The sequence below is a fragment of the Apium graveolens genome, chromosome 2 (genome assembly GCF_009905375.1).
Source record: "Apium graveolens cultivar Ventura chromosome 2, ASM990537v1, whole genome shotgun sequence".
Taxonomy (NCBI): domain Eukaryota; kingdom Viridiplantae; phylum Streptophyta; class Magnoliopsida; order Apiales; family Apiaceae; genus Apium; species Apium graveolens.
Window position 1 is genome coordinate 40003642 of NC_133648.1, and position 72089 is coordinate 40075730.

Here is a 72089-nt window from a genome sequence, read left to right on the forward strand (position 1 = left end):
GTTTCTGAATACCCACTTTGTACCAACAACAGATCTATTCTTTGGTCTTGGTACTAGGGTCCAGACTTTATTTCTTTCAAATCATTTAACTCTTCCTGCATTGTTTGCACCCAATCAGCATCTTGAAGAGCTTCTTCCACTTTCTTTGGCTCAGTCTGAGAAAGAAAAGAATTATAAAGACATTCATTTGAAGTACCTGTTCTAGTTCTGACACCTGCATTAGGATTTCCAAATATCAAATCAGGTGTATGTGATTTATTCCACTTCCTTGCAGATGGAAGGTTTTCTCTAGAACTGGATGCTCCCCCATGATCCATGTTGTCTTCATTTTCATTTTCTGATGCTCCCCCTGAAACTATGCTCTCTGAGTTGGATTCTTCAGAATTTAGATTTTCAGTACTATCAGAACTTGGCTTATCAGAACTTGATGAATCAGAACTTGAAGAGCCAGATGTAAGTTCTGATGCTTCTTGTGATGTGGTAAGATCTTGAGTATGCTCCCCCTGCATAGGTGCATCTTCCTTAGGCGTAGTCACCACAGTTTCAATAACATCAGAGTTTAATCCATCAGAGTTTGCAGTATCAGGACTTAGATTGTCAGGATTTTCAGTATCAGAATTTGAGTCTTCATTTTCAAATCTCAGCTGATCATGATCAATAAAATCTTCAAGTCCGGTAATTTTCTTGTCATCAAAAGAGACATTGATAGATTCTATGACCACTCTTGTTCTCAAATTATAGACTCTGAAGGCTTTTGTGGAAAGTGGATATCCAACAAAGATTCCTTCATCAGCTTTTAGATCAAATTTGGATAGTTGTTCAGGATGAGTCTTGAGAACAAAACACTTGCATCCAAATACATGAAAATACTTCAGATTTGGCTTCTTTTTCTTCACCATCTCATATGGTGTCTTTCCTTTCTTGTTAATGAGTGTTGCATTTTGAGTAAAACAAGCAGTCTGCACAGCTTCAGCCCAGAAATAGGTTGGAAGCTTTGCTTCTTCAAGCATTGTACGTGCAGCTTCAATGAGAGTTCTATTCTTTCTTTCAACAACTCCATTTTGCTGTGGAGTTCCAGAAGCAGAGAATTCCTGCTTGATTCCATGGTTTTTGCAGAACTCTTCTATTATCAGATTCTTGAACTCAGTGCCATTATCACTCCTTATTGTCTTCACATAATCTTTGACCAATTTATCCAGTTGTTTGACATGATCAATCAAGATAGATGAAGTTTCACTTTTTGTGTGCAAGAAATACACCCATGTGTATCTGGTGAACTCATCCACTATAACCATAGCATATTTCTTCTTTGCAATAGACATGACATTTACTGGACCAAATAGATCAACATGTAGTAGGTGATAAGGCTCAAGAATTGATGATTCAGTCTTGCTCTTGAATGAGGATTTTCTTTGTTTAGCCTTCTGACAAGAATCACAAAGGCCATCAGGAGCAAATACTGACTTTGGCAGTCCTCTCACAAGATCTTTCTTAACTAATTCATTTATATTGTTGAAATTTAAATGAGAGAGTTTCTTGTGCCAATTCCAGCTTTCTTCAATTGATGCTTTACTCATCAGACAGATTGCAGAACCATCAGTACTTGTTGAAAGCTTAGCTTCATAAATGTTGTCACGCCTGTATCCTTTCAGAACAACTTTGCCTTTAGATTTACTCACAACTTCACAGTGTTCTTCAAAGAAATCAACATGATAACCTCTGTCACAGATTTGACTTATACTCAACAGATTGTGTTTAAATTCTGAGACCAGAGCTACTTCTTTAATGATGACATTCCCAAGATTGATATTGCCATATCCCAAAGTTTTTCCAACGTTGTCATCTCCATAAGAAACACTTGGGCCAGCTTTCTCCACAAAGTCTGATAGCAGGGCTTTATTTCCAGTCATATGTCCTGAACATCCACTGTCCAGAACCAGGATGTTTTTCCTGTTGCCCTGCAATCACAAAGACCACTAATGATTAGTTTTAAGGACCCAGACTTGCTTGGATCCTTTGGCCTTATCAAGTTTGTTAACATTTGCAGCGGATTTAGCATCAGAGTTTATGTTAACAGTTTTCTTATCAGAATTTACACTATCAGACTTTGAATCAGAATTTACACTAGAAGGAACAATGGAAACTTTCTTTAAAGAAGGGTTTATTTGATAATAATCATAGTACAAACTATGATATTCCTTACAAGTATAAATGGAATGCCATAAACTACCACAATGAAAATAAGGATTTTGTGGCTTATATCTAACAGACTGACTCTTAACTCCTGACTTTGATGGTAAGGAGTTTATGTTCTTATTCTTCCTGCAAAAAGAAGCCAGATGGTTAGAACTTCCACAGTTATGACACGTTTTCCTAGGAGCTTTAGGAACAGGTTTATAATCATTACTTTTATTCACACCTTCTTTTCCATTCCTATTTTTCCTAGGTGATTTTACCTTGTTTGCATTGTTAACATCTTTCAGCTTATGCTTAAGCTGCTTCTTTGTCATTAAACCTATGTTTACTTCAGCTGTCTTTCCCTGTTTTAGTTTGTCAGAAGTTAATCCCTCTTTAACTTCTGATTTCTCATTATCAGACTTTACTGCTACAAACTTAACAGGTTTTAACTTTGGCTTTTGCTGAACAACAACAGGTTTAATTTCTACAGTTCCTTTATCACTCTTCTCCTCTCCATAACCTAAGCCCTCTTTCCAGTTTTCACTACTTAGCAAGTTTTGAGTTCTTCCAGAGTTAGTCCAAGTCCTGATAATCTCTCTTTCCTTTTTTAACTCAGTTTTTAGAGATTCATTCATTTTTAGCACTTCATCCCTAACATAAAAAGCATCATCTCTATCCTTCTGAGTTTGATGGAACATAACTAACTCTTTTTCTAAGAAATCATTTCTTTTCTTAAAAGCAAGATATTCAGAAGTTAATCTTTCACATGTTAAAGTTTGATCTCTATAACTAACAAACATGGTTTTAAGATATCTTCTCAACTCATTAATATCATCCATATGAAAAGCATAAGTAGTCTGAGGTACCTTTGATTCAGCAGCTTCAGAACTGCCTTCAGCACTTGCTTTATCAGCATTTGCCATCAAAGCATAATTCTCCTCACTTTCAGAGTCTGAGGTGTATGTCCAGTTTTTCTTCTTTGTGACAAGAGCCTTGCCTTTGTCACCCTTCACTTTCTTGCAATCAGGAGATATGTGGCCTTTCTCACCACAGTTATAGCATTTGACATTGGTGTAATCTCCTCTGTCAGACTTTCCTCCTCTGCCCTCAGATCTTCTGAAATTCTTCTTATCAGAACCTGTGCCTTTCCTGGAAAACTTTTTCCCTTCCTGAACTTCCTGTATACAATCTTTGTGATCCCTTTCACCATAAGAGCACACAGTTTCATCATCTCCTTATCAGCATCAGTCTCAGGCAAGCTTTCAGAATCTGAGTCATCATCACTTTCAGAACTTGATGACTCAGTATCAGACTTTATAAAAAAAACTTTACCCTTGTCTTTCCTTGAGGTAGCTGCCTTGGGGGATTCTTCTTCAGCCTTAAGAGCAACTGTCCTTGACTTTCCTCCTTTCCTCTTGCTTCTTTATTCCATCTCAAGTTCATGAGTCTTGAGCATTCCATAAATTTCATCAAGAGTTGTTTCATCAAGATTGTAGTTGTCTCTTATTGTTGTTGCCTTCAAATCCCAGCATTCAGGAAGAGCCAACAGGAATTTAAGGTTTGAGTCTTCAAGATCATACTCCTTATTAACCAGTGACAAATCATTCAAGAGTTTGATAAATCTATCATATAAATCAGTCAATGACTCATTAGCCTTTGAGTCAAAGTGTTCATACTCTTGAGTGAGTATTGTTTTCCTGTTCTTTTTAATTGTATCAGTTCCCTGACACCTTGTTTCTAGAGCATCCCATATCTCTTTTGCAGTCTTGCAGTTAATTACCCTGTTTGACATTACATTATCAATGGCACTATGCAGTAAGTGTCGTACCTTAGCATCCTTAGCAATTGATGCGATATCTTCAGCAGTATAATCACTCTTCTCCTTTGGTACAGTCTTTGCTGCTTCACCTGCAACTGCAACTGCGAGCTTGGTTGGTTTGTGAGGTCCTTCCTTGATTCTATCAAGATATTCTGGATCTGTGGCTTCCAAAAACATGGTCATCCTCACCTTCCATATGGCATATTCAGATGGTCTCAGTATGGGAACTCTGATAGTCTCATACCGACTTTGAATTTGTATCTTTGGAGGTTCTTCAGTTTTGGTAGGCTTAGTTGGAGTTTCCGTGTCAGACATGATTGTGTTTGGATCTTAAACTGTTTGTGCGTTAACAGATAGGCTCTGATACCACTTGTTAGGTCACACACACTGTAGAGGGGGTGAATACAGTATAAAGTACAATCAAATCGAACTTTTAATAACTCAAGTAACAGAAAACAAACTTTATTGAAACAATAAACTCTGTTACAGTATGGAACTGTTACCTCTCAGTGATGAACAAATATCACGAGAGCTGCTAGGGTTACAATTAATAATCTTCTCGAATATGATAACACTTATAGTGTAAACCCTATGTCTGTGTTTATATACTACACAGTTACAAGATAATCGCTAATTGATATGGAATATAATTCTGCTTCCTAAAATATATCAATCAGATATCTTTTCTTCCAAGCATTCTATTCTTCATAGAACTCCTTCTTCATGCATATCTCTTCTTATGTTTATCTCGATCTTCTTTCCTTTAATCAGCTGCTGTCCTTATCTAAACGTCCTTCAGTACTTAAGTTCTGATATCCATCTTCTGATGATTATCTCCTGATAATATAAGTGTTGATATCCTTAAGTCCTGACTTCTAGTAAGTGCTGATTTATCCTGTTTAAGTAAGATCTGAAAACTAAACATAAATCATATTAGCCATGACATTATCAAATATATCTAATAATTTGCTTTGCTCTTCTGATGCCTTGGTGTAGAAACAGCACACTCCATCCTTATTTGTTGAGTCTAAGTCTGCAACAAACAAGCTTCCCTTTCTTACTCCTTTAAGAGCAATTTCACCAGTCTTTTTGCTAATAAAAGCACAATCTTCTTTGTTGAAAACAACTTGAAAATCTCTGTCTGCAAATTGACTAACACTTAGAAGATTTACTTCTAATCCAGCAACTAGTGCTACATTTTCAATGACAACATTTCCAGAAACAATCTTGCCATATCCCATTGTGAATTCTTTGTTGTTTTCTCCAAAGGTCACCAAGGGGCCATCCATCTCCTCAAATTGTGATAGCAGGGCCTTATCACCTGTCATATGCCTGGAATATCCACTATCAATGATCCATATGACCTTCTTTCCTTTGCCCTGCACACAATGAGGATTAAGTGTGTTTAGCTACCCAAGCTGTGTTGGGCACTTTCTTCTTGTTAACTGATTTTGCAGAAGTAGAGTGAGAATTTTGAGATAAAATGGAATTCATAGACTGTTGAGCATTTTCCCTTTCAGATATAGAACCAGTTTTTGATTCTATGAGATCTATTCTCAATTTGTGGCAACTCTTCATTACTTTAATATTACAGGGAATGCAGTCAAACTTATCACAGAATGAATAGGGATCATTAGCCTTAGCTTCATTGTACTTGCAGACTCCTTCAGGTGGATTGCTAACAATCTTTTTACAAAGATGAGTTAGGTGATTCATTGATCCACTATTCTCACACCTCTTTCTAAGAGCATCTGCAACATAAGCAAAATTATTGCTTTTGTTTATCCCAATCTTTTTATTTCTATTCTTCTTTTTCTTTTTGACCTGTTCAGCTTTAATCTCCTTCACAGGCTCCTTAGTTTCTTGATTAGCTTTTGGTGTTTCAAAAGAGATGGAAGACTGAGTTGTCTCATCATTTTTCTTTTCTTTGTCCTCATCAGCTATCTCCTGTTTGATGATCAACTCTTCTTCACTGAAGTTCACCTCACATGCCTTGAACAAAGGTGATTCAACTTTCTTCAAAATAATTGGAACATCCTCAGTTTCAGTTGATTTTCCTTTGTCACTGACAGACTTCTTTTTGTTGTTGAAACCCTCATAATCAAGACCAATGGCAATGTTTACACATGGCTTGTTCTTTTCATGATATTGGCCAATCAACTCAGAAGCATTTTTGAAGGATTTCAGTTTCACTTCATTCTTCTCCAGCCTTTCTCTCAATACTGCTTCAATTTCAGTTGCACGCTTTAATTTGTTCTTTAAGTATGCATTTTCTTGCTTAGCAGTATCAAGCTCAACCAGCAACAATTCAGTCTCTTGTTTTTCACTCTCAAGTTTTTCATTGATCTTTTTCAATCTGCTAACTTTCTCATTTGCAGCAACCATGCTTGTATGAATGTGGAACATTTTTGTGCTTATCTTTTCAACATTTTCCTTATATTGACTCACATTTAAATCAATTGTGGTAAGAGTTGGTACCTGTAATTTAGATGATGAAGACTCTCCTTGCTCCAAATCCATGAGTGCATAGTTCCCAACTTCTTCATCCTCATCATTATCTGAATCATCCCAGCTCTTTCCCTCAGCAATATAAGCTTTCCCTTGTTGCTTCTTTAGAAGAGCATTATACTTTGCTTCCAATTCAAGATAGGCTTTGTCTTTCCTTGCCTTCTTGGGTTTCCTACATTCTGTAGAAATATAGCCCAACTCATCACAGTTAAAGCACCTTATGTTTGATCTATTAACAGATCCAGTTTTGTAGCCAGTTTTGCTATCAGGAGTGTACTTCCCTTTTTCTTTCCAGCTGTTGTCTCTGTTGAAGGACTGTCCTTTGCTCTTGAAAAATCTTGGTTTCTTCACTCTAATGTTAGAGAATTTTCTAGCCAAGTAAGCCATTGATTTTTCTAGCTCATCAAGCTCATCAAGAGTGTAGAACTCATCTTCTTCATCCAATTCCAGTATGACTTGCTCTTTAGTGTCATTGACTCTTTTCTCACTTGTATAAATTTCTGGAGTTTGGGATCTTTGCTCATCATTAGAGGTCTGGCCATCTTTCACAATCAGTGCACTTGAGCCGTCCAGTACATATCATTGACCAACCCTTAATGATTTCTTTTGAATCATTTCAAGTTCATAAGTTTTCAGAACCCCATAGAGCACTTCCAGTGTGATTCTACTCAAATCCCTTCCTTCTCTGATTGCAGAGATCTTTTGTTCCAAATGATCAGGGAGAGTAAGCAAGAACTTCAGATTCACTTCTTCAACATCATAAAATTTATCATGAAGCTGCAAGTCATTTATCAGCTTATTAAACCTTTCAAACACATCAGTAATATCCTCCTTTGGTTTAGCCATAAAACCCTCATACTGAGAAATCAATATCCTTCTTTGATTTGACCTAACCTCCTCAGTTCCTTCACAAAGTATCTCAATCTTTTCCCAGATCTGTTTAGCAGTGTCACAGTTGACAATATTATTATACATTACATTGTCAAGTGACTCAATTAGTATTAGTTGCAAAGCACTATCTAGGGAAACTTTCTCTCTTTCAGGTTCAGTATACTCAGAGGGATCCTTGGGAGCATAATGAGCTGGAATAACCATATCTGCATCTGTGGTTTCCTCAACTCTAACCATAGGAGTGAATGGCCCATTCTTGAGGATACCAATGTAAAGGTGATTGGCCATTCTTATAAACAGCAACATTTTCTTTTTCCATAAAGTGTAGTTGGCCTTATCAAAGGGAGGAATCTTGATACTACTGATTTTCTGTGTATTCATTTTTCCAAGATCTAATCTGTTTGCTTTCAGATTTTGCTCTGATACCACTTGTTAGGTATGAATACAACACAGGGGGGTGAATGTGTTTTGGCTTAAATGTTTACCTTTTGATCGACTTTGGCTTAAACAGTTGGTTGTTATCAATGATTTAGTAGAATAGATGTTAAACATAAATAACAATGCAAATATGTAAAACAAAGATTTTCAAAACTCACTTAATTTTATATTAAAAATCAAGCAGTGTTTTGCTACAAAATCTCTAAGTTCTTGTTTTAGAACTTAGCTCCTTTCTTGAGAGAGAATACAAGATTTTCTATCTAGATTGTTACTTCTGACTAGAGGACCAGTGTTAACTTTATAACTCAGTTAACTGCTGGTTTACACAGAGGATAATAAACATGCTATTAGCTTTTCTAAACTGTCACTTGTCATTTCTGTTTATAGAATATCAAATCTTCCATTTCTGGCTTAACATATCTTTAGCATCCCATGTTTACTTTAATCTCCTCTGTCTTTTAATCTTTGCCATTGATCTTGCACATCTCTCAAGCTGCTTTTTGTAGACTTGTCAATCCAGCTATGTGAATTGTTTGTTGATTTGCAACCTTGGATATTAAACTGTTCTGCAATTCTGTACTTAGAGAAATTTCTTCACTTCGAGATCTCCAATTAAGTTGTAGAGAACTCGACATCTCGATAGGCATGTTGGCTTGTCGATATCTCTGAAACTTCATTGTTGACTTGACTTATCGACAACTCTGAGTTCTCCAGTGAATTTTGGTTTATCGATAACTCAGAGTTCTCTAATGGACTTTGGCTTATCGATAACTCAGAGTTCTCTAATGAATGTATACTTGTCGATATCTCTGAGTTCTCAAATGGGTATCTGACTTATCGATATCTCCAATAGCATTTCCTGAGTTCTCGATAGACAATTCCTGAGTTCTCGATAGGCAATTTCTGAGTTCTCGAATGATTTCTCTATAACACTAATTATGTGACTTGTAAAGATCTTGACGTAGAATGTTTTTCACCAAACAGAATTATTCAACTCCAAGCTTCTTCATAATTTTTCTGAGGCATGACCTTCTTGATCTTCTTCCAGATAGAATTCTTAAGCTTGACACTGTTTAGGGAAAAATGCTCCAGTCTGCTCCATTTACATTTTTCAGACATTAAGTGTTACAAGTATAAATTACAGATTAAGGTTACAGTCAACTAATCTTAGGGTTGGCCCCAAGCTTGACTGATTGCTAGTGACATTGTTAGCATCAGTAATCTTTGATATCATCTATTATATATTACAATACGTTTACTTATATAATTATCATGAAATCATATCATTTAAATTTTAAATGAACAAAATTAAGAATTAAATTCAAGTTTTTTAAAAAAAAATTATGTAATATTAAAAAAATATGTGAATTCCGTGCATCGCACGGGTTTTAAGCTAGTATACTATAATAACCGGAATGAGGTATAATTTGACTCAACGGTTATTCTCTAATTTTAGTTCTTAAAGAAAATAAATAAATAGTATTATATATCCGTTAAACCACTAAATTGTTAAATAACTAGATATAGTCTACTTATACTACTAAACTACGACCACAACGTATTCTATTATTAAACAAAAAAATAGTGTTATATATCCGCTAAAATACTAAATTGTTAAACCACTACACGGAGTCTACTTATTTTACTAAATTTATCCATTATTTTTATTATAAATTTATAATTATTATAATATTTACAAAAATATTTTCAAAATTAAAATATAACGGAATAACGAGAATCCGTGCATAAATTTAAGCTAGTTTCTATAAAATGTCATTTAACAAAAGTCAACATTAAATGTAAAACTCATCCGATACACAAGGAAGGACGCGGTGGGAAGGAAGTATAATTTTTTTTCATTTTTATATTTGTAAATAACTAACAAGTTACCCAAAATAATAAAATTATCCAACAGAAGCTTTGTAACTTTTTAAGTACTTTCAAATCATAGACAATTTTTTTAAGTTTAGCTTCCAATAGTCTCATTAAATTGCCAAATATCACATCAGTGTATTTTATAAATGATATACTTCGCGTCTTAGGGGCCATTTGGTAAATCTGAATGATTTATATCTGAATTATTAATATTTCTGAATGATCTGAACGAATCAAAATTCTGAATGCTGAACGAATAATATTGTATGGTATATATTTTTTTTTATAATTTCTGAATGAAAATTTTGCAAATAATTCTTCTAAACAACAAGTTTAAAAAAAATACCAAATTTAAGAATATTGATTTATTGAATGTTCGATGTAGAGAAAATATCTATTATCAATACAAATAATATATATCAAGATTTTAGAAGATACTTTAAATTTTGATAAATGACGACTCTTAAAATAACATTTTTTTTATTTGTCAATTTTTTTTTTTAATATATTATTTTAAAATCGGAAAATATTATTTATTCATCAAAATTATTATTGAAACATTTATTTAATTTTAGTGCACTATGTTACATGAATATCAAAATAATAGTATAATAAAATAGAAAAGTTGAAATAAGGGGCAAAGTGGAAGGTAGCAGGCTAGGACACATGAATCATTCCGTCACATTTTTTTACATGAATGGTTAGGTAAAATATGAATCATTCATAGATAGAAAACTTTCAAACAAATGAACTTAATATAAGATTCGGTCAGATGAGAAGGCATTCAGAAGAGTTCATGGGTAAACAAATGGGACCTTAGTGTCAAAAAAAAGAAGTAAAACTCTTAGGCCATCTCCGGATCCAAAAATCTAAATTTGGATCACTAACTGATCCAAATTTCTGATACTGATCCAAATTTCTGACCAATTCTAATAGTGTGATCCAAATATTTGATCCAAATTATTTTTTACATATAATAATATATAATATCAAATTAATAAATTTTATCTTAAATTTATCGTTTAATCATTATTAACAATTTATATAACATTTTATAAATTAATTAAATCAAAAAAAAATAATACACATAAAAATATTAAAATTGTGCACTTAATTCAAAATACCATCGATACACACTAATATTCCGAATTAGTATATTTTTCCCACAAATGTTCAATTAATGCATTTCTAAGTGCAATATGTCTTTTTATTTTTTATTTTTCTATGGCGGTTCAGGAATTCTTGAAATCGAGTATTTTTATAGATCGAAATAGACTTAACTTCTCAATCCGGCACTTCCGACTCTTCAATTGGCGCACTTAAATCACGTCCGTGTTTGATTATCATATTATGCATAAGAATTATACATCCAGTCATTATATCATGCAGTACATTTTTACTTCAAAAGCGTGATGGTCCAGCAACTCAAAATCGAGGAAATGAAGATGAAATTCAAGGATCTCAAAATAATATAAACAATTACGGACAATATTTTAATTATCTCAGAGGAAACATAAATAGTTTGTCTGACTAAATCAAAATTTTATATTTTCTAGTATCGTTTTTAAGTCATTTTGTGTATTGTAATTTCTTGTATGTATTTTATGTACTTTTTATTTTATGCAATATACTTATATTTTAAATTTTAATAAAATTATTTTTTCTCATCATTTTAAATTTTATTTTAAAAATAAATTTTGTTAAATATTAATTATATTATGTTATTACTTATATTATTAAAAAATCAAAAATCAATTTAAAATCTCATAAATTACAAATAACAAAATCATTATTTTATATTAAACTGATCCAAATGGTTTGGATCACTTATTTTATAATAAACCAAGTGATCCAAATTTGCAGTGCCATTTGGATCACTTTTGGAATGAAATTTGGGATAATCGACCCCAAATTTAGAACTTTGAATAAGAGCTCAATATTGAATAGCAGGTAATAACAATACACAAGCTCAAGTAGAACCCCGTAAACTAGAGCAGTTAAATGTGTTTAAAGTGTAAACTTAAAATTCATATTGTTTTAAAAAATTCTTGAGGTGAGCCTCGAATTCAGAACCTTAGGACAACAGAGTATAAACCTTTAACCACATCGCCTATTCAATCGTGTTTAGTTGAATGTCTGTAAAGTGTTTTAGTTGTACCAATATGTAATTTTATCAAAGAGCTGGAGAAGATATAAAGGCAAGCAAAGGCATCAGCACAAACTATAAACCAATTATATATAGTATAATTTATCATCAGCTAATTACATAGAATGATCAGTTCCATAGTACCACATGCAAAACTTAGCTCTGAGGCCTAAATGAGAACTCGGGGTGGTACTGGCACATCATCGGGCATAAAGGATATTGGAAATGCAATAGCATCCAACCTTGTCATCAAAAAGGTTTACCAAGACATTCTTGGCTGTCTGCAGCAAATTCTTTGCATGTAGCCTATAGCCATTGTTGGCTTCCAATAGTCATAATCAGCTTAATATTGGTTCTGATCCGCAATGCAGTTCAACTGGTGGAACTCTGATATAAGAACAAAAGACTAGTTCAAAAAATAGGAAACTTGAAATCCACATAGTGTACAAATTCTTTTACTAACAAAATAAAACATTACAGGAAAAAATAAATAATGGAACATCAGATCCAAGGAAGATAAGATTGAATGTTTATAGGACACAATACAACATCCAAATTAGTATTACATAAACAACTGACATTAACATAAGATAAGTGAAACTACTGAAAGAAACGTCTTTTGTAGTACAGATTCTCTAGAAGTAACCTAGAGGAGGACTCTAATCATAATATCAATGTTAGAGTTCTAATAATTTGAGTACTGTCAACTCATTACTTTTCTTATTGGGGTAACGCATTTACTAACTGAACTAGTCTATTACCAGGTTCTCAATTTTCATCTCCTGTACCATCACCTGAACACTTTTTTTCCGAAGTTTTTTTTAGCCTGTTTCATCTTCTCCATCACTCTTTTGGCTCCTCTATTTCCTATTTATATTCTTTTGTACGGGGCGATGATTGCATGACAGGTGTTTAGGTGATGAAGAGCCTCCCCCCCCACATAATATAAGAATAAAGTAGTTTAGATAGTTCCGATATTCATAACCTTTTTTCATGGCTCAATGGCAGTGTGGAGACTCGCGTGTTTTTCTTTATTAACTACATTTAAAGACATTATAGCACATACATATGAACTTGATTAATTCTTCTTCTGGTGATTAAAAGCAATTCAATTAAGATCAATCTCTAATGAAAATAACACACTTTTAAAAAATGTTCTCCTCATCTTATCAACACACTACACGAGAGAGGCCCCTATGTATGCATACTCAACATGTCCATACGTGGACCAAATTTTTGTTGGTTGATGCATCATGAAGTAATTTTGCGAAGTTACGCAAGTTAAATATTCTATAGTTACTTTTAGTTACATCGTATTCACTAAAAAACATATTTAAAATGTCAAAATCTAAACAGTAACAAAAATTTGCAATGGCAATTCCTATAATAGCAGGATCCTTAAGAGACAGCCCAATACATCACAATCCAAATAAGTGGGCCCTATTTAGCCATTAGTGCACATTTATTACATGCTTTGCAGATTGTGAAAGTAACACATCTGGCTTGCATTTACCAAATGCCGTACTTCCTTCTCTATCAGACATACAACAAATGTGTTATAATATAACACATTTGTTGTATAATATAAATTAGACACTCTTATGCTAAAAAGGTCCATACATGAAAAGCGTGCTTTTTTGGTAAAAAAACGCTCTCAGATACAGCTACATAGGGTGATCACATGGCATACCTTTGCATAACTTTAAGCATTCCCGTGCCTATCTGCATTGGTATGCCCATGATGATGCATTCACTTACTCCTTCAATTTTGTCAACTCTCCCATTGACAGAAGCATTAAAAAGGTGATCAGATGTTTTCTCAAAAGAAGCAAGCATCAAAACACTATCCTTCATTTTCTGAATTCCATGCCGTGTGATTCCTAAAACATCACCCTGATATAGCAAACATAGAAATCAAACTGAATCGTACTATGAAAGTTCCATGTAACCACCAGCATTAGAATTGAAAAAAAAATGAATTAAAAAAAAACACCTTATATGTCATCAGATCTGCTAAAAGCATCATATGACGAACGTCTATGCTCATATCTTTCATCGTTTTTTGAATCTCCAGAATTATAGATTTTCTTGCAGCTTCTATTCCCAGAGTCTTTTGGACTTCCATGATGTGATTACTCGTTGTCTTAGGCCCATCAACTCCATCAATTCCCATGACTGCATCAAGTCCCGTACTGAAAAAGCAAGAAATTTATATATAAACACGCATCAATGAATACTAATCTCTAGAATGAGGATAGCCTGGTTGCAAAGGCTCATCCCCCTCCCCCATGAGACCATGATGAGATCATGGGTTCAAAATTCCCACTCCCCCTCCCCTTGTACTGAAATCAAGCTATACTACTAACAAGCACAAAAGAATCAAAGAAAGTACACCTTCGATATAGTAAAGGTAAGAATATAGTCTTTAATTAAACCAAAGAAAAAAGGTACCCTGTCTGTTTCTACTCTTATTTCCTAGTCTTGGAAATGCTTTCCAGCCAATCCTTTAAAAAAAATCTGCTTTACTCTTCTATTTGAACTCCATGTCAGCATTAAATTATCTCTACTAAGCCTAGCACTAGATCAGAACTATTCATGCAGTGTTTGCAATCAAACTATCACAAAGAACCTATTATTCTACTCTGGACATAGAAGGTCAAAAGATTGTTCTTGTTTTTAAAAAGTCCATGTCGTCAATGGGGGAGCGTAACTTGAGTCAGGTCTGGGAACAAACAACCGCAGAAGGTAAAGTAAACTCCAATGGAATATCAACTCCCTTCTTATCTCCTCTTTTGACCACCACAATGAGAATATTGGATGGTATGATCTAATTCGGCTTCCTGATTTAGTTTCCTCACTTAATTTATTAATCAAAAATTAATTGAGTATATTAGGTAATAGAGTTTTGGTAAATAATCCTGACCAGAATTCAGGGTGTGTATCAGTTAGAAATTCCTTATTTTTTTTATGTTCAGGTCCCTACAGGAGTGTTGAAAAATCAAAATGTATCACTGACAAATTATATAAATTTCACCATCTCTTCATACCATATACATTCATTCATGACCTACATGCTCTTAATGTCTAATAGAGATAATGGCCACTATTACACAACATTAACAGCAATTATGAGGTCATCGAACAGATGCCTTCAGAACTGTCTCTCTACAAATTAAAGAAAAACTTTAAGAAGATCTAATGTACAAGTGCTCACCCGGGAAATAAATATGCAGGTCAGGACATTAAATTTTGGCATAATAACTACTTTATGGACGAAACTACTTAAAAGAATAAAGGAATATAATTTGAGTACGGTGTTTATGTGAACTAACCCTTCAACGGCCAATTCGTACGTGCCTTTTTTACCATCACATTCCTTTATAACTGCACGCTTAATTGAATTAATGCCCTGCCATCCAAAGGGAAAAACATATATTACATCATATTTTTGTTCTTTTTGAGTCAGCAAAAAAATAATCTTCTATCCAATAAATCAGTAAACATATTTGCAGGACTGGCATTACATCAATAAAACTTATTTCAAGACATTTTAAGTTGGATGAAAACAAATTCGCACCCTGACAACAACTGTTGGAAGTCTATCTTTTAGCCTGTGGAGTTCGAAGTGAAGCTTGCTTCTATCAGATGTAGGAATAACTTCCAACTTTCTAGCATCCAAGACATGAATATTCTGCAATTCAAATATATTGTCATAATCTGACGAAAGAGGAAAATAGTTAAAAGATAACATTATTGTCATACCTGCTCCTTCAGTTTAATTTTTGGAGTTCTTAATATTGATTCTTTTACAGTATGTGCATTAATACATAGTTCTGAAGCTTGAATAACATCCATGTCAAGTGTGACGGTAACTGATGCTGATCTCGATGCCATGACAATCTTGATGCTCTTTGAAACCTATATACAGAGTATATTACTTGGTACTTATATCACTTAGTCCAATGAAAATTAGTTTCGAGACACTCCTTGGGTGTTTGTGCGCGCACAATTGTGTGAGAAATTTTAGCCCCATATTTTATTCTAGAAAGCTATAAAGTGCAATTATAAAAGAGTATGTATTGATATGTGAGAGATATAACAAGAATCCTTTTGGTTGCAACTAAACGTACTGAGACAAGCCAGGGAGTATTACTAAAGAAGACCGACTCGCTGAGAGGCAAACTTAAAACAAAAACATATGACAAATTACAGTACCTATTGGTACAAACGGCTGAAATATGTACATTATAGTTCAGGCCATAGATAATACTTTTAACATGATACTGAAAAGATAATGTAGACTGAGTTGCCTTTGGCCCAATGGTATCACCCCCCCCCCCCTCCTTTATGCGAGTTAAGGGTGTGATAGACTTTATGGAAAAAAAGAGATGAGAGAGAGAGAGAGAGAGTCCCACGATCATCAATTTGAAAATATAAAGATTGAATACTACCTGGCCTAGAACAGTTTTTTCAATCCGACCCTTCACCATTCTCGCACTTATTAAATTATCACTAAATTCAAGTTTAGCGGTAATTATAGGAGTACTGATATTCTTGGCTGCGTTTATGATTTCCTTGATACGAGGCACTCCCTGTGTAACATCTGATAATCGTTAAGGTAGAACACTGGTATGGATCAAAGATGGAGTAAAGAGCTATTTAAAATTTCAATCTGGAATATGCGTAGAAAGGATACTCATGCTTGCAACTCCAGCAAAATGGAAGGTCTTCAAAGTCATTTGCGTTCCTGGCTCACCGATACTATGTGCACCAATTGCCCCAATGGCAGTTCCACCTTCAACTACCTTCTGATAGTAACGGGAAATGCATGTTTCCATAAAAACCTACAAGATACATAAGGTTCATCATATACGAAATACATAAGGTTAATCATATACGAGATACATAGGGTTCATCATGTTCATATACAAGATACATAGGGTTCATCATATACGTCATTGTATAAATTACGTTATATTTAAAACTTAATGAATCACACTAAGAATACACATTCATAAAATTAACAGGACAAAACTAGTGATTCCCATCAAAATCTCCTTCAATGGTAAATATCAAACTAGCATAGTGAAAAAGACTTATCCCCCTTTCACCACGACAAAGTCATTAAAAGAAACCCCCTCCCACACGGAAGTATGTAATTTACCAAGATAACATATGTATAATATCAACGTGTATATAATATTTTAGAAGACAATGTTTTGGGAAATTCTCATGATGCCCTTCTACTTTTGACTATTATAAATGGTGCATTTTTTAATCTGACTTATAAGTGGTACCCCTGTACTTTAAGTTTCACGTTTATCATGCCATTATGTTAACTACACGTTAGATTAACGTAAAATTCAAGTAAATAACTTCATTAGCCGTTTAAACTTCATTTTAAAATTATCTAGAAATAATACATGTTTGGGGCATTTGATACTGGTGGAACTTTAATTTTTGAAACTCATTTCATTTATAATATCTAAATCCTTATTTAAAAAACTGAATCCTAATCCAACTTATACATTTTAATCCAATTTTTCTAAATACACTATAGAGACTCCTATTTTCAAATTTCCTATTTAGAACCCTGTACAAATTACAAATAAGTTTATATTTATAATTTCTTAAAAAACAAACTATATGCTTCAACTATTTTTTTAAACAATTATTGAGAATTCTATTTTTAAAACCCACTTTTAATGACCCGTTTCTTTTATTAAATCCAGGTAGTTTTATTATATTATATACGATCTTATTTTCAAACTATATCTTAATTTAACCCACCAATATAACTCAGCCCAATCTTTTCACGGCCCGAAGTTTGGATGACTAACTACCAAATCTAATTTTGAATCCCTTGTGTTTAAAAGAATTGTTTATATAATTAGATACAAGATAATATCTAAAATCCTTATTTAAGAAACTGCACATCAATCCAACAAAACATTTTGATCGATTTCTCTAAATACACTATATAGACTCCTATTTTCAAATATCCTAATTATAAACCCGCCACAAAACTATATATCATTGAGGATTGTTTTGATAAAAGCCTGTTTCTCTTTTAAACCAAACAATATGTTTCAACCAATTATTTTAATATATCATGAACCATTTCAATTACTAAATCCAAGTAGGTTTAGTATATGATTGAGAATTCTATTTTAAAAACCATCTTTTCATGACCCATTTCTATTATTAAATCCACGTAGGCTTACTCTCTCTGTTGGGTTTAAACCCAATAGGTAATATGTGCTTAGACAATTATTATCATAATGGAAATAGATAATGATTGTATAGGTAGACAATAATTGTCATAATCGGATTGGATAATAATTTTATGGGTATTGTAATCGGATTAGGTATGTCTTGTTGGCTAAATTTTGGATGACTATATATGTAGTCATATTATGTTTGATATGTATGTGTTAGGAAACATAATAAATAAAATAAATATTAAATCAGTTACGAATCTGAATAATTAGTGTGTGCATCAGTTATGGATTTCAAAGGGAGGATTTGGTGGGAATAATAATATTTTAGCTTTAATCTAGGGATTGTGAGTTGAGATTGGGGTTATAAATAGGGAAGCCATTTATATGTTTGAGTCAGGAAGAAATAAGATTGACTTATGTGTGTTTTTGGAGAGTGGGTGGTCTCTCGAATACCACCTAGTTGTGTGTGTGTTTATCAATAAAAGAATTCGTTTCTTTATATATATATATATATACAAATATAAGGACTGGACAGGTCCTAACAGTGGTATCAGAGCACCTCTGTTCTTGGGGCAATGACAAGTGCAAAATAAGTTGAAAATCGAATCGACGACTTCCAGGGAATTATTTTTTTTGTAAAGATGCAAGCAAAATTTTTGAAGTTGGATATTGAAAAGTTTCAAAATGACATTTCTTTCCTCAAAGAAGGTATGGTTGCCATACTTGCAAAAATAGACAACTATAGTCACAATACTACTGGACCATTTCCGTCTGCTCGTGAGGATTCGCAAGGCTTGGAACATGCCAAGAAGTCGGTCCACAAAACTGAGGAGAAGCTGAAGGGAGTAAAAGCGAATGATAGAGAGCTTAAATCAGATTTTCAAAAAATTGATTTTGGAAAAGTTCTAGAAGATGAAAGGTCTCATCAGCAACTACCAGTATTGGAGGTTTTAGGGCAGACTCCATTAAATTCTAATAAAAGTGGAAACAACAAAGAACAAGAGACTTGTTTGTTTGATATCTCATCGCCTCCAAGCTCATCCATGTACTCTTTATCACAAAGACTTGAAATATTCGAAGGCTTAAAACTTGAAGGTGGGTCGTTGAAGGCTGAAAGTTATTTTGACAGTTATTTTGAATTAGTAAACCTCTCAACGCCAACTAAGAAGGTATGGTCGGCTGTAGTATACTTGAGAAATGATCTTTTGTTCTTGGACTATTGCGGGGAATGTCAGCGGTCTTCTTGTAACTGGGAGGAATTTAGAAAATTATTGGCGGAGAGGCAGGGGTTCTGGATTAGAAAGAAAAGGAAAAAGAAAGAATGAAACAATTTTCTCATTTGAACCTTGAGGACAAGGTTCAAGTTTGGGCGGTGCGTAATGTTAGGAAACATAATAAATAAAATAAATATTAAATCAGTTACGAATCTGAATAATTAGTGTGTGCATCAGTTATGGATTTCAAAGGGAGGATTTGGTGGGAATAATAATATTTTAGCTTTAATCTAGGGATTGTGAGTTGAGATTGGGGTTATAAATAGGGAAGCCATTTATATGTTTGAGTCAGGAAGAAATAAGATTGACTTATGTGTGTTTTTGGAGAGTGGGTGGTCTCTCGAATACCACCTAGTTGTGTGTGTGTTTATCAATAAAAGAATTCGTTTCTTTATATATATATATATATACAAATATAAGGACTGGACAGGTCCTAACAGTATGCTTATGAGATGTAGTTATCTTAGGTATCGTGCGAAAGATGCTCGAGCACTGGTTGGCTCAAGTATCAGTTTGGGACACCATTGAGGTGTTATGTATTGATTTATTATTGATAATTGTTTTGATTAATAATATAAGTTCAGACATGGGTTTTCCGCGTCATATATGTTGTGTGCATACTCAGCATTGGTAAATTGAATCTCGTATGTGTGTGAGTTTCCTCCTGACAAGTGTTATCAAGAGCCGAGGTGATGAATTGGGTTGGAGGAAAGTTCGAAGTTCAATTTATATGGCGGAGTATGATGATGGTTTGATGATAAGAATCCTGTTTACGTGGGAAGAGGCAAAGTTACGTGCAGTATGGCGGTTGGCTTGCACGGTGGATCAATTCATTTGGACTCGAGATGAAAGATGGAAGGGATCATTGCAATAGTTTCAATGGTTGGATAGTTGATCAAACAGGTGAAATTTTTTGGATGATGTTAGTCTTCTTCAAGAGGTTGAAGGATTGCGAAAGCAGGGATCGGGTGACTCAATAGTGAAAGGAGACACTGGTGGTTACGTGATTTTGTAGATTGATATACAGTTATGATGAAGAACGGTAGTTTGGAGGTATTGGAGGTAACTATTGGAGGTCACTATTCGGTTGTGAAATTGTATTGGGTTGAAGGGGAAGATTGTTGGGTTTAAACCCAATAAATAATATGAGCTTGGTAATAAACAATTATTATCATAATGGGAATGGATAATAATTGTATGTGTAGAAAATAATTGTCATAATCGGATTGGATAATAATTGTATGGGTTGACAATTATTATTGTAATCGGATTAGGTAAATCTTGTTGGCTAAGTTTTGGATGGCTATATATACATAGTCATATTATGTTTGATATGTATGCTTAAGAGATGTAGTCGTCATAGATATCATGCGGGAGATGCTTGAGCATGGGCTGACTCAAGTATCAGTTTGGGACACCATTGAGTTGTTACGTATTGATGTATTATTGATAATTGTTTTGATTAATAATACAAGTTGGGACGGGGGCTTTCCGCGTTATATATATTGTGTGCGTATTCCGCATTGGTAAATTGAATCTCGTATGTGTGTTTCCTCCTAACCTGTGAAGCATGGGTGCGGGCGGGTACGGCGGTGTAGTGCGGGGATACGTGAATTCGGCAATTTTCAAAATATGAGGATTCGGGTGCGGCGGGATACGGCACAATAAAATATAAATATATTTATTATATGACAAAAAATATTAAATAAAGTATTATAATTTTATTTTAATTAATATATTTATTTAAATAAATAATTATTTAAACATAAAGTTTTCAAATTCAATTTTATTTTGAAATCATGGTGTCTCGGGTGTGTGATTTGTATTTTAGACAGAATGAAAGGTTAAAAAGAATAGTGTAACCTTCATATGCCCGCTCTATTTTTAATAATATTATTGTAACTTAAAAAGTTGTGCATCCCATGTGACCCTTTAGCTCACTGTCACTGTGTACTTTCTTGCTCCCTTTCCCAACATATTATATACACCCACACATACACATATTAGAAATTGTACTACGACCACACAGATCGGAAACAATTGAACGTCGGAAAACGGCGACGAGAAGACGATGACAACGACTGTCTTTTTCTTATCTCACTCTTGTCTGTAATTACGATTCATGTCATTCCCGCACCCCACGAATCGGAGCAGCAAAGTACGCTGGGTAGGTGTTGCACCCTGCTTTCCAACTCCCAACACTCTCTTTACTTGACCCCCCCGAACCCCCGTATAACTCACCCAATTCTTCTTTTCAAGCCCCGAAAAACTACCTACCAAGTTCGACTTCAAATCCCTTATATTTGTATTTTAATAACTTGAATTTAGAAGTTCCTAATTAAATTAAAGTTAAATAATTATATTAACTCACTCTAATATTATATATATGTTATATATATTATATAAAATTGTATTTTTAAAGCCTCGTAATTTTCGAAACAACTAAAAGACACAACTAGATCGTAGCTAAATCATCCAAACTTTAATTATTTTTTACATATTATCTTAGCATCCTATTTTCAAAGATCCATCTTTTTCAGTAATGCAGGCTAGTATTTCAGAAGAGGGTTGTTGAAAACAATCGCATACAGAGATAAACACCTACATAATAAAACTAAATCCATCATTCCTTACAAAAATCAAATCCTTAAATATATATTTCCTTTGAACAAATCTAAAAGATAATTATTTACTAAAAAAGTTGCATATTGATAAATTTACTAAGTAATCTTCTAAATATTGGGTTTCCAAAGCATTTTATATTGCTCCCAAATTATTTCTTTAAGCTTTATAGGTCTTCCTAGATTTTCCTGCATTACTATACTTCATTTAGCCCAATTAGTTTTACGTACCAAAAAAGAGTTTTTAAAACTCTTATCTCTTTTAACAAATAACATATTTTCGCCCATTTATTTGAACCAACCCATAACCTACCCTAAATAGCAAAGAATCCATTTGACTTTAGTATTATAGCACACACATACACACACATATACATAAAATAAGCGTAACAATGATCTTATTTCATGACTTGAATTCATGCTAATATTAAAATAATAAAATATTCAATTCTCAGGAGTTGGTACCACCATATGTCGATATTTTAAGTTCTAGCTTTTATAAAAAGGAAGATATGTTAATATTTCTTAATACCAAAGACTAAAGTTAAATTTTAATTATTTAATTATCACACTGTTACTATATCCGTATCAAATTATTATATATACATGTTAAAAAGTTGAAAGACTAACATATTATGACTTAAATAATTTCCTACGGCACTGAGGCTATAACTTAAATTTTATTAGTGTGCTTTTAAGTTTAAGAAAGAAAAAGTGTGGAGCAAAAAGTTAGTTAAAAACAAAAGGTATACAAATGTAAATTAATAAGTATGCAAGCTCTCTTGAGAGAATTAAAATAAAATATATTTGAGAAAATACTTAAATATTTGCGTGTGTATATAGAGAGAGGGTAACACTCCTATACAGAATTCCCTAAGATAAAAAAACACGGAAGAACACCATTATAACACTTCATTCTTCATGAATATTGATTTGTTAAGATTAGAATCATACTACTTAAAACAACAATTAAGCTTAACATACTGATTCCAACATGAAATCTCGTATAAATTTTAAAAAATAAAATGTAACAGAGAATCAGGTATAGAATATTTTATAGTATATATTTTGTAACAATGAAGTCATTTTATATTGATCCTAATTATTGGTTAAATTCTATTTTTATTGAAAAAAACCTTTTTTGGCGTGAAAATTAAAATCTAAATGCAATTTTATGTCTATAAAATATTCTACTTAAAACAACAATTAAGCTTAACATACTGAATCTAACATAAAATCTCGTATAAATTTTAAAAAATAAAATGTAACAGAGAATCAGGTATAGAATATTTTATAGTATATATTTTGTAACAATGAAGTCATGTTATATTGATCCTAATTATTGGTTAAATTCTATTTTTATTCAAAAAAAAACTTTTTTGGCGTGAAAATTAAAATCTAAATGCAATTTTATGTAAGATTCTATGATGTTTTTTATTGTTCTTTATATAAGGGTGTTCTCCATGGAGCAATAACCTATGTGTGTGTGTGTTAGGAGACCAAATACCTGTAGCTGCCGGCGAGTAATGCCCGATATATTATTAGCAACATTCTCCAGAATGTTAAAGTCTCCACTCCTTGGCTCTTCCTCCAACTTCAGAGCTCTCCTTGTATTATTTGATCTTTCAGCACACGCTTTGAGAAATTCAGATAATGATTTATTGAAGGCCTTTGAACAATCCCCTTCCAGAGTCGTAAAATCTTTCGTGAGTGTTTCATCAACAACTTTAATAATTTGTGATGACGACATGCCGATATGTTCTTCAGGAGGGCATGCAGCCTGCCAAAAAAAATTAGTAAACCTATTTTAACATGTCAACTCAGTTCATTAAGTTGAAGATTCTCAATCGTATCGAGGCAGACCTTGACTTTCATCAATAATCTGTTAAAATTGAGAGGCAGTCCACCTTTTTCTTCCATTTGTGATGGATCCATACCATCGTCACCATAAGTAAACTGAACAATACATCCACTAGCATTTCGTACAGTATTGTCATAATGAACCGATAGATCTTCAAGAGATTTCATTAATCGACGTGAAATGTACCCTGTATCGGCTGTTTTAACCTGCAACATGAAAAATTTGTCCCATGAAACATGATGCTAATCATTTCTACAACTTTATTTCATTTACTTAAAGTCCAATTGTAATGGTTCATGTTAATGACTGAGACCGCTAGAAAGGATATTGCATATATATAAGCAAAGTCACTTATTCATAACTACCATATGAAAAATTGGTCTTTTGTCCATTGAAGAAAACGAAAATGAATTAAAAAGCAACAAAGGCTCCTACGCTTGCTCACTCATAAGCGGGATCACCACCCAAAAGCATGATGCCACCAGAAGCAGAACCCCGTATTTTTCTAGAGGATCTCCTACTTGTTTTAAAGCAGCTATAAAAGAGATTCTTTTACTAGAAAGAATTCAGTTCAAACGTAGGATACCTGTTCACAAGTTTTATCAACTAAATTATTGATAATTCCTTGACAACTATAAAATTATATATATATTTAATCTAAAATTAGGTCTTCTGCTCTATCAAAACCTTAAAAACTATACCAAATTGTTTAAACTATCAAGTAAAAAGTACTACGACCTAGAAGAATTAATAGTTTATTTTATGTCATAAACATGGCTAGGACACGAAAAGCAATTTAATGATAGGTAAAAATGTCGTGTTGATAGCCTTAAATTTAATAGACAATCAATGCAAGGTTAGATATGCCATACCGCTGTATCCACAAGGCCCTCTCGCCCTCCCATTGTGTGAAAGAAAAATTCAGTAGCCCTCAAACCACTATAAAATGAATTTCCAACAAATCCCTTTGCCTGCATTGTAAATTAAAGATACATAAAACCTCTGCATACAAGTGTGACGAATTTGACTTTGACTTTACAGGTATATAATAGAATACATGCAAATGAAATGAGTTAAAGTTAATGGTATATGAACAACTATTATCAACTACATAAAATCCTTTATCTCGGCCTGTATTATGAACAGAAGCTTTACTTAGTTTCCCAATCCACAAAATAAATACTTTAGTCCTTTCGATAACTATCAGGTGCTGTACATAATAATGTCCTTTATTTAATGATTCCTGTTTCACACATCTTTTCACATAGCAGATATCTAGACAAAAATCGATATATATATCAGAATCATGAAGCCACTTTCGTTACGACTCTAGTACTATTTGGTTTAGTTTCATGTTCTCCATGGGTTCCTTGAAAGTAGTAAAGAGAGTTCAAGGAGACAAGGTGTGATAGAATACGATAATATAGATTAAAAAAACTCGACCATTCCTCCATTTGTTGGACAGTGCAACAACATGCTATATTTTTTAAATTGATTTTATGGAATTCTTAAGAGGAAACTTCCATACAACGATATCTTATCTTACAAAGCAGTAACAAACAAAAAATGTTAAACATTATTGCAGAGGAACATTCAAGAACAGAAAAAAAATTAGAAGGAATTTAAACATACAGCAGGTATCTTTGAATTTTTAAGGAAATGAGGTAGACTCCGATCTAAAAATCCATTTGGAGCACGTCCACCACTGACCGACTGCTGGCCAACACAGGCAACCATCTGACTGATATTGATTGGGGATCCTTTAGAACCACACTGTGACATAATAAGAGGGCTGTTCCTCCAATGCAAGCTTTTCATACAAAGCTGTCAGGTAGCAAAAGCAAATATAAGTACTCAGATATAACCATTTGTCTGACAAAAATCAGATGATAAAACCACCATATTTATATACATAATAGCTTTATGATCCATATCAGAATGACCACGTGAGACTAAAATAAAAATGAGTATACACAACAAAATATCAGCGCCTGAGTTGTATCAGATGTGTAGTAAAGCAACCTATTTATGAAATTGTGCAAAACCACAAAGTCTACTAGACAACAGCATGTCAGGGAAACAATCCTTTCATTAAAAGATTAACACTGCCAACTGATATGACCATTTCATTCTGATCTTTTCAAATTCAGATGTTGCATTAGACAGTAACTTTAATAAATTATTGGAACTAAAATACCAGATACTAGCATACCACTTCATCTGCTTCAATTTAAGACAATAGATCTTGCAAATGAAATCATCAAACAGGCCACATGTTAGCTATCCTATCAATGGTAAACTTCTAAAGGCAATATGTGCAATTATTTCCTGGAACAATTTAGCAAGGCACAAGGAAGTTTCTTCATTATAATTACTTGACCAACATTCACAGTTACTAAACAAGCAGCGAACCATGCTTTTTACGATAAAAACAATAAACTTGCACATTATCGTTGTAAATGGTAAACAGGCCAGCAAAAGCCCACACAAACTTTACAATATCTCACGTCAAGATCAGCAAACTCGTTTTTTGAATTTTTAGCCATCTCCTAAAGATTTTTGTAGCAAGAATCTTATTCACATTTTATGCAGGATGTCAACTGGAATCGGTTAAAGAATGCATGCCATGCTTCCTGACACTGTAGGGTAATTGCTTATTTTACAGGTAAAAGTTAGCTGCCATACAGAGGCTCTTTCAAAATTGTTGCCTCTTTCCACACAGAGGAATGAGCTAAAGTTAGTGTTCCATATGCCGAACAGGAGATAGTTTAAGTAGTTATTAATTATTTAGATTTAGGTATATTATATTTGTAATTTAGTACACGTCTTTTGACTAGGCATTTTAGGATAAATATATACCAGAAATATTTAATTTGAATCTAGATAGTTATTGTGTATAATTTCTTATTATCCAAGATGATGTGTTTACACTTGAGGAGACATATTCGTCCTACTTACATAAATTCTAAATATTAAAACATTGCTGAATACCTCATAGAATTTATATGTGTTTCTACTGATTTTTCGTGGAGATGAGTTCATCAGTTTTAAACCATTTCTGAACGTTGTCCTTATGCATCAATCTCTCTTTTGAGTTTTGGTTTTATCTATCTAATTTTGGCAATTGTAGTGTCTAAACTTTGGATCAGAATACCACTTCTTTCAGAAGAATGTGAATACACTCTTTGAGGTCTAATATTCTTAATGAAACTTCTAGCCACAAGCATTGTTTATTCTTCATATGTTTGCAACAACACTATTAAGGTTAGGACTTCAGAGGAAATTAGTAGCACAAGCTCAGTAGTAGTCTGATTAGAAATTCAACTGATGCAGTTTATTATAACTTAAGATAACCTGTGAGATTATTATATTAGCGAAAGAAAAAAAGATGCATATAAAATCAATGAACAAGTTATAGTAGGAAACTGGTGCCAACACATTGGTTGCAATGGACAGACAGAGGTGGACAATATCAGATAATCTGATAGGTCAAAAGGTGCAGATAGCTGACATGCCCAGACAACTATTTATTACTAACAGCCATTGTTGCCTTTTCATGATTTTACCAATCAACTAAGATGGCATATAGAGTTTATCACACAAAACAGATATGATAACTTATTTAGTTTAATTGACCTACAGAGGATTGGTGTATATATGCATAACCATGAGATGGCATGTCCTTAACAAGACGCCTCAAATTTAACAATACAAGATAGATATGTTTGATTCCATAGAATGTACAGACTAAATATTTACCTTGGCAGCTTCCCCTCGAATATCATTTAAAACTTTGGCTATCAGAGTTTCTAATGTCTGAGCAGCATCACACCCAGGTAGAAGTTCAATCTTTCCATTGTTGTACTTATTAATCAATTCATCACACTGTACGTTACCATCAGATATTTTACCTTCTTTATCTTTATTTAAAAGATCCCCTGGCTGAACGTCATCAATTCCAATTGAAAAACCGTGATTACCGATCCACCGTGCACTGTAACAAAATAACAATCTGATCTAAGGCTCATGCAAAACTAAATATGTATCGTAAATAAATACACATTCTTTATATCAATTATGCTGCTATTAATTTCGATAATAGAAACTCCCATGTTTGTCACTACTAATGCAAGTATCTGAAATCAAACTCATGAAAGGCAAAAGTCTAAAATGGATTTTTAACTATGATCAATACAGTAAAAAAACAGTGGGCAGTGTTTTTAGTAATGGCTAACAATAAAAATAAGATATTAAACTTAAAAAAAATTGATCCAGGAAGAATAATTAAATAATCTGCACTGTAGACAAACTCCAAAAAGTTAAACAGACTTCGAAATAACTTCCATTAATGAGATATGTTGAATACCCAAGACCCAGCAGCGGTGATTGGCATGAAACTAAAGAGACATAATATAACTTATTCAAGTATGATTAAACTTTAACGAGGCCCATTACTAGTCCACATGTGTTTGTTAGTAAAGTACCTCAGCTTGGCCAAACGATTCATACATACAGAAGCGGCATGTGCTTTGTAGTCCCGGAGAAGAATCGAGTACATACCATCTTTATTTCCATTACCTGTTATGACGTCTCGAAATTAAGTATTAAGAAAACCAAGAAAAATGTAGGGAAAGAAAAAAGCTGTAACATTTTAACTATTGATGGCACCCTTTACACAAGCAAGTTTCTCATTACAAGTGAAAAAAATACTTCCCGAAGGCCAAAGCCAGCAAAGCAACTAATAACCCCAGGGTAAAAGGCTGTAAGTAGTAAAAGGAACTTGTATCTGATATGATATCAACCAGTTCTATTGAGAAATTGAGGTCCTGCGCAATTTGGTTAAAACAGGCACAAGACACTGCAACTGACTTGTCAGGAAAGTAGATAATAGTCTGTCATATTCTGTAGTGAGGCTAAGGGTCAGTATGAGTAGTAAGGGCAAGGTAGTTTTTTACTTGTATTACTAGTGGGAGTCTATAAATAGGGAATCAATTGTAAACTTTCAGTATGTTAAATATTAAGATTGAGAACACAGTTCCTGATAGAGAGAACAGCATAACATTTTAAGTTTAGTAAACTTGAAAGATAGTTTAACTTATTTAGAAGAAAGCTATCTCGTCTTCCTTAGTGATCAAAAGGGAAGAACTTGTTTGGTCTTATAGTCTGCGGGGTTAGGTATTGTAGTCTACAGGGTTTTAATATTATTACTTCAGAACATATTGGATTCTTAACAAGAAACAGTTTCACATTATCATTAGGACCCAATTCACTATGTGAGCAATTGTATAAACTATAGGGTTGTATAAAAGGTGCTCCTCACTGGGTAACGCTATTGTGTGTAAAGAATTCAGTACTAATAAGTTTTAAAACAGTGCAACAATAAGCAAGCAGTTGACGCAGCACAGGGAAATATGGGACAATAAACAGTTGCAACATTTTATAATTTTATGATATTAAAAGGAAAAAGTTAAAGCCAATAAGCAAATGAATACTTGTACATAAGAAGAATAGACTGACCTAAGGTAGCCTTCCCAAGTTGACCACTCACTAGCTCACTATTACGAAAATACACAAATCCATCATTTTCGCACATTGTCTCCCCAGAGTCGTAGCTTTTTTCTTTTACAGTGAGCGTCAGATAAACTCTCATGGTTGCATGTGGGCGTAACAAGACGCTAAATAATTGTTTACCGGTCCAGAGTTCTACCGGCTGCAAAACAGTAATCACATTCATCTCACCAGGTCCAAGTACTTGGGGCAACCAATAGTAAACAATAGTAATAGAAAAATCCGACATATCTCTTGTACATTAAATAAGCTACAAACCATAACTTGGGGACCTTTGATTTCAAGAAATGTATTTGAATGAGCATATGCTTAATGATTCGTACCATTAAGATTGTTTGATTGTTACATCTTTTTTAGGCCTATATAAAAAAATACCAAAATTAAAGTGGGGAAGTAATTTGACTATTCACTTCAAATTTTGGCCTGGATCATTCCAAAATCTTGTTAAATTCATATCATTTAGATCTAACAAATAACCACTTAACTAATGTTGAAAACAAAAGATTGTGTGTACTTTTTTCAAGGTATAGAATGGCGTACAGCAAAGCAGATAATCTAACATGTGACGCCCTGATTAATGCTCACAAAAGAATCTGGAATTACAAAGTGCAAAAACATTTACTTCACCTTGATTAATGCTGGTGTTGGCAAATCAATATGATCCATTGCATCACCCATATAGCAACACATAAGAGAAAATGATGCACGGTCATAGAATGTGTCCTTTCTTGTGATGAGAAAGGAGGATGTCAAGAAATCTTGTGTGGAAGCAACCAAAATCTCTCCATTCTTTGGTGTACATAAATTATTTTGCACCTAAAGACAAAAAATTGTAAAACATCTCAATTTAATAAAATCAGTTTATAGACATATTTAGCAATAAATTAGAACATTACATTCGATGCAGAACGAGGAATTAAATCTACCTTATCTATTTGTTTATTGTTTTTCCTTCTAGTCCTGCATCAACATTAATTTATATAACAACATGGAATTTATAATTTAATGTAGCAATCAGCTGAAATCACAACTAGATGCAACAAGCACAAAGTAAAAATAGTTATCACCCCAGCAGCTAGCGCCGATTTCAGAATTTACAAATCCTGAAACTTCAAGTTTTAAATTATTCATTGCAGGAAAACCTAATGCTTTAAAATCACACTTCTGTTTGCAGGTCTTATGGAAGATGAGGAACTAGCATTTATAGGTCACTGATACAAGATATATTGGATTAGTACTAGTAAGTACACAGATATAGTTTTGTTTTAAGATTTCGGCTACAAAACAGCGAGATGTAATATTTTATTATTTTAATTTTTCAGTGAATTATTTAACAGTTACAAAATGAGTTTGTGTGTTCATTCGCGTTTCTAACGATTCTCTAACACTATGTTTCCTAATTTGTGAATTGTGCTTAGCAAAAAAAAAGAATTGAATTTGGGACAAAATAGAAAAGTTTCAATATGCATCTTACTTATGTTTCTGAGTTTTTTAAGGAAATATAAGAAATCGAAAAATCAACAATATTTATTACTGCAACTTAACTTTGTCACTTAATCATCCCACTTTCTGAAAGATAATTTTGGAGAGAAACTGACTTATATTTAACCTCCCTTTCTATTCCTTTCTTTCCTTAAAAAATCTTGAGAACATGTTAGAGAAAATAAATAAGCACAAATCTTCCCCCTCTCCTAAAATTAAAATCAGGAACACAGTGTAAAAGATATGATATCCTTTTATGCATTCAAATGTCCTACCCTCTGTACTTTTTAATTTAACTTACTTTCCTTCTACCCAAATTCTAATTTAGCCTCACCAATTCATCAAAGTTCGCTAGAGAATCGACACCCAACTGAACCAAGACAAAAGTGTGATCTAAAGCAGGAATTCTTAAGGGCCTGCTACCATATCAATCACAAAAAAAAACTGTTTATTTAGATGTACTGTTCATCACACAATGTTCATCTAGACCTGTTAGCTTTACTTTGCACATTAACGTATTAGAATTTTAAGTTGAACACCTACAGTTTCAGAAATTTATAGCCTAAACATCCATATTATTTTTGGATAGGTAAATTTTGTGTATAAATCCAAGACATACTAGAGAGTTAGAATATGATCAGATAATTCTGTTATGTAAAAAAGACAAACTTAATTCTGATAGATAAAAACACGAACCCATATCTTAGAATTTAAATTAAATTTATTTATTTTCTTTACTCTTTTTTCTGAACCTAAGTGATTTTCTTTACTTTTAACACTATTTTTATCACTTTGCAGGGGGTCAAAATATGTAAATTTAACAACAAAATAGTAGTACTAGTGTATTCAATAAAAAGGAACCAAAATATTTTCCAAAAAATGAGAACTATTTTACTGTGTCTGTAGCTGGACCTCACTGCAGAGTGTGTACCTTAACCACTGTGCCTGAACTTTGCCTGAACTTTGTGACACGCACACAAACACACACACACATATATATACGGAGTGCCAGAAATTTACAAAATTTTATCTATATCGTTCTATTTTTACAGAACAGCCTCCATCTTTCTTAGTTTACAGGTAGACTACTGATATCGAAAAAGAATTTCCCTGACAGAAACAGATTCAGAATCAGTTGTTGATTCTAAAATATCAACTAAGAAAAGCGGGTAGTTATTCAGATTCTCTTCTGTTTGTTATTTGTATGGTCATAAATATTAATAGATTATTAACTAGTTGAGAAATGCAGTAAAATGATTGGTTAGTTACACAAATTGCAACAAAGATTACAGATATCAGTTGCTCCATTAGCAATGGAGATATTGAAATTGATCAGGTTGCTCATACTATGGATTACATAATTAAAATTCAACAAATTGTAGAGCACGGATATCCCATGTCTACTTGAATGTTTTAAGAAAATATTTTTGTTACTCCTAACGTTCATAAAAAAACCAACAATATTAATCTTTCAGCAAATATATTTCCAGAGGCTGTACTCATGAGATCCTCTTAAGCATGCAAGTTGTACCAATATCTTCTTTAAAGGTTATTAATTATGGCATGTTCTTGTACCTACTTGTGTTGCCAATTTTTCAAAATATGGAGTGGGACCCTTAGATTCGTGTTGGGTTCAAGAGTCTATACCCAAACAGAGTATGAGCAACATAACGTATACAATATACCATAGAAGTATAGAACACTATATCTTTCTTCAGAAAGTACTGTCATAAAAAACCAACTAAAAGTCCTTACCCCCATTAACATTACAGCCTCTGTCCTAGCCTCCTCGGTTTGTGGGACATGCATATTCATCTCATCACCATCAAAATCAGCATTGTAAGGATTGCAAACTGACTCATTGAATCGCAATGTACGCCATGGCATTATTCTTGCCTACAGACAAATATAGGAAATTCTAATCAAATGAGGAATGCAAACTTTCAACAACCTAATAATTTGAGTAGCTTATAAATGCATTCACCCTATGGCACATGATTGACATTCGATGTAAGCTAGGTTGTCTGTTGAAAAGAATAATATCACCATCTTCTAAATGACGCTCAACAATTTGACCAAATTTCAGTTCATCAGCAAGGCGCGTTCTGGAAGGGAACTTTAACACCCTGCAGTGCAACATATAACACGCTCCATCAATTCGATGTACAAAGGAAAGGAACAGGGAATAGAACAACGAGAATACTTACATAGATGTGCCATCAGCCAGTCTGATAAAATTGGCACCAGGGTACTTGTAGAATCCATTTCTAACACACTGCCTCAGTTTTTCTATATTATGACTTGATACACGCTCGGGATAAGTCAATATCTGGGCCATTAGAATTGGAATCGCAACCTAGAACCAATACGAGTATACAACTGTTAAACATGTAATAACTAGTGGAATTCAAAAAATCAAATAGCAGTAGAGCTCCAACCTCTGTAATCTTAAGATTAGGGTCCGGGGATATGACAGTTCTCCCAGTATATTCCACTCGTTTCCCTGACAAGTTTCCCCGAAAACGTCCCTGTTTTCCTTTTAGGCGTTGAACAAAACCGCTTAGGGGCTTGGATTCTTGCATACTTAGTGGCACTCCACGTACATCGCTGTTTATGTACCGTGCAACCTCCACTTGCAACAGAGGCCAAAGTTCCTTAAAACATTAATAAGATTAGATCAAACAGACTACAACCCCGGTACCATACCAACAGTAAATAATAATTAACCTGTATATATAAAATGGTAATGGATTCTAACTTTTAAGTTAGGTATACACTACATGGTGGTTCTTAGGCAATGAAGATACTTTGAAGATAATGTAGGACCTCGCTTGTGACTATGAGCACACTGGATCACAATCGCCCCAAACTTCTTATGCCATCTATACAAGTGAAATGCATTAAAAGAGCCTGACAGGTATTATGCACCTCTATCATGTTACAAGGGATTCCTGTTGACATATCTTCTAGCTTATAATCTTACATCAACCACTTCCAACTTCCTAGTTACTACAACTGACTGTTAAACAGATGTTTTATTCATGCAACTAAGATACACTCTGGTTTATTATCATACGCCCTATATTTCATATTTGGCATCTTCCTAAAAATCCCACTACACACATAATGAGAAGCATGAAAGCTTTTCCAATAGTCGAAACTCAATTGTGAGGGAGCCGAGCCTCTAAAGTCTAATTCGTGAAAGACGCTAGTTCCTCGCTGGTAATAATCATCAAGGTATTTGTTAATAGAAAATAATATTGATGAATACTTGCACAATTTGATAATCCCGCAACATCCTACCACCCAACCAAAAAACTAGGTAATAATTAAAAAAAAGGATGCCAAGTTATTAATTAATTCAATTGAAAAAACCATGAACTTACCAGAGCCTTGGGAGCATAACTTGCTGTAGTTAAATTTTGATGAAGAGTAGCATTTGTTTGAATTATTAGTTTCAACCTCTCTGATATGTCATTCTCATTGCTGTCGTGGCAACAAAAAAATACATGAGTAATAAAATTACAGTAGTACAAAGGTATGATACTGATTAGTACAAACTGATTCAAAGAGCGTAGAAGAACTGCTAAAGCAATTAGCTCGGTTTAAAGTCTAGTAACCAAGATAATAACTATTATTAGGTGCAACATATCTATAAAAAAATTAAAAAGAATTTCTTTAGTATAGATTAATACATGTGTCCATGTCATGGTCAATTATGGTTCTACCATTTTAAACAGACAGCAGCAAAACTCTGGTTTTTGAATTAAGTATAAATATGGAAAAAACAATTTGTTTATACTTCAAACAATTTTCTTAAGCACGCCACAGGAAAATTGCCAAAGCATTATTCTAACACATTTTTATCTAAAATTTTATTTAAACTGTACAGCTAAAGTATTATGGCTAAGCAGGGGTTTTGACTCTCTGCTCTCTTCCAGACTAAGTAGCAAAGAAATTCCAGGATCTAGGCTAGGAACTACAGAAAAAATGTCAATCAGTAATGTAAGATGATGCAGGTACCTGGAGGATATTCTAAACCAATGAACTTACTAAGCAGGCCATTAACATTTTAACATTCCATCTGCATTCCTACATGCAGTGAAACTCATTATCTAACTGGCCAATTCTATGTAACAGACTGACACATCTAGTTATCATGCCAGCATGAATTTGTACCATTAATGTTAAGACAAAAGCATTAAACTATGTAAGCTTACTTGGTGCAATACTATAAAAACAGCACACAAATACAAAAAAAACAGAGAAACAGTACATCTATTAATATGACAACCACCTAAGAGCACCGCGTAGGAAAGGACTATCACTGCTTTATTTAAGTTTAGGTGAGGTTATAGATAAACTGAAAATCAAATTGGATGCCTACTTGCACTGGATACATAATATGAGATAATACATTATTATAATGTTCAAATAATTATACAAAGTAAAAGAAAACACAAAAACAAAATATAGAATTCCTTCACCTCATTTGTCCACCGTCAACAAAGACAGAAGGACGAATAGGAACCGGGGGCACAGCAATACTCGTGATTAAGAATTTCTCAGGTCTATCACTAAGATAGAGCAAGTCGCAATCCTGTTGGACAGATAAATAAATTTAATCACTAAGAACAAGAACAATAGAATTAAGAATATTCAAGCTAAATACAGAATTTTGAACACGCACTAAATATCCCTAGGCAAACAGGGAAATTAGATATGCGTATATCTTTTTAAAAAAAAGTCATACCTTGTCCTGCATTTTCTTGAACAGAGAAAGTACTCTATCGGGGTTTATAATGGACGGGGACTTGGATCCTGTGGAATCCTTCAAATGCGATATAGCTGAACGAGATTCTTCAAGAGAATTATCTGTAACTTTTGAACGATCATGATCAACTCCCAACCCAGCCCTTTTCACCGTACCTGTAATACAGAAGACATGGAAGTTCGTGCTATTATAGCAAAAAATTCTGTAGGAAGACACTACCCTACACAGAACGACAACATAGTTCTTGAATATGAGGTTATCATCATATAAACCCGTAGAGTCTGACATGCAAACGTTTTGATATTATAAAAACAAATCTCATTTCCCTGAAAGTCTGAAACCTTAAAGACATCTGTAAAATTTATTGTAAAGTGAATGATCCTCCATTGTCCTCATCATGTTACTAAATTTGTTAACACTAAAGCACAAATCAACAATTACACATGGCAATAACATTAATAATAGAATGCCATTTATATGGCTCAAATGCTTAACATGCTAACCCTGAGAATAAAAGTCGGAAATCAATTCAAAATTAGTAGACTACTTTCTACCCTGTATAAAGACATGAATAACTCCACGCACAAAGACTCGTAGTTGAAAGCATTACAAATTAAATCATCTTCTCCCATGGATGACATCATAAACTCACAAGTTTAATACCAAGAGGTCAAGAGTTCTCTCCATAATCAACAGTTTCATGTGCTTCCTTAACGATCTACAGAGATAGTATATTGACAACCTGACCATTGCGGGACATGCAACCAAACTATCGCTCATCGTGCCCACGCTTTAAGCAATTCATACCATCAGAATTCGGAAGTTTTTTAAGCACACCTTTTGTGGATATAGAGCATGTTTTTTAAGGTTTTGCAGTACATTTTCAGTCTTCGAGGGTTTAAAGAATGTTGATTCAGACTTCAAGTATGCTGCTCAATGCTTTCACAAAGGATTAATAGTCTCAACTTAAGACGGAAAGTTGTTCAGTAGTACACACAAGGTTTTGACAAAAAGTAGATTTGGCTCAGACCTTTAATCATTAACTCATATTTTATTTTATTCCATCATCTTCTTTTTGCAGACACCTAACGTATCCTATCACTATACAGGATTTAGATGCTAAAAAATTTCACCTTTTGAAATACCGAGTAGTGTTCATATATTAGGAAAAGATAATACAACATGATTTACAAAGTTGAAAATTAACATAAAAGAATATATTGGAGTGTCAGGGGAAGATTCAAACCATTTATATATCCACATTTTAAACACTTCACTGCCTTCTTACTGCTTGCCATTGCAGTGCACTTTTTTACTATCCTTTTGAAAAGCTCAGTCTTCTTCAAAGAATCGATGTCTTTTCTCATCCTCTTTAGAAATTCAGCATGTTCTTTTTCCGGTAAAAGTATAGAGGCACAATTCTGTTACAAATAAAGAACTGAATATTAAAGCATTGAATACAAGAAAGGAACTTCCATTTCCTATCTCAAAACTTAAACTAGCAATCTCGTAAAAGTAAGTCCTCAAGACAGCGAAACATATGTATATAGGAAAGGCACTAAAATAGAACATACTTCATTTGATGATGGCCCCAAGTTACTATTTGCAATGTACAGCGCATAACTGTCAATCATAACAGTGTAATAGGATAATATTTAATTCAAGTATTTCGAACTATTAAAATCTCCTGATTTAAAACATACTTAATCTTTGGCTTAGTGGCAACATACACTGCTCAAGTGTCAGGAAATGCAGCAGTCAAGTAGTATCAGTATCTTTAGTAACAGTATTAGTAGTTGTAAGGGTAATTGAGTCATTTTAAGTTGTATTAGTAAGAATACTATAAATAGTCTCAAGTTATTACATTTTATGTTATGTTGAAATATATGAAAAGGAATATGATTCCACCACTCTCTCTCACTCTAGGTTACTTCTCGATCTAGAAACCATTGCTTTCTCTGCAAGTTTCTATCTCATCTCTTTCTATTCTGCATTTCTGAGTTCTAAACCTTTAATTCTCCCCTCTCTGTGTCTAATCTATACTCTAATTCTCTATTTTACTGCTTAATCTAGCTGTTATAAACTCTAAAAACCAAAAATAGCCTTCAAACTGTTCAGAACTCACTGATTCCTGACATCAAGATACAAAACTTCCAAATTTGCAGAACTATAATACCGGAAAGAATAAGAACTAGACTACTTTAAGTTTCTACACTTTTATGAAAGTATTTTTTCTGAGGAGAAACACAAAAAGGATAACCAGAAAAAGATCAGAACAGCTCAAATTATTTTTGGTACTCACCAATTAAAAAGAATCTCTTAAAAAATCCAGATCAAGCAACCTTCCGAAATTTATCTCTCAGCAATACAATGATTCGATTGTTTTAAAAATGTCTTCTATTTCTAATTTCAAAAATTCCAACAGCCGTAGTTTTTGTAAACTATGTCACACACGCAAATGGCATAAAACTAAAGATAGCCAAATTGTGCTGACTGCTACATTCCATTATCTGACATATGGCAAGTGACAGCACAGCGGCATGTACGCCATTGCCAGCAGAGGATGTCTAGAACTTCCCTTTCCAGCTAGAATTCTTCTTCTACATTTGACACGAGGTTTAGTCTTTTGACTTCCTAACCTATTTTCCTTGCACATCTTATATTCTTTTTATCATGTGTAACAATCCCCAATTTACTACATTTAGAAGGACAAAATACTAAAAGGAGACCTCTAATTAGGTCAGAAACTCTCGATCAATTTATGCTAAGGACGTGGAGCACGCAGACACCTATATTAGAGTCACATTAAGAAAAGCAACCTTTTGCATTGTTGTACACCACACGTTAAAGCTTTAAACTTATTTTGAAAATTAATGAGAAGCTTAGGGGTTTAATATTTAAGAGAGTATTAAACAGGTACAGTACTTTAATGCCACATTGCAAACAGATAAAAAAAAACATAGTTAAAAAGGATGGGATCCCGTAAGGAAACCAAAATAAGTTTACCTTGCAAATGCATTTTAAAATGTCCACGATTGTGGCCAAATATCCAACATTATACACCGGAACTGTAAGAGTTAAACAACCATAATGCCCTGGACAATCTCGAAAGCTTCCATTGCAGGTTGCACAAAACCCATTCTTGTTTGTAGGACCCTGAAACACAAAATAGTCCCTTAAGTGGTTTCACTAAAGAAACAAAAATGATACTATTATGGACCGAGTAAAGGGAACCGTGATTTTGATTTCTAATAATCACATAAAACAGAAGTCGGTTGACCCAACACAAAATACGAGATAACTCAATTGACATGTATTTCGACCAAATTTACCTTGCTACATTTTGTGTCATCACTTTCGACAAACTATCTATTCTAAGATAAGTCACAAGCTGTTTTCAGGATGGGAAAAGTTCAGAATTATAAATCTCTGGCTCGATTTCACAAATATTACGTATATTGTGCAAAAACTTCAGTCTCCGGCACAAACTGACAAATAGAGCATGCTTTCGAGAAACAATTCAACTTGATTAACCCTCAGTATACTATATCAATTAACATATGGAATGCAATAAGACCACAAAAAGGTAAATAACTTATGGGAATAATCAGCTAACAAAATGCATTTAACGCCTTTGTCGTTTTCAAATTTATTATTAAGCGTGACATCATACATATTAAAATTTAATCTTGATCAAAATCGATTAACAAGCATGTAGGAAAACAATTAAATCTATAGAAAGATAAAATTACCATACGAGGGTCCAACAAGCCACCCTCAACAGGCTTTTTCTTCTCATCATAATATTTATCCTTATATACTTGCACTTCCGACGATTTCAATATATCGGCTTCAGAAAATGTGGAGAACGTAATGCTTTTACTGTCCACAACAAAAATTATAGAATCAGTAATTTCGTTCCAACATAAACCAAATAAAAAAACCGAAAATACAAACAGAAGGTACAATAAAAAAATTCATACATTCTTCTAGGGCCAACATCTTCAATATAAGGCTCTTTCGTAAACTGAATAACTTCCTCTGTCTTCGACATAGCAATGTTAATGTATATATCGAAAATAACCTGATAAAAGAATCGAGATTATGTCAGTTTACACGCATAAATACAAGTCCAAACGATTACAAATATGTGCGTAAGACAACTTAATTGTAGTCTGGATCAAACGTGAACTAATCGCATGCGTTCTCTACTAAATTTCTTAATTTAATGCAATTAAACTCAACTAATTCTTGAATAATTAGCTAGGTGTGTGAGCATACATGTATATGCATATGTGTTTGTTAGTACATACCTTTTAGAGAAGTAGAGGAAGGAGTAGTCGTGGTTGATGCTGTCGGAAAACTCCTGGAGGCAAAACCCTAAACCCCTGAACTTATTATATTATATGTTGTGCGCCTGGAATTTCACAAAATAAATAATGTACATAAATTTATCAAAATTCAAAAGTAATTATGATTCAACTTAAATTGAAATTAATAATAATAATTTTCGGATGACTAAGCAATGTATATGGAAATAGGTTACTTTAGTTTTTTAATAATTACATTACATGTGTTTGATAAAAAATTTCAAAAAAACGTGTGCTCAATTAAATTTTAAAAATTGTTTAATTTAATTTATGTACATATAATAATGAAAAATAATAAAGTAAGTAGAAGTAATTTAATATTAAAAATTAACCTAAAAACTTGATATTTTCAAATATTAGAGGTTTTTTAAAAAAATACGTTAGTTTTTAGTTTTTTGCAAAAAAATATTTTTCCGTAATTTTTAATTTGAAAAATACGAATTTCCCATTTTTTTATAAAAATACAATTTTTTAACTCGATAACTTGCGATAGAGCCAAAAAAAGTTTCGGTTATTTTTCAAAGATCGTAAAATAAGTTGCATATCGGGTTGTTTTCTTTTACAAATCGCATTTTTTACAAAATATTTTCAGAAAATAGTAAAATAACGAAAATAACTTTAAAAAGTCGTTAATTTAACTTACATGCACTACCAACGGATCAAAACCGAAATCATGAAATACAAAAGATATTTCAGGTCGTGTTACTTGAAAGGAATTAAGGATTCTGTCATACGTAACTGTTAAGGGATTTCATAACACAAAATGATCGGTACTGAAACTCACACACACTACTCCACGACAAAAATCAATAAACTAGACATAAGAATTATCGGGGTTTTAAAAAGGAGGCTCAATAACATCGAAGTCGGTAAGTACATTTACACTCGACAAAGAATCTGATCAGCAAGTTATGAAATTTTGGTGTACAAAATAGTAACTAGTGACCGGATTAAAAAACCAAATTTTTAGGAAATTTCGAATGAATATAATCGAAACCCAAACTATATAAATTTAAGTCGATCTGATCAAAAACTTCACATGAAAGACTATTAATATCTTCACAAGCACTTATGACGCAAGATCTTCAATCCACGAAACACTACCGTCGCCTTCGTTGGATCTTCTCATCGTATTATTCTCCATTTTTTATTATCGGTTCTCTTCTCCGTATGTCGGTTTTTCCTCTGTTTAATTCTCAAATACTATGGTTTTAGATGTATACATACATGTTTTTATTTAGACGATTCTAGTTCGTTGTTCTTGTTGGATTTCGCGACATAAAACACATCGAAAATAATGTATGAAGTAACAAAAAACAGAAAAATATGAAACTCATCGCAGGATTCATGCGAAAAAATAATTTTAATACATAGATGAGATGTTTACCTTAAGAATGTGAGGATAAATCTGAATTATATAAGAAGAAATGTAATTTACTTGAGAAAAAACTTAACTGTTTTTTTCCTTCAGTCCGGGTCGGAAATGTAATGATCAATCTGGACTCTAGTAGAGAATGTCGGTTGACATGATTACAAATTTGCCCTCATTCCGGGTTGAGAATGTGAGGATCAATTCGGATTCGAGGAAAGTGTTGTGTTTGACCAATCGGGACTTGGATATTGTAGTTTGCCGGACCCCGAGGCGAACCCTGAAATACCTGGAAGTTAAATCGATTTTCGATGTTTCCTCTTTAATTTGAATCGTGGGTGGTTGTTTCTCCTCAAAAATCATCCCACAATCACTACTCCTCCTAATTACAGCAGTCACACACACACACACACACACATGTGTGTGTGTAAGTAATTGTTTTTATTTAAACAATTATTTTTTTCGTCAATTTTTGTCTTGCCACATGGCAAGAACGGTTTTGTACTCTGCCCCTATAAAAGGATTCCTCTCATTTCTCTTTTTTCACTTTACCCAAACCAAACCAGTAAAACTTTCCTTTTCTCTCTCAATTTTCTGATGGAAACGACGATTTTCGGTTTCTCCACAACTCACGCTTTTGCTGCTTCCGTTTCTCCTCACGTGCGACTAAACTCTTTCTTTATTTTCTTTTCTTTACTTAATTATTTTTGATTTTGCGCATCAGTCCTTGCATGCTTATAACTGTTTGCCTTCGAGTGGTGTCTTTTGCTTTGGTTTGAGGGTTGTGTTAATATGTTTTACGTATTTTATGTTTAGGTTGAGTTTTTGGATTCGGTTTTGGGTGAAAAGGGGGATTAATGTGTTTTGTTTTGTTTTTGATTTCTGAGTTTGTTTCGATGTTTTTGATGTTCATATGTAAAATTAGTGTATGTATAGGCGAAATGATTATGTTTTGGTTGTTGATTTTCGTGGTAAAATATTTATGGTGTAGGTTTTTGTTTTGGGTCTGAATTGATGGACATGTTTTGGGCCTGGTTAATTTTTGTTTGTGGCTTGGTTTGATTTGGTAATTGGTAGATATAGGATAATCATGATAAGCTAGTTCGGACGAGAGATGTATAATAGGGTTAGAATTGCATTGCTGGTCCGAACTTGCGAGTTATGATAAGACTAAGATAATTTGCCTAGTCCATACCATTATTAAAAGATAAAAATTGTAGGATTTCAGACTAACCCACGTTACTCTTTATAGGTATATGGTCTGAACTAAGTCAACTGCCAAAATGTACCTCGTTTCCTATCCCGGACCCTTCAGTGAAGAAATTAATCAGGACTCGTCTAACAGAAACGTGACCTGGGTTGAGATAGGTAAATCAGCTTCTGCTTCTACTTTTGAAGTTATAATTAAGCTTCGGGTCAAGAAGCTCCCGGATAGGGGTATTGCTTTAAAAAACAAACATTTTTCTATAATTTTTAATTTGGAAAAAAATACGAATTTCCCAATTTTTCTGTAAAGATACGATTTTTCAACTTGATACAATCTTCAATACAAACAAAAAAGTTTCAATTACTTTTCAAAAATTATAAAATAAGTTACATATCGGGTTGCTTTTGATTGCAAAGCGCATTTTGCAAATATTTTTAGAAGGTAGAAAAATAACCAAAAAAACTTAAAAAAGTCGTTGACTAAACTTATATACACTACCAACGGATCAAAACTAAAACCATGAGATACAAAAGATATTCTAGGTCTTGTTACTTGAAAGGAATTAATAATTGTGTCATACGTAGTTGTCAAGGGATTCCATAACACTAAACGATCAGTACCTAAACTCACACACACTACCCCACGACAAAAATCAATAAACTAGACACAAGAATTATTGGGGTTTTGAAAAGGAGGATCAATAACATCGAAGTTGGTAAGTACATTAACACTTGACAAAGAATCTGATCAACATGGTGTGAAATTTCGGGGAATGAGAGTAAGGGTGCACATAATAGTAACTGGTGATGGAAAAAAAATAACCGAATTCTTAAGAATTTTTGTCTGAGTATAATCGAAGCCCAAACTGTATAAATTTAAGTCGATCTGATCAAAAACTTCACATGAAAGACTATGAGTATCTTCAGAAGCACTTATGATGGAAGATCTTGAATCAACGAAACACCACCATCGCCTTCGTTGGATCTTCTCATCGTATTATTCTCAATTTTTGCCTTTTCGGTTCTCTCATTTGTCTCTCGGTTTTTTCTTTATTTAATTATCAAAGACTAGGGTTTTAGATGTATACATACATGTTTTTATTTAGATGATTCTAGTTCGTTGCTCTTGTTGGATTTCGGGGCATAAAATACACCGAAAATAATGTATAAAATCGTAAAAAACAGAAAATTATGAAACCAATTGCAGGATCCATGCGAAAAATAATATTTAATGCATAAATGAGATGTTTACTTTAAGAAATTTTTTATGATTATAGTTATTTAATGGAGGTCCTTACTTAAATCGATTATGGTTGTCTAATAGAGGTATCCACACGAAAACTTGAGCGGACGAAGCGTGTACTAGCACCGAAAATATGAACTCGTTCTTCTTCTTCTTCTCTTTTAAGCTGCTATGATTTTGTGTCTTTTTTTATAAAAAATGTAGCCCACTAATGCAGCTAATAAGAGCTTATACATTGGGGGATAAAAATGAATTATAACCCTAATCTTAATTTTAGTTATTTAAAATTTAAAATTCTTAGTTGTTATCTAATTAAGTCTTAATTATTCATCAAGCAACTAAATTTGATTTTAATAATTGTGAATTTGAATTTTATTTATTCTATTTATTAGGTCTAACTTAATTAATAGCAATTAATTTGAATTACATAATTAATTCAAATCCGAATTTAAATTAAGTATTTCTGTTAGGAATATGTGTAATAGTTTGATGATAAGTTAAACAAAACACTTAAGTAGGAATCCAGTGTCTCTAGCCTCAACGGATAAGACCATTTTGGCTATCCGTTGATGGAATAGCTTTACTTAGAAATAAGTTTAGTATTGTAGCACATTTCAGTTTTTGTATTCAAGTTATAATTCTTAGATGTTGTGGGAAATTATAAGTCATGTTGACTACTAGTGGATATGCAAATAGGAGGGCTACTGTAAGTATTTCATGCCTTGTAATTTTGTATAAGTGAAGTAGTATCAACTGATAAGTTAAAGGCCTTCAACGGATAAGAAACAAAGCTTCAACGGATAACATCCATCAACGGATGAGTGCATCAACGGATAAAGCTTCAACTGTTAATGCATCAACGGATAAAGCCATCAACGGATGAAAGCTTCAACGGATGCTAAGTTCAATAACAGTTGACAGTGACAATTCATAAGCTGACAGAGACACATGGGTTGACAGAGACAATTGGAATGTGGCAGCCTCTTGGAGGAATCAAGAAAATGCAGCATTTCCATTCTGGTGCAAATAAGGAAGTATTTAAAGATTCACAGATTATCCTAGATTGCATTGGATAGAGAAATGAAGAAGAAACATATGAAGAATCTTTTCAATTGTATTTTATATTTTTTGTCTTCACTTGTAAACTTGGTGATATATAAACCAAGTTGTAGCTAGTAATTAGAGTGTGAATTTTCCAGAGCTGTTTAGAAATACATTGAGAGAAAATCATCTAGTTTGTACTAGGAAGCAGCTGTGATCAATTTCTTGAATCACAGATTTTCTGAAATAACACATCTCTGGTGGAACAACAAATCCACCAGAAAAGTTTTTAAGTCTTTTGTGTTCTTTACATTTGTGTTTGAATATATATCTGTCTGCACCAGCTCAAAGCAATTCACACATACTTGTTCATCAAAACACATAGCTTTTGAAACTGCTCAAAACTTGAAAAAGTTTTGAGATTTACATTCAACCCCCCTTCTGTAAATCTCATTGTTAGTTCCTTGGGAATAACAATTGGTATCAGAGCAAGCTCTTAACTTACAAAGAGTTTAAAGATCTATTCTACTAACATCATGAGTAAGAAGGATATTGGTGTAAAGATTCCAATCCTGGAAAGAGGTAATTATCATCACTGGAAAGTGAAGATGCATCTACATCTTCTCTCTCAAGATGAAAGCTACATCAACTGCATTGAAAATGGTCCTCACATCCCTCACAAGGTGGCCACAACTGCAACTGCCACAGTTGCTATTGGACAGTCTATTCCCAAGCCAAAGGCAGAATGGACTGATGAAGATATTGAAGAGGTTCACAAAGACAAGAAAGTCATGAACATTTTGTTTAATGGCCTAGATCAAGATATGTTTGATAATGTCATTAACAGCCAAACTGCTAAGGAAATTTGGGATACTGTGCAACTTATCCGTGAAGGTACTGAACAAGTTAGAGAAAATAAAATGCAGCTTCTCATTCAACAGTATGAGTACTTTCACTTTGAAGAAGGAGAATCACTGAATGATACCTTCAATAGATTTCAGAAACTGTTGAATGGATTGAAGCTGTATGGCAGAGTGTACCAAGTCAAGGACTCCAACTTAAAATTTCTGAGGTCTCTACCAAAGGAATGGAAGCCTATGACGGTTTCACTAAGGAATTCTCAAGATTATAAGGACTTCACACTTAAAAGATTATATGGAATTTTGAAGACCTATGAACTTGAGATGGAGCAAGATGAGTTGTGGGAAAAGGGAAAGAAAAAAGGTGGATCAGTTGCACTTGTAGCTGACAATGAGAAGACTGAAGCCAGGAATGAAGAAAAGACAATGCCAGGTCTCAAAATTGGCACAAGCAAATCAGAATCAAGCAAGGGAAAGGAGCAAGTAGCTGAGGTTGAAGATAATTCCAGTCAAGATGACTCTGATGATGTTGAAGAACATCTGGCCTTTCTGTCCAGGAGGTTTGCAAAGATGAAATTCAAGAAAAATGCTAGATTCACTAAGTCAAACAAGAACATGGTGGACAAATCTAAGTTCAAATGTTATAACTGTGGCATAAGTGGACACTTTGCAAATGAGTGCAGAAAGCCAACCTCTGATAAGAAGAAATTTGAGCAGGTGGATTATAAAAAGAAATATTTCGATTTGCTCAAACAAAAGGAAAGAGATTTTCTGACTCAGGATGACTGGGCAGCAGATGGAGTTAATGAAGATGATGGTATGGAATATGTCAACCTAGCCCTGATGGCTAATTCTGATGAAAATGAAACTAGTTCATCAAGCAACCAGGTAATTACCACTGACCTCTCTCAGCTTTCTAAGATTGAATGCAATGAAGCTATAAATGATATGTCCAATGAATTATATCATTTGCGTGTTTCTCTTAAATCACTAGCTAAAGAAAACACAAGAATTAAAGAGAATAATTTGTTTTTAAGTGATAGGAATGCTGTGTTAGAGGGTTAGGTAATTGAGCTTGAAAAGATTAAAATTAAATGCTTAACTATTGAGAGTGAACTAGAAGAACCTGTTAAGAAAGTAGAAATCCTTTCTAAATAATTAGAACGTGAACAAGATGTAATCAAGGCCTGGAAAACATCTAGGGATATTAGTGCTCAAATTGTCAAGGTTCGGGGAATTGAATCACTCTGTGAGAATTCCTGGAAGAAAAACAAAAAGGAAGTAGAATTAATTGATGGATTATCAACGGACGTGGAATCAACGGATGATGAAAGTTATCCATTGAAGGAAGAAAAGGAGCATTCATTGAAGGCTCATCAATTAAAACAGGCAAGTGATTCTAAAAAGAACAATTTGAAAAATCTCAATAAGAAGTTTGGTTCAACTTCCAAGAACTTTGTCAAAGAAGAAGCTAGCACATCCAAAGATGCCAGTAAGGTGAATATAGGACACATGACTTTAGATCAGTTAAAAAATAGGCTTAAAATGGTTGAGGATAAAAAGGAAACTAAAAGAAAATCAAATAGAAATGGGAAGGTAGGGATTAACAAACACAACAATTACACACCTGATAAATATGCTCCTAGAAAAAGTTGTGTGCATTGCAAAAGTGTTAATCATCTATCTGCTAACTGCAAGTCAGTTAAGAATACTCCCACGCCTTTAACTCCTTCCATGCCTAACATGTCTATGTCACCTCTGCATGTTATGCTTGTTATGTCTCAACAGAATCCTCATGCACATTTTGCAAACATGTCATATGTTAATAATCCTTATTTTGCTGCATTCAGTATGCCTCAAATGCCATACAACATGCCTATGTGGAATAATATGTTTGCACAATCTATGCCTTATCAAATTCAACCAAATGTGCTAAATGATTCTGTGACTAACCCTACACTTCAACCAACTACATCTGAGACCAAAGTTGACTTAAAGTTACCTAAGTCAAAAGATGCAGGAGGTATGAAGTCTAGGAAAAAGACTAACAAGGTTGGACCCAAGGAAACTTGGGTACCAAAATCAACTTGATTGATTTTGTTGTGTGCAGGGAAAAAGAAGGAATCTATGGTACTTGGACAGTGGTTGTTCAAGGCACATGACAGGAGATTTCACCCTGCTCACAGAGTTCAAGGAGAGAGTTGGCCCTAACATAACCTTTGGAGATGACAGCAAAGGGTTCACTATAGGATATGGCTTGATTTCAAAAGAAAATATCATCATTGATGAAGTTGCATTAGTTGATGGTCTCAAACACAATTTATTAAGTATCAATCAACTATGTGACATAGGGAATACTGTTTCCTTCAATTCTAAAGCATGTGTTTGTCACAAGTAAGAAGGACAACAAAGTGGTTCTAACTGGAGTTAGAAAAAGGAATGTGTACTTGGCTGACTTCAACTCTACAGATGCAGAATCAATTACTTGTCTTCTCAGCAAAGCAAGTCCAGATGAAAATTGGCTATGGCACAAGAAGTTATCTCATTTGAATTTCAAAACAATGAATGATCTAGTCAAAAAGGACTTAGTTAGAGGAATACCTCTAGTGGAATTCTCAAGGGATGGACTGTGTGATGTTTGTCATAAAGGAAAGCAAAAGAGAGCATCATTCAGTAAGAAGCTTGAATCAGCAATTGATGAACCATTACAACTGCTACACATGGATCTTTTTGGACCAGTCAATGTATTGTCAATTTCAAGAAAAAGATATTGCCTAGTGATTGTAGATGATTTCTCAAAGTTTTCATGGACCTACTTTCTTGGATCAAAGGATGAAGCTAGTGAAATCATCATCAATCATATCAAGCAAGTCAACAATCATCCAGATTTCAAAGTAAGAAATATCATGAGTGACAATGGAACTGAGTTCAGGAATTCTACCATGAGGTTGTATAGTGAAGAAAATGGGATCATGCATGAGTTCTCAGCTCCAAGGACTCCACAACAAAATGGTGTGGTGGAAAGGAAGAACAGATCACTAATTAAAGCTGCAAGAACAATGCTTGAAGAGTCAAAACTCCCAACATACTTTTGGGCTGAGGCTGTTAACTGTGCATGTTACACTCAGAATATTTCTCTAATCAATCAGGCAAAAGGCATGACTCCCTATCAATTATTCAAGAGAAGAAAACCAACTTTAAACTTTCTTCATGTCTTTGGTTGCAAATGCTACATTCTAAGGAATCAACCTGATCACAAAGGGAAGTTTGATGCAAAGGCTGATGAAGGAATATTTGTTGGTTATTCTGCTGGAAAATCATATAGGGTCTACGATCTAAGAACCAACATTGTCATGGAATCTGTGCATGTTGTGTTTGATGATAAAAAGATTGATGGACTAACAGATGAGGGACATCATGAAGGACTCAAATTTGACAACATTGAGATATATTGTGATGATAGTGAATATGAGAATGATGAAGAAGGCACCTCGAAAAGAATTCAAAATCTGCCTTTGGATAATGCACAAAGTGCTGCATCAGTTGAAAGTCACAATTCAGCATCCGTTGATAGAAGTAATACAGCATCCGTTGAAAGACAAAGTGCATCATCCGTTGAAGTACATAATGAAGCATCCATTGATCATAGTCTGTTAACTAGATAATCAATTTACCTCATCAGTTGATAGAACTCCCAGTTCTTTTCAAAGGATCAGTAACTCAGGGGGAGTTTCAACCAATCAACACTCTATCTCACATCATGACAATACTGAGGCAACCTCATCTAGAGCTAATCTACCACCTCAAAGAAAATGGACCAAGAATCACCCTTTTGAATTGATCATTGGTGATGCAACATCTAAAGTGCAAACTAGAAGGGTTACTCAAGATGAATGTCTATATAGTAGTTTTCTATCACAGGAGGAACCTAAGAGAGTGGAAGAAGCTCTATTGGATCCAGATTGGATTTTAGCAATGCAAGAGGAGCTAAACCAATTTGAGAGGAACAAGGTATGGAAGCTGGTACCCAAGACAATGAAAACAAGAGCTCTATTGCCACAAAATGGGTATTCAGAAACAAGATGGATGAAAATGGCATTGTCATAAGGAATAAAGCCAGATTGGTTGCCAAGGGCTATTCTCAACAAGAGGGAATAGATTTTGATGAGACATTTGCTCCAGTTGCAAGACTTGAAGCCATCAGAATCTTTCTAGCCTATGCAGCCCATGCCAATTTCAAAGTCTATCAAATGGATGTCAAGAGTGCATTTCTGAATGGAGAATTGGAGGAAGAAGTTTATGTAAGCCAACCTCCAGGATTTGAAGATCCAAATTTTCCAGACTATGTGTATTATCTGTTGAAAGCACTCTATGGACTAAAGCAAGCACCTAGAGCCTGGTATGAGACTTTGTCAAAATTTCTCCTAGATAATCACTTCACAAGAGGTACTGTTGACAAAACTCTTTTCTTTAGAAATGTTAATGGCTCTACAATACTTATTCAAATATATGTAGATGATATTATATTTGGTTCTACAGATGATAAGCTTTGTAAAAAGTTTGCTAAGTTAATGCAAAGTAAATATGAAATGAGCACGATGGGAGAGCTAACTTATTTTCTTGGTTTACAAGTTAAACAAGTTAGTGGTGGAATTTTCATTAGTCAAACTAAATATATTTATGATCTTTTAAAGAAGTTTGACTTAATGGATTGTTCATCTGCAAAAACTCTCATGGCCACTGCCACCAAGCTTGAATTAAACAAGACTGAAAAGTCTGTGGATATTAGAAGTTATAGGGGCATGGTTGGCTCACTTCTATATTTAACTGCTAGTAGACCTGATATAATGTTTTCTACATATCTCTGTGCTAGATTTCAAGCTGACCCTAAAGAATCTCACTTAGTGACTATTAAAAGAATCTTCAGATATCTCAAAGGGACTCCAAATCTAGGAATTTGATACCCTAGAGAGTCTGGTTTTGATCTAATTGGTTACTCAGATGCAGATTATGCAGGTTGCAAAATAGACAGGAAAAGTACAACTGGCACCTGTCAATTTCTAGGGAATAAGCTTGTGTCATGGTTCAGCAATAAGCAAAATTCTGTTTCTACATCAACAGATGAAGCTGAGTACATTACTGCTGGTAGTTGCTGTGCACAGATACTGTGGATGAGGAATCAACTATTTGACTATGGGATAACTGTTGACAAAATTCCAATATCCTGTGACAACACAAGTGCCATTGCCATTACTGAAAATTCAGTGCAGCACTCAAGAACCAAGCACATTGACATCAAGTACCACTTCATAAGGGAACATGTGATGAATGGTACAATGGAACTTCATTTTATTCCAAGTGAAAAGCAGATTGCAGACATATTTACCAAGCCACTTGATGAATCAACATTCACAAGATTAGTAAGTGAGCTAGGTATGCTTAATTATTCATAAATTCATGTCCTTATTATAATCTGTTTTGAAGCCTGAAATGAATTTGCTGCAAGAACAAAATTGGCTTTTAGTAAAGATTAGTCTATCAATGGATATTCCCTATCCGTTGAAAGCTAAAATTGTTCTATCAACGGATGTTCATTATCCGTTGAAAGACAAATACATTTCTGGTAATTTTATCCTTCAACGGATAAATCTATGTTAATCTTCAACGGATAACTGTTTACCTCATCCGTTGAAGTGTCACATCAGTTGTTTTAAGTAAGTCACAATCGTTGATTCTTTTACTTAACCGTTGATACACGCATATATATATACACAGTTGTATGTATTTGTATTAAAGGCAGTTTTTAGAATACATAAGGTTTTCTTTATTCTCAAACGGCTGTAATTTACTTAAAAGTATTATTTGATCATTCTCCTTACATTTTAATTCGAGAAAGTATAAAAGCCTTTTGAATTCTTATTTTCACTTTACGCTTTCTTGCAATCTTTCAAAAGCTTTTACTCTCTTTCTCTCCCAAAACTCCCAACTTTTCTCTGCAACCTCTACTCACTACAATGGCACCAGTAGTAAAGATAATGTCCCGGTCTGGATTTGTCTATGAGAAGAACAATTTTGTAGCTTTGGTGGAAAAGAATGAAGCCCAATCAGATTATCACAAGATGATGGACTTCATCAAAAACTGTAAACTAAGCTATGCAATGCTGGAAGCCCCAACTATTTACTGTGAGGTAATTGAGGAGATTTGGACAACTGCAGAGTTCAATCCCATATATATGACCATCATCTTCTCTCTCAAAGGTAAGGATTACTGTATTAACTGTGATGATATACAGTCTTGTTTTAAGCTACCTGAGAACAGTGCCATGACACCACACACTGATAATGATGTATCTGGTATGTTAGATTCCATAGGCTATTCATTTGATTCTGCTAGTTTAGGGAGCATTAGAAGAAAAGGCCTTAGGAAAGAATGGAGTTTTCTTGGTGATGCCTTTATCAAGGTTTTCTCTGGGAAAATTAGTAATTTTGATGCCATAACTTCATCTCTTGTTAATATGCTCTATATGCTAGTTTCTGATAGGTACTTTAATTTTAGCAACTATGTCATGCTAGAATTAGGTTCCAGGTTAGGTAACAAAGCTAATAGACCTCATAACATCTACTATGCTAGATTCTTTATGTTATTGGCTAACCATGTTGCTGAAGGTTTGGTCATAAACAATGAGAGTAATAAACTCAAGTGTCGGGCACAAGAGAAAAGGGTTCTTGCAGACCTTTTGAGAATTAACCTCAACAATCAGGTGCCATTGGTATATTTTCCAATAATGAATGCACCTCAGGTAAGTGAGGTAAATACTTCTTCAACTCCTACTACTTCCAACCCCATTATTTCTTTGCCTTCAAGTGTGGCCATGGAATCTGTGTCCTTGTCCCAACAGATTCCTTTCAAAGCCACCAAACCTAAAGTTTCAAGAATAAAGTCAAAGAAAGCCACCTCTGTTGTTTCTCAAAAGACAACAGTTGTAACAACTACCATAAACCCTGAGGGGAGTGAACAGGGTGTGAGTGGTGAGGGGAGGGGTGAACATCAAGAAACCCCCCAAGATAAGGTAGGAGAGGTGAGTGGTACCTCAGCTAGCCAAGCCACAGTTTCTCAAAAGACTGTGGTGGTTGAAAAGGATTCAAACTCATCCCTAGTTGCATCCTCCCAAAAGGGTGCAGCTATTGAAAATAGTACCCAACCAGGGACACAGAACAAAAGAGGGAGGGACACTGAAGCCACACACTCACCTGTAAAAGCCTTTACAAGAAGAAAGAAGGTTAAAACCTTAGTTTCCACACAGGGTGCACACACTACACAGATACACCCACCTGTATCTATGCCTTCTCAAATTCAGCTTGATGTGACTCCAACGAATGTGGAGTCACAGCCCCATTCTCTCAAAATTGACACACGTCAATCACCAAATTCTCCATCACCATCTCTGGATGTGGACATGATATTCACATCAATTCCTGATTCTCCCTCTTTATAACTCAGGGAGGAGCCCCACTCAAATACTGGTGATCATCATCTTTTAGATGATTTGTTGGATCATCAGCCAATTCTTTCAGATTTGGTTGAAGAATTTGTGTCCCCTAAATTAAAATCAATCCACACAGATTCAACAATCATGTCACTTTCAATTTCTACTTCTTTTCCTTCATCAACGGATATTACTCATCTGTTGACAAGTGGTTGTTCTTCGACGGATAAGCTTAACAGCAGTTATCCGTTGATACCATCAGTTCCTACTTCAACGGATACTCCCTATCCGTTGATAATCTCTACACAAATAACTGAATCAATTCCAAGTGTAAAAGACATGGTTACTGTACAATCACTTCTAGGATTGAGGGAAGGGAGTGAAAATTTGAGTGAGAGGCTGGGTTGCTCCCAGGCAAAAGGAGAGCTTGAGAGTCTAAATATGCATGTTATTTCTTCAAGCATGGCAAAAAAAAGTGAGAGGAGTGTCACCTTAGTAGGTGAGGGTGAGGGTGTGAGGTGTGTGAGCCAGGGGGAGCCCCTGATGCAAGAATATAGAGAAATTGAGAGAAAAGCAGGTACAGAAGGTATAAGGGTGGATCCAGCCATTGCTAGTGAGTCAATGACTGTGGATGATGCTGAAAAGGAAAGACAATTTCAGCAATATTACAAAGCTGTAATTGATAACATTTCCTTGGATGCTGACACTTTTACTCATCCTGTATCAGTCTATCAACTGTTGGTTGCTCAGGGCAATGTGGAGGCAAAACAGACTTTGAACCTAGTACACACTTCAGAATCTCTATAAAGGGATAAAGTTGCTGTCAATAGGATGCCTTCTCAAGCTGGTTAGCCATCTGAAGAATTTGGAGTAAATTCTAATGATGATGACTCTGTCTCATTTGATGGAAGCATGAACTTAGGGGGAGATGCAGACCCTAGTTCAGTTCCAAATTTATCTGAATGGGCCTTGACTAAGGAATCTACACCAGGACAATTCAGTGTATCCTTGGTCAAATAGGTTATGGCTATTCAAAAGGCCCTTCAGGAAACTTCAGATGCTGGTACCAAGGCTATTCTTCAAGCCCACCTAGATTCTCTATATCTCATGAAGCTACAGCAACTAAGACAGAATATGAGTGTGGATGAACTCAAGAAGGATATAGCTGACTTGAAGTCCTACAATTCTGAGAAGCTGGATTCAGTCATGCCCTATGGTACCATGCAAGACTTGTTACTGAGATTGAGAAGAGAATCAGATGCTGAAAAGAGGTTGTCCAAGTTGGAAGACAGAGTTCAAGTCATTGAAAACTCTGTGGTCGCCATTCTTCAGAATCAACAGTCTCAAACAAGTCTACTCATGCAGCTGGCAAAAGCACAAGGCTTGACCCCTCTCCTTGATGATAACAAAAAGGGGGAGAATAAAGGGGAAGGGGAAGGAGAGCCATCTACAAACATTCAAATATCCAAAGTGCTAGTTCCTGCCATCACTACTTCTCCAACACTTCAAATCAAAGGAAAGCTTGATGAAATTGATCTAATCCAGCTAGCAGCAGCTGAGATGAAGGTGAAGGAGCAGAGGAGAAAAATTGATGAAAGGATGCAACATGTGTTTGGCTCTACAACTTCAAAATCATTATCTGAGAAACATAGCACAAAGGTTGAGCCAATCATTATGGAGCACAAGCCAGTAAGGAGGAATAAGGTTGGAGAGACTTCCTTAAGGAATTAACTGCTTTCTTTGGGATCAACGCTTAGGGTGAAACCTATGGTACTCAAGCAATCCACTAGACTCAACAGGGACTCTACAAAGAACCCTCTAAACTTTAGTCAGTCAAAAGAAGTAGATTTTCCTCTTCCAAAACCTGATGAAGACAAAGTTTTGAGTGGCAGCATCATAAAGCACAAAGAGATCAATGATGTAGTGGAAAGAATGAATATGGCTATCATTTATAGAGAGGGAAAGAGTATCTGTGTGATGCAAGGACATCCCAAATTTTCTAAAGCCAAGAGGGAAGAAACCATGAGGTTAAAGGAAGAAGCTAAAAAGCTAAAGGCTGACAAAAGAGCACAAGAAAAGCTTGAAAAACAGCTAGAGTCAAGTCAGACTGAAGAAAGGGAGAAGATTGAAGACAAGAGTGAAGAAAACAAGATTGAAAGAAAAAATGTGGATATGGGGAATGTGGTAGGTGAGAGTGTAGAGGAAAGAAAGTAATGGCAGAAAGGGAACAGAAAGAAGGCCAATGCAAAAAGGAAGAGTGGAGATGACACTGAAGAAACCCAATCTAAATCTAAACCACTACCTTCTATTCCTCAAAGGATGATTATGTTCACATCTGTGATATAAAGGAACAGACAGACATTGAACTCTTCCTGGATGAGCTGGAGGAAGTAAGAGGAATAGATGCCTACAGACAACTACCAGAAAGATTAGTGTTCAAGTACAAAGGAAATGGGGAAAGGACTTGGCCCCTTTACAGAATTCTGAATGAAGGCTATTATACCTTAGTTAGAGTCTAATCAGCTATCAAAAGGGATTCTGGCTTTACCAGGACTGCCAAAACTGAGATTCTCAACAAGATTGCCAGCATAAGGAAAACTTGGTGGGAGCCCAATTCCTTGCCCAGAACATTACTCATCCCTGAGCATGGAATTATAATTCATAAATCACCTCATTGGCTGATGGAGTTCAGAGACAATAAAGGAGTCAGAAGATTCTTCAGACTTGAAGACCAGCTTAAAATTTCCAGTAATGAAACTCTCAAGGACATGCAATCTAAGTTGGACATCTGTGAAAAAGATGAAGCTGAATTCTACAGATAACTCCAACTCCAAGTAGAGGCAAATGACAGGAGGCTAGGGAAGAAAACAAATGATCAAAGGAAAATAAAATAATCTACCCAGCCTAAAGGAGCATCCTTGGAAACAATGTAATCCTTCAACTCTATCTCAGTAGATACACTTTTGCAGCACTTTTGAATTTCTACTTGATTTCAATTCATATATTTGTTAAGTGTTTTGTTATCATCAAGTTAAACTCAAATTTATGCCTACAATTCTAGTAGACATAAATAGGGGGAGATTGTTAAGAATATGTGTAATAGTTTGATGATAAGTTAAACAAAACACTTAAGTAGGAATCCAGTGTATGTAGCCTTAATGGATAAGACCATTCTGGCTATCTGTTGATGGAGTAGCTTTACTTAGAAATAAGTTTAGTATTGTAGCACATTTCAGTTTCTGTATTCAAGTTATAATTCTTAGATGTTGTGGGAAATTATAAGTCATGTTGACTACTAGTGAATATGCAAATAGGAGGGCTAACTGTAAGTATTTTATGCCTTGTAATTTTGTATAAGTGAAGTAGTATCAACTGATAAGTTAAAGGCCTTCAACGGATAAGAAACAAAGCTTCAACGGATGTCTCTAAAGCTTCAACGGATAACATCCATAACGGATGAGTGCATCAATGGATAAAGCTTCAACTGCTAATGCATCAACGGATAAAGCCATCAACGGATGAAAGCTTCAATGAATGCTAAGTTCAATAGCAGTTGACAGTGACAATTCATAAGCTGACAGAGGCACATGGGTTGACAGAGACAATTGGAATGTGGCAGCCTCTTGGAGGAATCAAGAAAATGCAGCATTTCCATTCTGGTGCAAACAAGGAAGTATTCAAAGATTCACAGATTATCCTAGATTGCATTGGATAGAGAAATGAAGCAGAAACATGTGAAGAATCTTTTCAATTGTATTTTATATTTTTTGTCTTCACTTGTAACCTTGGTGATATATAAACCAAGTTGTAGCTAGTAATTAGAGTGTGAATTTTCTAGAGCTGTTTAGAAAAACATTGAGAGAAAATCATCTAGTTTGTACTAGGAAGCAGTTGTGATCAATTTCTTGAATCACAGATTTTCTGAAATAACACATCTCTGGTGGAACAACAAATCCACCAGAAAAGTTTTTAAGTCTTTTGTGTTCTTTACATTTGTGTTTGAATATATATATCTGTCTGCACCAGCTCAAAACAATTCACACACACTTGTTCATCAAAACACATAGCCTTTGAAACTGCTCATAACTTGAAAAAGTTTTGAGATTTACATTCAACCCTCTTCTGTAAATTTCATTGTTAGTTCATTGGGAATAACAATTTCTCCAAGCTTTCTTTGTGTGACCCTTTAGGTTATTATTACATCAGCAATAATTTTAATATCTCATATTAAAAAATTATAAACAAATATCGACATCTAGTAATACATTATTACTAGCCCAATAATAATTATTAAATTAGTGATTTAATTAAAACTTTCGTGAATGTACAATGTAATATATTCCATTTAACCACACAATATTAATTAAACTAGAGGCATGTAATATGTCATCCTCATCATAGTTTAATTCAGGTTTAGTTGATCAATGAGTAGACTATCATATTAAATCAATATTTGAGGGTGGCCACATATTTCATAGCCTAACTCACACAAGATGCCAATAATATCACACCTTGAAGTATAAGGGTTTAATCTTTTTAAAATCATTCATATTTCTCATACAATTCAAAATATACTCGAAGTACACTTTTATAACTATCCGGTCAAAGATAACTTTTAATGTAATCTAAGTACACTAATTCTCGTATAGAAATATAATGATTTCAAGTTTCAATCGTTATTACTGTGAAAATTATTTATGACACAACAGACATGTAAAAGCTCGCATTGCTTCTATTCAGCACCATGTATATTTACACGTGCCTGTGTTTTTGACTTTAATACCACTATATATATGATCAATGAAATGTCAGTCAACAAATACACTAATTTTAATGCATTATTATTGTCCCTTAATAATAATACTCGATTAGGGATATTTAGGAATATTAATATTATTCTCATAATCTCATTTTTAGTCACGTACTTAGAGACATAAAATTCATATCATATTCCAATGATAATGATTAATTTAACATTTATCTCGCAGTACATTAAGACATAATAAATTATTAAATTGAATAATCAATAGAACATAACATTGATAATTCAAATGTCATAAACAAAACATAGTAATGTTGTCTCTAGGGCACAAATACTAACAGTTTTAGGGTTCTATATAAAGCAATGTTGCGGGCTTTTTCTGTTTAATTCCCTATTTTATGGGCATATGACATCTTTTCTATGATATTTTTTCTTTTATTATTGCTCCACATAGGAGAAACTTCAGTTCATTTTTTTGCTTCAGTTGTTTTTTTAAACAACGAATCGTCAAACATCATCATATGGTTTTGCATATCACTTGGCTGGAATTATAAAGGATCCTTCAGCATGCTCTTCCATAGAGCCCCCAATGTTAGCATGTTAGATATATTTGTGATGTCATGACTAATATGATTTGTGTTTAGTTTTCAGATCTTACTTAACAGGACAAATCAGTACTTAACTGAAAATCAGTACTTATACTGAAGTCGGGACTTAAAATATCAGAACTTAAGTTATCAGGAGATATTTATCAGGAGATAATATCAGGACTTAAGGAGATGTTCAGATAAGGAGGGCGGCTGATTGAAAGGAAAGAATATCAAGACAAACATAAGAAGAGATATGTATGGAGAAGAATTCTATGAGGAATAGAATACTTGGAAGAAAAGATAACTTATTGATATATATTAGGAAGCAGAATTGTATTTGATATCAATTAGAAGATTATTTTGTAACTGTGTAATATATAAACACAGGCATAGGGTTTACACTATACGTGTTATCATAATCAAGTTTATTATTTATTGTAACCCTAGCAGCTCTCGTGATAATTTGTTCATCACTGAGAGAGGACAGTTCTTTGTAACAGAGTTTTGTGTTGAATAAAATCTGTTTTCTGTTACTTGAGTTCTTATATTCGATTTGATTGTAGTAAACACTGTATTCAACCCCCTTCTACAGTGTGTGTGACCTAATAAGTGGTATGAAAGCTATCTGTAAACATACATACAGTAAAGATCCAAAAACAATCATGTCTGAAAAAGCACAAACTCCAACCAAGCCCACCAAAACTGAAGAAACTCCAAAGACTCAAATCCATAATCGATATGAGACTATAAGGGTTCCTATACTGAAACCTTCTGAGTATCCCATATGGAAGGTAAGGATGTCTATGTTTCTGGAAGCTATAGATCCAGAATACCTCGACAGAATTAATGAAGGACCACATAAGCCAACCAAGCTCTCTGTTATAGGTGCAGATCAGCCAGCACAGACTATACCAAAGGAGAAAAGTGAATATACAGCTGAAGATATCTCATCTATTGCAAAGGATGCAAATGTAAGACATTTGCTGCACAGTGCCATTGATAATGTAATGTCAAACACGGTAATTAACTGCAAGACTGCAAAGGAGATATGGGATGCCTTGGAGACAAGATACCAAATAACTGATTCAATTAAGAAGAACACGAGGACTATACTCACTCAAGAGTATGAGCACTTTGACTCAAAACCTGATGAGTCATTAACTGGTTTATATGATAGATTTGTCAAACTCTTGAATGATCTGTCACTGGTGGATAAGGAATATGATCTTGAAGATACTAATCTGAAATTCCTTTTAGCTCTTCCTGAAAGTTGGGATTTGAAGGCCACAACTATAAGAGACAACTATGCTCTAAATGAAACTACTCTTGATAAAATTTATGGTATGCTCAAGACTCATGAACTTGAGATGGATCAAAGAAGCAAGAGGCATGGGAGAAAATCAAGAACAGTTGCTCTTAAAGCTGAGGAGGAATCCCCTAAAGTGGTTGTCTCAAAGAAAGGCAAAGAAAAGGCTCTCATCACAAAGTCTGATACTGAGTCATCAAGTCCTGATAGTGATGAGGATTCAGAAACTGAAAGTCTATCTGAGATGGACCCTGATGAAGAGATGATGAAGCTGTGTGCTCTTATGGTGAAAGGAATCACAAAGATTGTATACAGGAAATTCAGAAGGGGAAAGAAATTTTCCAGGAAAGGTGCAAATTCTGATAAGAAAGGTTTCAGAAAATCTGAAGACAAATGAGGAAAGTCTGACATAGGAGATTACTCAAATGTCAAATGCTACAACTGTGGTGAGAAAGGCCACATATCTCCTGATTGCAAGAAAGTGAAGCGTGACAAAGGTAAGGCTCTTGTCACAAAGAAGAAAAGTTGGACAGACATTTCAGATTCTGAAAATGAGGTGAACTATGCTTTAATGGCAAATGCTGATAGTAGCTCTGAAGCTGCTGAGTTTAAGGTACCTCAAACAACTTATGTTTTTCATACGGATGATATTACTGAGTTGAGAAGATATCTTAAAACCATGTTCATTAGCTATAAAGATCAAACTTGTTAGGTCCCAATATGTTTGTAGAAGAGGGGGTTGAATACAAACTATACCGTTTAATCGAATTTAGTGCGGAATAAAAAATTGAAACAAAATTCAAGTTAAATAAAAATATTATTAAACTTGAAAGGTGTTACAACAATGGTATCGATTACAAGGGATTAATCTCAAATTAATTATCACAAATCTAGAATAAATTTGACATGAACTTTTTCTATTTTTGCAATAAAAAGAATCAAATGCTAAACCCAATTTGAGATTAAGTTCTAGGAATTTTGATCCGCTAGATAGTTACACAAGAACAAGAGAATGATTTCTAGTGGTTTGGATTTAACTTTAATAACTAGAAATTGTTTATCTTGAATTTGCAGCAATGAGATGAAATATTTGTGCTCTGCTTTTCTTTTGTTCTTGAGTTGTTGACTTCTGTTGTGTGTCTTGAATGTCTGCTGCTTCTGTCTTTTAAATTATTTGATCAACAGGACTTCATTGAACTGGCATGCCAATCATTTGTACTAGGAAGACAATCGGTATGACAATCATTTGTACTAGGAAGACAATCGGTATGACTATCTCCTGAACTAGCAAGACTATCAATTTGAACTGGCAAGACTATCTCCTCCCAGTAGAACTTTCGGTGAGACAATCAGGAATGGCCTGGCATGACAATCGGTATGACAATCCGGATTGTCATGCTAGTTCAATTTCAATTGTCTTGCTGAATTAAAACTGATTTTAATTCAATTATAATTCTGAAAATTCTTAATATTAATTCAGAATTAATTAATCAATTAATTCAATTAATCAATAAATTAATCTTTGCAGATTTAATTTATTTTCTTAATTAAATTATATGACTTAATTAATTAATAGAGAATTAATACTACTCTTGAACAACAACCATTCTTTTGAAAATCTTCTGAAAATCACTGTCAATTATGAATCAATTCCACCACTTCAATGTTGACACTCGATGTACTGTTTGGTTCATGAGTGACTAATTTTCGTGACGTTTCTTCATGTCTTGACTTTGATAACTTGATTTACTTCAGATTAAATCCCTGTAATTATCTGATACCCTGACAAGATCTCTGTCACTAGATTAAATCCACAATCTTGATTTATATCACTGAGGCTTGATCAATTTCTTGAACTTCTTCCAGTGAAGTAATTCCTCAAGTCTGTAGATGAACCTTGTTTCTGAATCCTTTGACAGATGTTACTTTGCGAGATCTCTTTGACGGTAGATCCACTATTTACTTGTTACATTCTTATTTGAGTTGAGTTAAATCCTCGAATAAATAAATAGGCTATGATATATGCCATTCAATCTCCCCCTATTTGTTTGTTATACAATAACAACAAATACCTAGAGGATAACTCAACTAACAAATAAGAAAATGATATAAACAGAAATGCAAAGTAAATAGTAGAAAAGTTCTGGATTATATTTAACATTTTCCAGATTCCAAATAGATGTTCCTCTAGACTGAACATATCTTCAGGTAGTTTCATCTTCTTTTGTACAACCATATTTCCTGTTGAGAAGCGCATATCTCTCTTGCTTCTCCCCCTATGAGAAACAACTGCTTAAAGAAGATCACCTTCGTTTACCACATCTCCCGTACAGTAGGATCCGCAGATAAAAACCAATGGTACTCTCCTTTTGGAAAACAGCTTCTTACCTTACTAGAAAATCACCTTGTGTTTACCACCTCTCCCGTACAATAGGATCCGTAGTTACAAACAACATGGTGTGGTGTAGTGTACATATGTAGGATCTTTTTCTTCCTCCCTGCTATTTCTCCCCCTTAGTTGAAGAATCCTCCAAACTATTACTTAAGCTTTTATCTTCCCCTTAGAGAAGGAATGTATGCCATTTTCTGAAGGAGTTCTCATATTCCACTTGGTTGGAAAAGAAATAACAAGTAGTTTCTCTTTTTTCCTCACTGTGAGTGTGTGATTCTGTTTTAGTGTACCTCACATGTGTTTCACTCTTCTCTCCACTCGTGTTTACACTCATTCTCACAAGTGTATCACTCCTCTCATAGCTCCAAAATTCAGCTGTACCCGCAAGGAAAATCACCTTAGCCATCCTTAAGGAGGTCACAGGTGGTGCAATGGGAGTTCGCAAATCCCCATCCTTGTTAAACTCGTCAGATGAATCTGAGTCATAATCTACAAGTTGTTAGTTTCCCTTTTAGGGTTCCAGATTTGAATTCTGGGAAGGTAAACAATGATCCAAAGAATTTAGCATAAAGATCAAGGTTCCCTTCTAATGTCTGTGAAGATATTTCCTTGTGACTCATCAGGTAATATCTGAATCATTGTCAACAAGTTGCAGATCTGCGCCTATGTCAGATCCACTATCCGCAGATGCATCCAGGGGATTTAAGCCTGGGGAGTTAGACACTGACCACTGACATATGGCTTTTGGATCAGTATCCTCTCCTAACACCTGTAAAGGCAATTGGTCCATTAAAGAACCTTGAACAATCGAATCTGACCTTAAAATGGTCAAAACTCTTGTTTCCGTCAACTCTTCCTTTGTGTGTGTAACCTTTCCTTGTGCATCAAGAATTGTTTATGTTTGAGGTGGTGACACTACATCGGATACCCTGGCCGACAAGCAAATTTCAATAGATGCACCATGTTGAGAGGATGAATCTAGTAACTATTTTTGTGCCTTTTCAGCCATTACATCTTTTTGAAAAGATGTATGGGAGCTAGCAGTTGTCTCGGTTTAAATACTACTCATCTTTGTAGGAGACAGAGCTGTTGGGTTGACTTCAGAACCTTCCTTATGTGGTGCACTAAGGCACTATCTCCCTCACGCTCATTCATACTTCATTTTAGTGGTAAGAGAGTGTTGGTTGGTTCTGTTTATGTGTTTGTCTTTACAGTCTGGGATAGAAGTTGTGGGTTTTCAACCTCATGATTGTCAATGAAAAATAGCCATTTGAGACTGAACCTGTATCACAAAACATATGGCAATATAGAGATAAAATGTATTTAAGATCTATAATGAATGAAAATTATACATTTAATCTTTTGAGAGAAATGATGTACAATAGTGATTTCAAAAGATTTTAACTGAAATAAGAAATCACTAATGTTGAAAGAATTTTGAGTTCAATGATAACATTACCAGCTTGCAAATAGCCATATCCCTCAGTTAAACCTTTGCTGTTATCTCCAAAGGTAACCACTGGGCCAGCTTTCTCAACCACATTTGATTGGATAGCTCTATCTCCGGTCATATGTCTTGACGATCCACTGTCAAGAATCCACACTGTCGGTTCCACCTATTTAATGCCCTGCACTACAAATGGATTAAACCTTCTTCGGAACCCAAACTTGGTTGGGCCCGACATACTTGTAGAATTAGCCTTTTTCAGGCAAAATAACATTCTTAATTTTCATGTTCTCAACTTTCTCAATGACTGGACATTTGACCTTGTAAACAACCTTAACAACTTTCTGTTTAGGCTTAGGCACAAATGTCTCCTTTCTAACCTTAGAAGGACTAGCAGTCTTAGACCTATCATGCTTCCTATTATTCACATGCTGACGATGAGTAGTCTTATCACTAGAAACATGCTTACCATTAAAATAAGCATACATCAAATTGAAAGCACAAGACATACAATTAGGAACACCATATGCTTTATGAGAGGGATTAACAACAGGCAAATTATGCATGGTAGACATGGCATTTTTGTTATCTAACTCATGTGTGTCTGAGTTACTCTCAGTTGCTTTCATAACTTTAACTGGAACTTTCGACACACTTGGCTTGGAAATAACCTTCTTATTAGCACGATCTTCAACACGTATTTCTTCTTGAATAATAGAGGAGGTCCCATCAAATGGTTCAGCAATTGATTTTTTATAGAGGGGTTTATCAACACCCTTAAGCACATGTGGTACTTCCCTACCTTTAGCACAGACATGAGGAGGGGAGTTTATGCCTAATTCTCCAATAGCAACATTGTAATCATAACCTATTCCAGATGTTTGATTAACAGCTTGCTTACTGTAGAACTCTTTAGCCTTCGAACAAGAATTGAAGTAGGCTTTAACCTTAGTCTCAAGACCGGTGATCTTGTCTTTGAGAATAGTTTCGAGTTGTCTATAATAGTTAACTCTATTCTCTAGAAAATATACTTGTTCTTTTAACTTGTCTTGATTAATGTGCACAAGTCTTAATTCATTGACCTCTTTCTCAACGTCTTTGATCCGTTGACTTAACAATTCATTATCACGACGAGCACAATCTAAGGAACCTCCTAGATGATAAACTAATTCAGCATCAGTAAATTTTACCTCTTTTCTTGACGATGAAGCTTTTCCATCAATAGCCATAAGAGCAAGATTCTCATTTTCTTCATCTTCACTATCAGTATCATCCCAGCTTCTTCCCTTTGCCAGATAAGCCCTTTCATAGTTACTCTTCTGATTTGAATCATAGGAGTTCTTCCTTACTTGCTTTGGCTTCCTGCATTATGTGGCAAAGTGTCCCAACTCATTGCAGTTGTAGCATCTAATGGTGCTCCGATCAACCATCCCTATTTTGTATCCACCACAACTGGTGTTAGAGGATGAAGATCCACCTGTCTGGAATCTGTTGTAGTTGGACTTGTACTTGAACTTGGGATTTCTCTTGAATCTGACATTGGAGAATCTCTTAACAATTTGGGTCAGTGACTCACTTCCAATTGCTCCAGCTCTTCCAAGGAGTAAAAATCATCACTGGATTGATTTGTAGTAGGAGGATCATATTCCGCTACTAATACATTTTTCTCAGCCTTGAAATACTGTACCATTCTCTCTGACTGTTGAGATTGTTGTTATTGTTGACCTTCAGCTACTAGAGCAGTAGATGTGCTGACCACTCTATCTTTCCCGTAGACTTCCTTCTGCTGAATTTGCTCCAACTCATAGGTTTTTAACACACCATAGAGTCTATCCAAAGAAATCTCACTCATATCTCTAGCTTCTCTTATGGCAGTGATTCTATGTTCGAGATGAGTTGGTAGTGTTAAAAGGAACTTCTTGTTGACCTCCCTGATTGAATAATATTTTCCATTTATGTTCAGGTTGTTGATCAATGCATTGTACCTCTCAAACACTTCAGTAATTCCTTCTCCTGGATTGGATTTAAAATGTTCATACTCAGAGGTTAAGATCTCTAGCTTGTTCTCCCTAACTTCCTCTGTGCCTTCATTAATCACCTCAATAGTTTCCCACATGTGTTTGGAATTTTTACAGTTCATCACATGTCTGTTCATCAAGGGATCAAGGGAATCAACTAAAATTAATTGAAGGCTGGCATCCAAGGAGGCTTCTTCCTTTTTAGCAGGAGTAAAATCTTCAGGCTCTTTTGCATAGGTTCTAGCTTTGGTAATCACAACATCATTTTCTATAACCTCTGGTTCAATAACCATCGGAATTTTTGGACCCTTCTTTAACAAGTTCATATATTTGGGATTTGCAACTTGTAAAAACAAGAGCATCTTCTTTTTCCACATAATATAATTTTCTTTATCGAACAGTGGAATTTTAACGGTTCCAACTTTTTGTGAAGTCATTATGAATTTTTGAATAAATAAAAATTCAAGGAGTGGAAGAATCACAAAAGTCTAGGATCTTGATTTGTTCGTTAATCAGAAGGCTCTGATACCAATTGTTAGGTCCCAATATATTTGTAGAAGGGGGGGTTGAATACAAACTATACCGTTTAATCGAATTTAGTGCGGAATAAAAAATTGAAACAAAATTCAAGTTAAATAAAAATATTATTAAACTTGAAAGGTGTTACAACAACGGTATCGATTACAAGGGATTAATCTCAAATTAATTATCACAAATCTAGAATAAATTCGACATGAACTTTTTCTATTTTTGCAATAAAAAGAATCAAATGCTAAACGCAATTTGAGATTAAGTTCTAGGGATTTTGATCCGCTAGATAGTTACACAAGAACAAGAGAATGATTTCTAGTGGTTTGGATTTAACTTTAATAACTAGAATTTGTTGATCTTGAATTTGCAGCAATGAGATGAAATATTTGTGCTCTGCTTTTCTTTTGTTCTTGAGTTGTTGACTTCTGTTGTGTGTCTTGAATGTCTGCTGCTTCTGTCTTTTAAATGATTTGATCAACAGGACTTCATTGAACCGGCATGACAATCATTTGTACTAGGAAGACAATTGGTATGACAATCATTTGTACTAGGAAGATAATCGGTATGACTATCTCCTGAACTAGCAAGACTATCAATTTGAACTGGCAAGACTATCTCCTCCCAGTACAACTTTCGGTGAGACAATCATGAATGGCCTGGCATGACAATCGGTATGACAATCCAGATTGTCATGCTAGTTCAATTTCAATTGTCTTGCTGAATTAAAACTGATTTTAATTCAATTATAATTTTGAAAATTCTTAATATTAATTCAGAATTAATTAATCAATTAATTTAATTAATCAATAAATTAATCTTTGCAGATTTAATTTATTTTCTTACTTAAATTATATGACTTAATTAATTAATAGAGAATTAATACTACTCTTGAACAACAACCATTCTTCTGCAAATCTTCTGAAAATCACTGTCAATTATGAATCAATTCCACCACTTCAATGTTGACACTCGATGTACTGTCTGGTTCATGAGTGACTAACTTTCGTGACGTTTCTTCATGTCTTGACTTTGATAACTTGATTTACTTCAGATTAAATCCCTGTAATTATCTGATACCCTGACAAGATCTCTGTCACTAGATTAAATCCACAATCTTGATTTATATCACTGAGGCTTGATCAATTTCTTGAACTTCTTCCAGTGAAGTAATTCCTCAAGTCTGTAGATGAACCTTGTTTCTGAATCCTTTGACATATGTTACTTTGCGGGATCTCTTTGACGGTAGATCCACTATTTACTTGTTACATTCTTATTTGAGTTGAGTTAAATCCTCGAATAAACAAATAGGCTATGACATATGCCTTTCAAAACTTTAACATGTGAAAGATTAACTTCTGAAAATCTTGCTTATAAAAAGAGGAATGATTATTTAGAAAAAGAGTTAGTTATGTTCCATCAAACTCAGAAAGATAGAGATGATGCTTTCTATGCTAGAGATGAAGTGCTTAAAATGAATGAATCTTTAAAAATTGAGTTAGAAAAGGAAAGAGAGATTATCAGGACTTGGACTAACTCTGGCAGAACAACTCAGAATTTGTTAAGTAGTGGAAACTGGAAAGAGGGCTTAGGTTATGGAGATGATATGAATGATAAAGGAACTGTAGAAATTGAGCTTATAGTTGTTAAACAAAAACCAAAGGTAAATCCTGTTAAGTTTGTATCTGTAAAGTTTGATATTGATAAATCAGAAGTTAAAGAAAAATTAACTTCTGACAAAGCAAAACATGATAAGACAACTGAAGTTAACATAGGCTTAATGACAAAAAAGCAGCTTAAGCATAAGCTGAAAGATGTTAAGAATGTAAACAAGGTAAAGCCACCTAGGAAAAATAGGAATGGAAAGGAAGGTGTGAATAAAAACAATGATTATAAGCCTATTCCTAATGCTCCTAGAAAGAAATGTTATAACTGTGGAAATTCTAACCATCTGGCTTCTTTTTGTAGGTTGAATAAGAACATAAACTCCTTATCTTCAAAATCAGGAGTTAAGAGTCAGTATGTTAGATATAGGCCACAAAATCCTTGTTTTCATTGTGGTAGTTTATGGCATTCCATTTATACTTGTAAGGAATATCATAGTTTGTACTATGATTATTATCAAATAAAACCTTCTTTAAAGAAAGTTAGCATTATTCCTTCTAGTGTAAGTTCTGATGCAAAGTCTGATATTGCAAATTCTGATAAGAAAACTGTTAACATAAATTTTGATGCTAAATCCGCTACAAATGTTAACAAACTTAATAAGGCCAAAGGATCCAAGCAAGTCCGGGTCCTTAAAACTAATCATTAGTGGTCTTTGTGATTGCAGGGCAACAGGAAAAACATCCTAGTTCTGGACAATGGATGTTCAGGGCATATGACTGGAAATAAAGCCCTGCTATCAGACTTTGTGGAGAAAGATGGCCCAGGTGTTTCTTATGGAGATGACAATATGGAAAAACTCTGGGATATGGTAATATCAATCTTGGGAATGTCATCACTGAAAAAGTATCTCTAGTCTCAGGACTTAAACACAATTTGTTGAGTGTTAGTCAAATCTGTGACAGAGGTTATCATGTGGATTTCTTTGAAGAACACTGTGAAGTTGTAAGCAAATCTACAGGCAAAGTTGTTCTAGAAGGATACAGGCATGGTAACATTTATGAAGCCAAGCTTCCAACAAGTACAGATGGTTCTGCAATCTGTCTGTTAAGTAGAGCATCAATTGAAGAAAACTGGAATTGGCACAAGAAACTCTCTCATTTAAATTTCAACAACATAGATGAACTAGTCAAGAAAGATCCTGTGAGAGGACTGCCAAAATCAGTATTTGCTCCTGATGGCCTTTGCGATTCCTGTCAAAAGGCAAAACAAAGAAAAACTTCATTCAAGAGCAAGACTGAATCTTCAATTCTTGAGCCTTATCACCTACTTCATGTTGATAATTTGGTCCAGTGAATGTCATGTCTATTGCAAAGAAGAAATATGCTATGGTCATAGTGGATGAGTTCACCAGATACACATGGGTGTATTTCTTGCACACAAAAAGTGAAACTACATCTATCTTGATTGATCATGTCAAACAACTGGATAAAGTGGTTAAAAACTCTTTGAAAATCATAAGAAGTGATAATGGTACTGAGTTCAAGAATTTGATTATGGAAGAGTTCTGCAAATACCAAGGAATCAAGCAAGAATTCTCTGCTCCTAGAACTCCACAACAAAATGGAGTTGTTGAAAGAAAGAATAGAACTCTTATTGAAGCTGCATGAACTATGCTTGATGAAGCAAAGTTATCAACCTATTTTTGGGCTGAAGCTGTACAGACTGCTTATTTTACTCAGAATGCAACACTTATCAACAAGCACGGAAAGACACCATATGAGATGGTGAAGAAAAAGAAGCCAAATCTGAAATATTTTCATGTATTTGGATGCAAGTGTTTTGTTCTTAAGGCTCATCCTGAACAACTATCTAAATTTGATCTAAAAGCTGATGAATGAATTTTTGTTGGATATCCACTTTCCACAAAAGCCTTCTGAGTCTATAATTTAAGAACAAGGGTTGTCATGGAATCTATCAATGTCTCTTTTGATGATAAGAAAATTACTGGACTTGAAGATTTCAATGATCATGATCAGCTGAGATTTGAGAATGAAGTTTTAAATTCTGATTCTGTAAATCCTGATAGTCTAAATCCTGACAGTCTAAATCCTAATAATGCAAACTCTGATGGGTTAAACTCTAATGTTATTGAAACTGTGGTGACTATGCCAAAGGAAAATGCACCTGTGCAGGGGGAGCATATAGAAGATCCAACCATATCTCAAGAAGCATCAGAATCTAGAACAGGCTCTTCAAGTTCTGATTCATCAAGTTCTGATGAGCCAAGTTCTGATAATTCTGGAAACTCAAGTTCTGATAATTCTGGAAACTCAAATTTTGAAGGATCCAACTCAGAGAACATAATTTCAGGGGGAGCATCAAAAAATGTTGATGGAGACAACATGGATCATGGGGAGCATCCAGTTCTAGAGATAACCTTCCATCTGCAAGGAAGTGGACTAAAGCACATACACCTGACTTGATTATTGGAGATCCTGAAGCAGGTATAAGAACTAGAACAGCAACATCAAATGAATGTCTCTATCACTCCTTTCTTTCTCAGACTGAACCAAAGAAAGTGGAAGAAGCTCTTCAAGATGCTGATTGGGTGCAAGCAATGCAGGAAGAGTTAAATGAATTTGAAATAAATAAAGTCTGGACCCTAGTGCCAAGACCAAAGAACAGATCTGTTATTGGTACAAAGTGGGTGTTCAGAAACAAAACTGATAGTGATGGCATAATTACAAGGAATAAAGCAAGGCTGGTTGTAAAAGAATATTCTCAACAAGAGGGAATTGATTATGATGAAACATTTGCACCAGTTGCTAGATTGGAAGCCATAAGGATATTTTTGGCATATGCTGCTCGCAAAAAGTTTACAGTCTTTCAAATGGATGTAAAAAGTGCTTTTCTTAATGGAGAATTAGAAGAAGTATATGCTGAACAACCTTCAGGTTTTGTAGATTCAAAATTTCCTCATCATGTCTACAGACTTGATAAAGCACTTTATGGCCTTAAGCAAGCTCCAAGAGTCTGGAAAGTGGGACTATTGACAAAACATTGTTTTATCTCTACGATGGAAAGGACTTACTTTTGGTACAGATATATGTTGATGATATCATTTTTGGTTCTACAAATGACAGACATTGTAAAAGGTTTGCCAAGCTAATGCAGTCAATATATCAAATGAGTATGATGGGACAATTTAGCTATTTTTTGGGCCTTCAAGTCAAGCAGAATGAAGAAGGAACTTTTATTTGTCAATCTAAGTACACCAGAAATTTGTTGAAGAAATTTGGAATGCAAGATTGTTCAAGTGCATCCACTCCTATGGCCACTGCAACAAAATTGGATAAGAATACTGGTACATCAGTAGATATTACTGATTACAGAGGTATGATTGGCTCACTACTCTATCTAACTGTAAGTAGACCTGATATCATGTATGCTACCCGTCTTTGTGCAAGATTTCAAGCAGATCCAAGAGAACCTCACTTAACAGCTGTGAAAAGAATTTTCAAGTACCTTAAGGGTACAGCTGATCTGGGATTGTGGTATCCTAGAGAATTAGACTTTAAGTTAATAGGTTACTTAGATGCAGATTTTGCATGATACAAAATTGACAGGAAAAGCACAAGTGGAAGCTGCCAATTTCTTGGAGGCAGATTGGTTTCTTGGTTTAGCAAGAAACAAAAGTCAATTTCCACATCAACTGCAAAAGCTGAATACATTGCTGCAGGAAGCTGTTGTGCACAGATTCTTTGGATGAAGAATCAGTTACTGGATTATGGGTTAACATATTCTAAAATCCCTATTTACTGTGATAATCAAAGTGCTATTGCTATGACAGGTAATCCAGTTTAACACTCAATGACAAAGTACATCAGTATTAGGTACCACTTCATAAGGGAACATGTGGATGAAGGTACAGTGGAATTGTATTTTGTTCCAACAGATCAACAACTAGCAGATATCTTCACAAAACCACTGTGTGAAGCTACTTTTACAAGATTGGTAAATGAACTTAGAATGGTTTCGGGTTCTTTCTCTAAATCTGCTTAGTTTATGTTCTAATGTATCAGACTTTATGATCAGTATTTACAGATATTACTATCCTTGTGTATTCTGTGCTTAAATTGAAATTTTCTAAGTGCCGATTGTTGTCTGATGTGAATTTCTAAACTCTGATAATGATATGAATATTTC

At 34.3% G+C, this 72089-nt stretch overlaps 1 protein-coding gene across 1 annotated transcript; it reads right to left on the reverse strand.

The window, feature by feature from the left end:
* Positions 1-11920: 11920 nt before the first annotated feature.
* Positions 11921-40094, reverse strand: LOC141707317 (DNA-directed RNA polymerase III subunit 1). Its single transcript, XM_074510407.1, has 28 exons — positions 39970-40094; positions 39640-39740; positions 39409-39538; positions 38663-38812; positions 36903-37077; positions 35636-35811; positions 35370-35482; positions 34269-34368; positions 33321-33536; positions 33090-33238; positions 32867-33008; positions 32638-32778; positions 30028-30216; positions 29350-29542; positions 28317-28410; positions 27592-27826; positions 25465-25656; positions 24705-24803; positions 23835-24038; positions 23479-23751; positions 16552-16699; positions 16307-16458; positions 15618-15773; positions 15433-15546; positions 15188-15264; positions 13849-14047; positions 13546-13748; positions 11921-12242 (listed from the first exon to the last, which is right to left on the reverse strand). The coding sequence occupies exons 2-28, from the start codon at positions 39708-39710 to the stop codon at positions 12194-12196; spliced, it is 4140 nt and encodes a 1379-aa protein (XP_074366508.1). The 5' UTR covers positions 39711-39740; positions 39970-40094; the 3' UTR covers positions 11921-12193.
* Between the last annotated feature and the right edge of the window lie 31995 nt (positions 40095-72089).

What these genes read in the sequence shown, in the direction of transcription:
- LOC141707317 (XM_074510407.1), bottom strand. Translation starts at nt 39,710, where the DNA reads ATGTCGAAGACAGAGGAAGTTATTCAGTTTACGAAAGAGCCTTATATT. An exon ending in AAAATTCAAAGATACCTGCT is followed by an intron (nt 24,804 to 25,464) that starts GTATGTTTAAAT and finishes TTTACAATGCAG; the next exon opens with GCAAAGGGATTTGTTGGAAA. An exon ending in AGGGCCTTGTGGATACAGCG is followed by an intron (nt 24,039 to 24,704) that starts GTATGGCATATC and finishes TTCATGTTGCAG; the next exon opens with GTTAAAACAGCCGATACAGG.